This window comes from Camelus bactrianus, chromosome 16 (assembly GCF_048773025.1).
Source record: "Camelus bactrianus isolate YW-2024 breed Bactrian camel chromosome 16, ASM4877302v1, whole genome shotgun sequence".
NCBI lineage: Eukaryota > Metazoa > Chordata > Mammalia > Artiodactyla > Camelidae > Camelus > Camelus bactrianus.
This window is the reverse complement of record NC_133554.1, coordinates 11,746,418-11,807,365: the sequence shown is the minus strand read 5'-3', so window position 1 is coordinate 11,807,365 and position 60,948 is coordinate 11,746,418. Positions and strand designations below refer to the sequence as shown.

Sequence of the window (60,948 nt, the reverse complement as noted above, 5' to 3'; positions counted from 1 at the left end):
CCCTGGTGCCAGCCCCGGTTGGAGGCTGTCGCTACACAAGTGATGTTCAGGCCACATGAGTGGCATGATCCAAGTTTCATTGTGCGTGGTAGACCAGAGGAAGCTTGGCGAGAGTCCTGGAGTGAGGTCAGATGGGGATGGGAGCCAATCGCAGGGAAGAGAGAGGCATGCTCTTTGAGGGGAGAATGGGTGGAGGCAGTGGTGGGGAGGCAAAGAAATATGAACAATGATATCTGGAATTTCAGCCGTGGAATGGATGGGAGCCATATTGAAACATGGAGTCCAGGCAATTGGTGTATGACAACTGGAGTGACCCAGTAGCAAGGGATATGTCTGTGATCGTGGAGAAAATTATTAGAGAAGCATAGTCTTTGATTAGCTAAGAAGGGGTACTATCCAGAATGTATGTGGAGGGGCTGGACTTACATAGGAGTAGGGAGGGTTTTTTCCATTACTGCTGGGGATAAAGTGGAGAAAATGGGTGCAACTATATGGGGATAGAACAGCAGGGAACTTGTGCTGACTTGCAATTATTTTCTCCACAAAAGCTGTGGCGAGATAGTGGGGAGACCTGAATGGGGGAGGTAGGAGTGAGACGTAGATGAGATGGAGATCTGAAGAAAGAGAAGTGCGAAATCATCCTCTTGGTTGTTGGGAGGGTGAATTTTCTGGGGGAAATGTAGTTAGATTTCTAGGCTGCACTGAGTACCCGAGCTGGTCAGTGCTCCCAGGAGAAAGGATGAGGAAGAAAGAGAGGACAAGAGTGAAGATGGATGATGAGAAAGAGAGAGGGTTCATGGATTGGGGTTAAATACTTGTTGGAGGTGGAGGTACTAGTGTAAGGGAACTAGAAAATTTCCATAGAAATAATGACTCAGGTTGGATAATGCCACAGGAATCATTTTATTCAGAAGGAAGATAATTTTGGAAGCAGTCACCCCATGATTTCACAAATAATGGCCAGAATTCAACCCTTAAACCAAGTTATTTTAGATTCTCATCCTGGGATCCCGGGGTTCCTGGAAAAGATAGTGAGAAAGCCAAGCTCTTAGAGTAAAGATGACTTTTGGGAACAGTCACTGAAGGAGGCCAAGGTCCATCAATCATCCAAACGAATAAGGAAGTCCTCCTAAAATGAAAAGGTAATTATGTCACTTTCCAGAAATGCCTGCTCTAAGCTACCCAACAGCTTGCTCCACATGCCACCCAGACTTCAGTGAGCAGAGGGGTGGCTGGGGTCCCTCCTGGGCTGGCAGAGACTAGCAGGGACTCATCCTCCCCAAAAGCAGCTCTCTCCCGTATACTCACGTCTCGAACTGCGGTTCGGCAGGTGTGACCACACCCGTTGCTGCAGCACTTTTGTCCCGCAGGACAGGATGCATCCCCAGTGCACCTTTCAACACAAAGCCCAACAGTTCCTGCCGGCACCCTGGGACAAGCTCCTGGTCTTTGTCCAGCTGAAAAACAAAACAGTCTTTCCAGAAACCAGGCTGCCTCTGTAGGAGGGAGTGGGGCTTGGTGCTGAGAGAGGGGCTGAAGCATATCACTCCCTGAGAGTCTTATAGCCTCTTCCCTTCTTGATGCCCCCAATCTTCCCTTCTTGATGCTCCCAATCTTCCCCTCCTAAACCAAGGAAGCAGACAGTACTGTTCGGTCCTTCAGAAAACGTACTGCCGACCAGCAGCTACAGCATCTTGGGAGAAGAGGTCAGAGCATGGCTGCTGAAACTCGATAATTATCTCAGATCACCAACAGAGCAGGTGACCCCCCGATTCCATGTGTCTTCAGGAGTCAATGAACACTGACTCCCGTGGCAGGCCTTGCTTCCAACCTGGGTGAGAACCCTACTCCGCACCTAGCACTTCTCAAACTGGGTCCCCTGAACCAGCAGGATCAACATCCCCTGGGAGCTTGTTAGAAATTCAGGATCTTGGGCCCCACCACACACCTGCTGAAACAGGACTTCTGGGGCTGGGTCCCAGCAATTGGATTTTAACAAGTCTTATACCCCCAGGTCATTCTTATACATGTTGATATTGGAGAATCTGTGCTGTAAATCCACCCCTCAAACAGCTTACCCTATCCACTTAGGGCATGGGAAATGCAGACTGCGTACTGCACTTGTGAATCAAGGGAAATAGATCTGGTGGATGACAAGTCTCTACTTGACGTTGGGAGACACTTCCTTCATCGGTGGGATTCCCTTACATTCTCCTCCATCCCCTCCAAAACATCTAAGTTTGGTCCCTGAGCCTGAGAGAGCACAGAGGTGTTGAACAAGCTGTTCCTTGGGTGATACACGCGGTCTTAACTCTACAGCCTCCCTAGTTCCCAGTCCACCTTGATGCGCCCAACAAGTTTCCAGTGGCAGCGATCAATCCTAGCCTTTCAGTCAAGAAAGGAAGGGAACTGCAGCTTCTGTGGGGAAACAGCACCTGGCAGCCACTGCTGGCAATAACTCAGCCTGGGCAGGTGCACATACTGCTGGACTGAAGGAGGGGACTTCTGTGTTTCACAACAACATGGACATGTGTTTGGGCGGGAGACATCCGCTAACTCGTTCATAACCGTGTTCTTCCCAGTCTTTGTTGAGGAATAATTGGAACCTTAATGTTATTTTTGTTTCACGAGTACTTCCAGCTTTTTCAAGCTTACAAATACTTCAAAACCAAGATCGTTCTCATCTGTCTTCATGGTCTTCTAGACCTGGGAGAAGGGGCAGCTTTTCTAATTCTCACAGAGGCTAAGAGTGGCCCCACTGTGGCTGCCTCCTCTCCCTCTCCCTCTCTCTCTCTCGCTTTCTCTCTGTGCAGTGGGCCTGGCAGCTGTTGTCCTGGCGGCGCTAAGCATTCAGGGGATCAGGGATGCAGAAGGCAGGGCCTGCAGCTCTTACCCTGGTCTCGCGCTGGGGAGCAGACATGGCCGCATCCATTGCTCACACACCGACTCCCTGCACTGCAGTCCCGGTCTTCTCGGCACTGATCCACACAGATCCCTACAGCTAGAAAAACATTCAGCTGAAAACTGTGAGCCTGGCAGGAGCACAGGGGAGGGCTGAGAGGGGGCGATCTGTTGTAAACACTTATTCCATTCAAGATATACAGACAAGATATCTGCATAGTTTGCCCTATTATAAAAGTGGGGTGTTTTAATTTTCAAGACACAAAAAATACTGAACCATAAAGTAAAAAGTAGGTCTCTCTCTTTCCCCTAACACTTCACTGCATTTCTCAGGACATATCCACTAGATTCTGTAGCTCCTTCTGGCATTTTCTCTGCACTTTTATAAATAGGAATAGAAACACATCAATAACACCCATACATACACACATAATGTGACTAGATATTTGTCTATTCAACTACAAATATGTGGAGTGAGGCTTTTTTTTTTTTTTTTAAGGCATCTTCATTAGGTACTTTCGATATCTACATCAAAAGCTTTCAAATGTCTATTTGGCCATTCCACATTGAGGAATTTCTCCTCAAGAAACATGATTTAGCTCAAGGACACTCATCTTGTACATGCTTTAAAAAATAACTCAGATGATAGATTACCTAAATCTGTCTTAGTAGAAGGAGGCACGAAAACAAGGCATCTCCACATATTGGGAAATGAAGCCTTTTAAAATGTGTGGCAGAAGTGAGTTTACTGATTGTGGATGATCATGACACCATGATTATAAAAATCATATATCTTGGATTTCTGTTGGCTTGTTTAGATGTGTATCTGTTACTTTGAGATCTTTAAGGGTATACATCTCTCCTGAATTAGCTCCCAGCACTCAGCTCAGCACCAGGCATATGCTTCCTACCTGGGAGAGGACCCCAATCTCGCATCTAGTGCTACTCAAACTGGGTCCCCTGAACCGGCAGGACCAGCACCCCTTGGGAGCCTGTTAGAGATTCAGGTTCTCGGGCCCCACTGCACACCTGCTGAAACAGGATCTCTGGCGCTGGGGCCCAGCAATTAGATTTTAACAAGATTGTCCCCACGTCATTTTTACACATGTTGATATTAGAGAATCTCTGCTGTGTATCTGCCCCCAAACAGCCTACCCTATCGACTTAAGGGCCTGGAAAATGCAGACTGGATACTGGCCTTGTAAATATAGTGAAATAGATCTGGCAGATGACAGTCCTCTAATTCATGTTGGGCAGACACATCCTTTCTATGTGGTTTCCCTTACAAAATCCTCCACCCCCCCTCCAAAAACATCTAGGTCAGTACTTGAGCCTGAGCTAGCGCAGAGCTGTGCGAGCAGGCTGTTCCTTGGGTGATACACGCGGTCTTAGCTCTACAGCCTCCCTAGTTCCCAGTCCACCTTGATGCGCCCACCAAGTTTCTGGTGGCAGCGATCAATCCTAGCCTTTCAGTCAAGAAAGGAAGGGAACTGCAGCTTCTGAGGGGAAATTACACCTGCCAGCCACTGCTGATAATAAATCAGCCTGGGCAGGTGCACTTGCTGCACTTGCTGCACTAAAGGAAGGGACCCGTGTGTTTCACACCAGCGTGGACATGTGTGTGGGTGGGAGATACTGGCTAACTTGTTCATAACCATATTTTTCCCATCCTTTGTTGAGGAATAATTTGGTACCTTAATGTTATTTAATTTTTGTTTTAAGAGTACTTCCAGCTTTTTCAAGCTTTCAAATATTTGAAAAGCAAGATAGTATTCAGCAGTCTTCATGGTCTTCTAGACCTGGGAGAAGGGGCCTCTTTTCCATTGTCACAGAGGCTAGTAGTGGCCCCACTGTGGCTTGCTCCTCTCCCTCTCCCTCTCTCTCTCTCTCTCTCTCTCTCTCTCTCTCTCTCTCTCTCTCGCTCTCTCACTCTCTTGCTCTCTCGCTCTCTCGCTCTCTCACTCTCTCTTGCTTTCTCTCTGTGCAGTGGGACTGACAGCTGCTGTCCTGGCGGTGCTAAGCATTCAGGGGACCAGGGATGCAGAAGGCAGGGCCTGCAGCTCTTACCCTGGTCTCGCGCTGGGGCGCAGACGTGGCCGCATCCATTGCTCACACACCGACTCCCTGCACTGCAGTCCCGGTCTTCTCGGCACTGATCCACACAGATCCCCATGGCTAGAAAAAATTCAGCTGAAAACTGTGAGCCTGGCAGGAGCACAGGGGAGGGCTGAGAGGGGGCGATCTGTTTTAAACACTTATGCAATTCAAGATGTATAGATAAGATATCTGCACAGTTTGCACTGTTATAAAAGTGGGGTGTTTTAATTTTCAAAACACAAAAAAATACTCAACTAAATAAAGTAAAAAATAGGTCTCTCTTTCCCCTAACACTTCAGTGCATTTCCCAGGAGGTATCCACTAGATCCTGTAGCTTCTTCTGGGATTTTCTCTGTGCTGTTAAAGATATAAACACAGGTACGTCGCTAACACAACACGACATATATAATGTGACTAGATATTTGTCTATTCAACTACAACTATGTGGAGTGAGGATATAAATTTTTTTTTTCAGTTTTTAAAGACATTTTCATGAGGTACTTTAGCAATCTACATCAAAAGCTTTGAAACGTCTATTCGGTCATTCCACTTTTAGGAATTTCTCCTCAAGAAACATGATTTAGCTCAAGGGTGTTCATCTTGCAGGTGTTATTAAAAAATAACTCAAATGATAGATTATTTAAATCTGTCAGAGGAGAGGGAGGCATGAAAATAAGGCCTCTCCACATCCTGGAAAACAACGAAGCCTTTTAACACGTGTGGTAGAACTGAGTTTACTAATTAAGAATGATCATGACACCATATTAGTAAAAATCGGATATCCTGGATTTTTGTTGGTATGTTCACATGTCTATCTCTGTTACTATAAGATCTTTAAGGACACAGATCGCTCCTGAATTATCTCCCAGCGCTCAGCTCAGCTCCAGGCATGTGCCTCCTACCTGGGAGAGAACCCCAATCCCGCATCTAGTGCTACTCAAACTGGGTCCCCTGAACCGGCAGGATCAGCACCCCCTGGGAGAGTGTTAGAGATTCAGGCTCTTGGGCCCCACCACACACCTGCTGAGACAGGAAATCTGCAGCCGGGGCCCAGCAATTTGGATTTTTCAGTAGCCTTACCCCCAGGTCATTCTTACACATGTTGATATTGGAGAAACTCTGCTGCACATCCACCCCCCAAACAGCCTTCCCTATTGAGTTAGGGGCCTGGGAAATGCAGGCTGGATACTGCACTTGTGAATCTAGTGAAGTAGATCTGGCGGATGACACGTCTGTGCTTCATATCGGGGAGACACTTCCTTCATCTGTGTGGGTCTCCCCTACATTCTCCTCCATTCCCCAAAAACATCTGAGTTTGGTCCCTGAGCCTGAGATTGCACAGACATGTGTGGGCAAGCTGTTCCTTGGATGATACACGTGGTCTTAACTCTACAGCCTCCCTAGTTCCCAGTCCACCTTGATGCGCCCACCAAGTTTCCAGTGGCAGCGATCAATCCCAGCCTTTCAGTCAAGAAAGGAAGGGCACTGAAGGTTCAGCGGGGAAATCGCACCTGCCAGCCACTGCTGGCAATAACTCAGCCTGGGCAGGTGCACATACTGCTGGACTGAAGGAGGGGACTTCTGTGTTTCACATCAACATGGACGTGTGTTTGGGCGGGAGACATCCGCTAACTCGTTCATAACCGTGTTCTTCCCAGTCTTTGTTGAGGAATAATTGGAACCTTAATGTTATTTTTGTTTCACGAGTACTTCCAGCTTTTTCAAGCTTACAAATACTTCAAAACCAAGATCATTCTCATCTGTCTTCATGGTCTTCTAGACCTGGGGGAAGGGGCAGCTTTTCTAATTCTCACAGAGGCTAAGAGTGGCCCCACTGTGGCTGCCTCCTCTCCCTCTCCCTCTCTCTCTCGCTTTCTCTCTGTGCAGTGGGCCTGACAGCTGCTGTCCCGGCGGTGACAAGCATTCGGGGCACCAGGGATGCAGAAGGCAGGGCTTGCTGCTCTCACCCTGGTCTCGCGCTGGGGAGCAGACGTGGCCGCATCCATTGCTCACACACCGATTCCCTGCACCGCAGTCCTGGTCTTCTCGGCACTGATCCACACAGATCCCTACGGCTAGAAAAACTTCAGCTGAAAACTGTGAAGCCTGGCCCAGCAGAGGGCTGTGAGGGGCCGTGTTTGTTTTAAACATTTATTCAGTTCAAGATATATGGACAAGGGAGCTGCAGAATCTGCACTATTATAAAAGTAGGACATTTTAATTAACAAAACACAAAAAACACTCAATCATATAAAGTAAAAAGTAGCTCCCTCTTTCTCTAAACACATCAGTGCACTTCTCAGGAGGTATCCACTAGTTCCAGTAGCTCCTTCTGGAATTTCCTCTGTGCTTTTCGATATAAATACAGGCACATCACTAACATACACACATACATACATACACACATAATGTGACTAGATGTTTGTCTATTCGACTAAAAACATGTGGAGTGAGGGTATAAAATTTTTGGTTGTTGAAAGGCTCCAAAAGAAATATGATTTAGCTCAAGGAAATGCACCTTCTACTTGTTATTAAAAAATAATTCAGATGATAAATTATCTAAATCTGTCAGAGTAGAAGGAGGCGTCAGAATAAGGCGTCTCCCCATCCTGGGAAACAACGAAGCCTTTGAACACGTGTGGTTAGGAGTTTATTGATTTGGGATGATCATGGCACCAGGTTTGTAAAAATCATATATCCTGGATTTTTGTTGGTTTGGATAGATGTCTATCTCTGTTACCGTGACATCTTTAAGGACATAGATCTCTCGTGAATTATCTCCCAGCGCTCAGCTCAGTCCAGGCATGTGCCTCCTACCTGGGAGAGAACCCCAATCCTGCTTCTAGTGCTACTCAGACTGGGTCCCCTGAACCAGCAGGACCAGCACCCCCTGGGAGCTTGTTAGAGATTCAGGCTCTTGGGCCCCACCACACACCTGCTGAGACAGGAAATCTGCAGCCGGGGCCCAGCAATTTGGATTTTTCAGTAGCCTTACCCCCAGGTCATTCTTACACATGTTGATATTGGAGAAACTCTGCTGCACATCCACCCCCCAAACAGCCTTCCCTATTGAGTTAGGGGCCTGGGAAATGCAGGCTGGATACTGCACTTGTGAATCTAGTGAAGTAGATCTGGCGGATGACACGTCTGTGCTTCATATCGGGGAGACACTTCCTTCATCTGTGGGTCTCCCCTACATTCTCCTCCATTCCCCAAAAACATCTGAGTTTGGTCCCTGAGCCTGAGATTGCACAGACATGTGCGAGCAAGCTGTTCCTTGGATGATACACGTGGTCTTAACTCTACAGCCTCCCTAGTTCCCAGTCCACCTTGATGCGCCCACCAAGTTTCCAGTGGCAGTGATCAATCCCAGCCTTTCAGTCAAGAAAGGAAGGGCACTGAAGGTTCAGCGGGGAAATCGCACCTGCCAGCCACTGCTGGCAATAACTCAGCCTGGGCAGGTGCACATACTGCTGGACTGAAAGAGGGGACTTCTGTGTTTCACATCAACATGGACGTGTGTTTGGGCGGGAGACATCCGCTAACTCGTTCATAACCGTGTTCTTCCCAGTCTTTGTTGAGGAATAATTGGAACCTTAATGTTATTTTTGTTTCACGAGTACTTCCAGCTTTTTCAAGCTTACAAATACTTCAAAACCAAGATCGTTCTCATCTGTCTTCATGGTCTTCTAGACCTGGGGGAAGGGGCAGCTTTTCTAATTCTCACAGAGGCTAAGAGTGGCCCCACTGTGGCTGCCTCCTCTCCCTCTCCCTCTCCCTCTCCCTCTCCCTCTCTCTCTCTCTCTCTCTCTCTCTCTCTCTCTCTCGCTCTCTCGCTCTCTCGCTCTCTCACTCTCTTGCTCTCTCGCTCTCTCACTCTCTCTTGCTTTCTCTCTGTGCAGTGGGCCTGACAGCTGCTGTCCTGGAGGCGACAAGCATTCAAGGGATCAGGGATGCAGAAGGAAGGGCCTGCTGCTCTCACCCTGGTCTCGCGCTGGGGAGCAGACGTGGCCGCATCCATTGCTCACACACCGACTCCCTGCACCGCAGTCCCGGTCTTCATGGCAGTGATCCACACAGGTCCCTACGGCTACAAAAAATTCAGCTGAAAACTGTGAAGTCTGGCTGGAGCACAGGGGAGGGTTGAGAGAGGGCTTGTCTGTTTTGAATATTTTTTCAATTCAAAATATATAGCTATCTGCATAGTTTGCACTATTATAAAAATAGGATGTTTAACTTTTCAAAACACAAAAAATTCACAATTATATAAAGAAAAAATCCTCAACTATATAAATTGTCTCTTTCCCCTAACTTGTCAGTGCCTTTCCCAGGAGGTATCCACTAGTTCCTGTAGTTCCTTCTGGAATTTCCTCTGTGCTTTTACAGATATAAATACAGGCACATCACTAACACACACACACACACACACACACACACACACACACACATACACACACACACATAATGTGACGAGACAGACATCTATTCAACTACAAATATGCGGAGAGAGGCTATATTTTTCATTTGTTTTTAAAAGGCATTTTCATTAGGCTATTTAGCAATCTACATCAGAAGCTTTCACAAGTCTACCTGGCCATTTCACTTTTCTGAATTTCTCCTAGAGAAATATAATTTAGCTCAAGGATATTCATTTTGTACTCATTATTAAAGTTTAACTCAGATGATAGATTAGCTAAACCTGTGATAGTAGAAGGAGGCCTGAAAATAATGCGTCTCCCCATCCTGGGAAACAACGAAGCCCTTTAAAGCACGTGGTTAGGAGTTTACTGATTCAGGGTGATCACGACATCAGGGCTGTAAAAATCATATATCCTGGATTTTTGTTGGTTTGGTTAGATGTCTATCTCTGTTACCCTGAAATCTTTAAAGGCATAGATCTCTCCTGAATTGTCGCACAGCACTCAGCTCAGCACCAGGCATGAGCTTTCTATCTGGGAAAGAACCCCAATCCTGCATCTAGTGCTACTCAAACTGGGTCCGCCGGACCAACAGGGTCAGCATCCCCTGGGAGACTGTTAGACATTCAGGTTCTTGGGCCCCACCACACACCTGCTGAAACAGGAACTCTGGGGCTGAGGCCTAGCAATTTGGACTTTAAGGAGCCTTGCCCCCAGGTCATTCTTCCATATGTTGAAATTGGAAAACTTCTGCTATATATCTCCCCCTACCCTGTCCACTTAGGGCGTGGAAAATGCAGACTGGATACTGCACTTGGGAATCAAGTGACATAGATCTGGTGGATGACAATCCTATACGTCTCGTTGGGGAGAGACATCCTTCACCTGTGGAATTCCCTTACATACTCCTCCATTTCCACGGAACAATTATACTGGTCTTTGAGCCTGAGAGAGCACAGAGGTGTTGAACAAGCTGTTCCTTGGGTGATACACGTGGTCTTAACTCTACAGCCTCCCTAGTTCCCAGTCCACCTTGATGCGCCCAACAAGTTTCCAGTGGCAGCGATCAATCCTAGCCTTTCAGTCCAGAAAGGAAGGGAACAGAAGATTCTGAGGGGAAGTAGCACCTGCCAGCCACTGTTGGCAATAAATCAGCCTGGGCAGGTGCACATATTGCTGGACTGGAGGGGACCCTTGTGATCCACACTAACGTGGGCATCTCTGTGGGTAAGTGATATCAGCTAACTTGTTCATAACTGTGATTTTCCCATCCTTTGTTGAGAAATAATTGGGTACCTTAATGTTATTTAATTTTTGTTTCAAGAGCACTTCCAGCTTTTTCAAGCTTACAAATACTTCGAAATCAATCCAGCATTGATTTGTCTTCATGGTCTTGTAGACCTCGGAGAAGGGGCAGCTTTTCTAATTCTCATAGAGGCTAGTAGTGGCCTCACTGTAGCTGCCTCCTCTCTCTCTCTCTCTCTCTCTCTGTCTCTCTGTCTCTCTGTCTCTCTGTCTCTCTCTGTCTTTCTGTCTCTCACTCTCTTCCTGTGCAGTGGTCCTAACAGCTGTTGTCCTGGCGGTGCTAAGCATTCAGGGGACCAGGGATGCAGAAGGAAGAGCTTGCTGCTCTTACCCTGTTCTTGTGCTGGAGAGCAGACGTGGCCGCATCCATTGCTCACACACCGACTCCCTGCACCGCAGTCCCAGTCTTCACGGCACTGATCCACACAGATCCCTACGGCTAGAAAAAATTCAGCTGAAAACTGTGAAGACTGAAAGGAACACACAGGAGGACTCTGAGACAGCGTGTTTGTTTAAACATTTATTCAGTTCAAAATATATAGACAAGATACCTGCAAAGTTTGCACTATTAGAGAGTAGGACATTTAAATTTTCAAAACACACACACAAAATGCTCTACTATATAAAGTGAAAATTAAGTCTCTCTTTCCTCTAACCCATCCGTCCATTTTCCAGGAGGTGTCTACTAGTTCCTATAGCTCCTTCCAGAATTTCCTCTGTGCTTTTACAAGTATGAATAGAAACACATCAAAGACAGACATGCGTACTCACATAATGTGAGTGGATTTTTTTTATTCAACTTCAAATATGTTGAGTGAGGCGATAAATTTTTCGGTTTTTAAAAGCATCTCACTAGGTAATTCATCCATCTACATCAAAAGCTTTCAAATGTCTCTTTGGTCATTTCACTTTTAGGAACTTCTCCTCGAGAAAACTGATTTAGCTCAAGGACACTCATCATGTACTTGTCATTAAAAATAACTGAGATGATCACTTATCTAAATCTGTGATAGTGGAAGGAGGCATGAAAAATAACACCTGTCCACATACTGGAAAACAACAAAGCCTTTGGAAATGTGAGGTCCAACTCTGTTTATTGATTCGGGAAGATCACGACACCATGTTTGTAAAAATTATATATCTTGGATTTCTGTTGGTTTGTTTAGATGTCTAACTCTGTTACTAAAGATCTTTAAGCATATGCTCTCTCATGAATTATCTCTCAGTGCTCAGCACAGCTCCAGGCATGTGCTTCCTACCTGGGAGAGAAGCCCAGTCCCGCATCTAGTGCTACTCAAACTGGGTCCCCTGAACCAGCAGGACCAGCACCCCCTGGGAGACTGTTAGAGATTCAGGTTCTTGGGTCCCACCACACACCTGCTGAAACAGGACCTCTGGGGCTGGAGCCCAGCGATTTGGATTTTAACAAGCCTTACAGCCGAGTCATTCTTACATATGCTGAAATTGGAGAACTTCTGCTGTATCTCACCCCCTACCCACTCAGGACATGGGAAATGAGGACTGCATACTGCTCTCTGAATCAGGTAAAATAGATCTGGTGGATGACAATTCTCCACTTCATGTTGGGGAGACACTTCCTTCATCTGTGAGATTCCCTTACATACTCTTTCATCCCCTCAAAAAACATCTAAGGTCGATCCTTGAGCCTGAGAGAGCAATGAGGTGTGCGAGCAAGCTGTTCCTTGGGTGATACACGTGGTCTTAGCTCTACAGCCTCCCTAGATCCCAATTCACCTTGATGCGCCCACCAAGTTTCCAGTGGCAGCGATCAATCCTAGCCTTTCAGTCAAGGAAGGAAGGGAACTGAAGGTTCTGTGGGGAAACAGCACCTGGCAGCCACTGCTGGCAATGACTCAGCCTGGGCAGGTGCACATACTGCTGGACTGAAGGAAGGGACCTGTGTGTTTCACACCAACGTGGACATGTGTGTGGGTGGGAGACATCGGCTAACTTGTTCATAAGCGTTGTTTTTTCCATCCCTTGTTGAGGAATAATTGGGTACCTTAATGTTAGTTAATTTTTATTTTAAGAGTACTTCCAGCTTTTTCAAGCTTACAAATATTTCAAAATCAAGACAGTATGCATCTGTATTCATGATCTTCTAGACCTGAGAGAAGGGGCACCTTTTCTAATTCTCACAGAGGCTAAGAGTGGCCCCACTGTAGCTGCCTCCTCTCTGTCTCTGTACCTCTCTTGCTCTCTCTCTGTCTCTCTCTTGCTTTCTCACTCTCTCTCTCTCTGTGCAGTGGGCCTGACAGCTGTTGTCCTGGTGGTGACAAGCTTTCGGGGGATCAGGGATGCAGAAGGCAGGGCTTGCAGCTCTTACCCTGGTCTCGCGCTGGGGTGCAGACTTGGCTGCATCCACTTCTCTCACACCGAGTTCCTGGACCGCAGTCCCGGTCTTCACGGCAGTGATTCACACAGATCCCTACGGCTAGAAAAACATTCAGCTGAAAACTGTGAGCCTGGCAGGAGCGCAGGGGAGGGCTGGGAGGGCGTCTCTGTTTTATACTTTTTTTCAATTCAAGATATATAGACAAGATAACTGTACAGTTCGCACTATATAAAAGTAGGATGTTTTAATTTTCAAAATGCAAGAAATACTCAACCATATAAAGTAAAAAGTAGGTCTGTCTTTCTCCTAACACATCAGGGCATTTCCCAGGAGGTATGTATTTGTTCTTGTAGTTCCTTTTGGAATTTTCTCAGTACTTTTACAGATGTAAATACAGGCACATCACTAACACACACACATACAACATAATGTGACCAGATATTTGTCTATTCAACTACAAATATGTGGATTGAGGATATAAATTTCTTGGTTGTTGAAAGGTGACTTCATGAGACAATTTAGCAATCTACATCAAAGGCTCTCAAATGTCTATTTGGTCATTCCACTTTTAGGAATTTCTCCTCAAGAAATATGATTTAGCTCAAGGATACTCATCTTGTACCTGTCATTAAAAAGTAACTCTAATGACAGATTATCTAAAACTGTGATAGTGGAAGGAGACATGAAAAATAAGGCCTATCCACATATTGGAAAACATCAAAGCTTTTTAAAACATGACGGTGAAATGTGGTTTTTATGGGATGTTTTTGACACAATGTTTCTAAAAATCATATATCCTGGATATTTGTTGGGTTTTTTTCAGATGTCTATCTCAGTTACTGTAAGATCTTTAAAAACATAAGTCTCTCCTGAATTATCTCCCAGCACTCAGCTCAGCACCAGGCATGTGCCTCCTACCTGGGAGAGAACCCCAATTCCACATCTAGTGCTACTCAAACTGGGTCCCCTGAACCGGCAGGATCAGCACCCCTGGAAGCGTGTTAGAGATTCAGGTTCTTGGGTCCCACCACACACCTGCTGAAACAGGACCTCTGGGGCTGGAGCCCAGCGATTTGGATTTTAACAAGCCTTACAGCCGAGTCATTCTTACATATGCTGAAATTGGAGAACTTCTGCTGTATCTCACCCCTCACCCACTTAGGGCATGGGAAATGCAGACCGCATACTGCTCTCTGAAACAAGTAAAATAGATCTGGTGGATGACAATTCTCCACTTCATGTTGGGGAGACACTTCCTTCATCTGTGGGTCTCCCCTACATTCTCCTCCACTTCCACAACATCTATGTTGGTCCTTGAGCCTGAGAGAGCGTAGACTTGTATTAGCAAGCTGTGCCTTGGATGATACACACAGTCTTAATTCTACAGCCTCCCTAGTTCCCAGTCCACCTTGACGCACCCACCAAATTTCCAGTGGCAGCGATCAATCCTAGCCTTTCAGTCAAGAAAGGAAGGGAATTGAAGGTTCTGTGGGGAAACAGCACCTGGCAGCCACTGCTGGCAATGACTCAGCCTGGGCAGGTGCACATACTGCTGGACTGAAGGAAGGGACCTGTGTGTTTCACACCAGCGTGGACATGTGTGTGGGTGGGAGACATCGGCTAACTTGTTCATAAGCGTTGTTTTTTCCATCCCTTGTTGAGGAACTACTGGGTACCTTAATGTTATTTAATTTTTGTTTTAAGAGTACTTCCAGTTTTTTTAAGCTTACAAATACTTCAAGATCAAAACAGTGTTCATCCATCTTCATGGTCTTCCAGACCTGGGAGAAGGGGCGGCTTTCCTAATTTTCATAGAGGCTGGTGGTGGCCCCACTGCAGCTGCCTCCCCTCTCTCTCTGTCTCTCTCACACTCTTGCTGTCTCATGTCTCACTCTCTCTCTGTGCAGTGGGCCTGGCAGCTGTTGTCCTGGCGGCGCTAAGCATTCAGGGGATCAGGGATGCAGAAGGCAGGGCCTGCAGCTCTCACCCTGGTCTCGCGCTGGGGCGCAGACGTGGCCGCATCCATTGCTCACACACCGACTCCCTGCACCGCAGTCCCGGTCTTCTCGGCACTGATCCACACAGATCCCTATGGCTAGAAAAACTTCAGCTGAAAACTGTGAGCCTGGCAGGAGCACAGGGGGGCGCTCTGAGAGGGTTGTCTCTTTTAAACATTTATTTCAATTCAGGATATATAGACAAGGTATCTGAATACTATAAAAATAGTGTATTTTAATTTTAAAAACACAAAAAATACTCAACGATATAAAGTAAAACATAAATCTCTCTTTTCCCTGACCCAACAGTCCATACCCAAGGAAGTATCTACTAGTTCCTTTAGCTCCTTCTGGCATTTTCTCTGTGCTTTTACAAATAGGAATAAAAACACATTACTGCAAACATACACACATAATGTGATTACATATTTGTCTGTTCAACTAGCAATATGTGGAGTGAGGCTATAATTCATTTTGGTTTTTAAAAGGCAATTTAGCAATCTACATCAAAACCTTTCAAGTGGCTATTTGGTCATCCCATTTTTAGGATTTTCTCCTCAAGAAACACGATTTAGCTCAAAGACATTCATCTTCCACTTGTTATTAAACAATAACTCACATGATAGATTATCTAAATCTGTCAGAGTAGAAGGAGGCATGAATAAAGGCCTGTCCACATCCTGGGAAACAACGAAGCCTTTGAAAGACATGCGTTAGAACTGAGTTTATTGATTCAGGAATGATCACAACATCGTGTTTGGAAAAATCATATATCCTGGACTTTTGTTGGTTTGGTTAGATGTCCATCTCTGTTACCAAAAGATCTTTAAGGATATGCTCTCTCCTGAATTATCTCCCAGTGCTCAGCACAGCTCCAGGCGTGTGCTTCCTACCTGGGAGAGAACCCATCCCACATCTAGTGCTGCACAAACTGGGTCCCCTGAACCAGCAGGATCAGCACCCCCGGGAGCTTGTTAGAGATTCAGGTTCTTGGGTCCCACTGCACACCTGCTGAAACAGGACCCCTGGGGCTGGGGCCCAGCCATTCGGATTTTAACAAGCCTGGCCCCGAGGTCATTCTTCCACGTGTTGATATTGGAGAACCTCTGCTGCATATCTCCTCCCAAACAGCTTTCCCTCTCCAGTTAGGGGCCTGGGAAATGCCGGCTGGATACTGGCCTTGTGAGCCAAGGGAAATAGATCTGGCTGCTGACAAGTGTCTGCTTCATGTTGGGGAGACACTTCCTTCATCTGTGGGATTCCCTTACATACTCCTCCATCCCCTCAAAATACCTCAGTTGGTCCTTGGGCCTGAGATTGCATAAAGGTGTCTAAGCAAGCTGTTCCTTGGATGATACACGCAGTCTTAATTCTATAGCCTTGCTAACTGCTGTCCTGGCGGTGACAAGCACGCAGGGGACCAGGGATGCAGAAGGCAGGGCCTGCTGCTCTCACCCTGGTCTCGCGCTGGGGCGCAGACGTGGCCGCATCCATTGCTCACACACCGACTCCCTGCACCGCAGTCCCGGTCTTCTCGGCACTGATCCACACAGATCCCTATGGCTAGAAAAACTTCAGCTGAAAACTGTGAGCCTGGCAGGAGCACAGGGGAGGGCTGGGAGGGTGTGTTTGTTTTAAACACTTACTCCATTCAAGATATACAGACAAGATATCTGCATAGTTTGCACTATTATAAAAGTAAGACATTTTAATTTTCAAAACAAAAATTATTCAACTATATAGAGCCTATGTAATTACAGACAACTGTAAAGTAAGTCTCTCTTTCCCTTAACCCATCAGTCCCTTCCCCAGGAGGCATCTACTAGTTCCTGTTGTTCTTTCTGGGACTTTCTCTGTGCTTTTACAAATATAAACAGAAACACCGCAATTACGCACAGACATACATGCATAATGTGAGTAGATGTTTGTTTATTCAACTACAAATACGTGGAGTGAGGATACCAATTTTTTTTGGTGTTGAAAGCCATCTTCATGAGGCAATTTAATAGTCAAATGTCTATTTGGCCGTTCCAGTTTCAGGAATTTCTCCTAAAGAAATACGATTTAGCTCAAGGACATGCATCTTCTACTTGTTATTTAAAAGTAACTCAGATTATAGATTTTCTAAATATGTCTGTCATAGCAGAAGGAGGCGTGGAAAATAAATCCTATCCACATACTGGAAAACAATGAAACCTTTTATAACGTGTGGTAGAACTGTGTTTATTGATTTGAGATGATCACTTCACCATGCTTGTGAAAAATCATATAGCCTAGATTTTTGTTGGTTTGTTTATATGTCTATCTCTGTTAGTATAAGATCTTTAAGGACATAGCTCTCTCCTGAATTACCTCCCAGCACTCAGTACAGTGCCATGCATGTAGTCATTACAAAGTAAACATTTCTTCTTTGTTAAATCTGAACAAATACATCTGTGCATGTGTGCGAATGACAAATGACTTCACTTCAAATGTTAACGTGGTTATCTGGGTACTGGGACTGTGGATAACTTATCTTTTTCCTTAAGTAGTATTTCTGAGTTTTCTATAATGGGCGTGTACTCGTTGTATAACACAATAAGTGAAGAAGGTTCTGTGCTCAAAAATCAAGACCCACAGCTCTGTAACATGCTTTTCCTTCTGGATGGACAAGTCTGAAAACAGAGACCCTGGGGATTACTGATCTGAGGATGGGAAGCCTGGGCAGAGACAAGCAGATCGTCTCCCTGAGTTGTGTGGGGTTTGGGGACCTGGGCAGGGCTGGATGCCATTAGATTGTTCCCGCGGTGGAGAGCAGATTATACCACACCCCTTCCTGACACACTGCTCCCTGGCCCCACAGTCCTGGTTTCTTTGGCAGCGGTCTATACAGTTTCCTAACATCAGAAAATACTCCATGAGCACAAAGAAACCTTCAATGTGGGTATCTGGAAGCTACCATCCTCGTGGTAGAGATGAGACAGTGGGCCCACTTGTAGGTGGTATATATCACACAGTGTAATGGAAAATGAAACAGAACATAATATTTTTAAAAAAGTATACTTTAGCACATTCATAGTGGAAATTGAAATCACGTTTACCCAGCAATTAATGGTGATTATTCAAAGGAGATGGAACTGGAGGCAGATTCAACACTTTTTCTTTCATCTATGACATTTTAACTTTAGCAAAAAATGCGTAATTTTAATCAACAAAAAACATCAAATTAGAAATAAAGAAAATTCAGAGACATAAACTTTCGCTTTGTGGCCAAAGCTGTTGAACAGCTGGAAAACAACAGGAACAGAAGGATTTTCATCCTCAGGGAGCAATTCCTGCGTGTGAGAGCTGCACACACACAAAAAGCGTTGCGGAGATGTATGTAATTCCTGTTTAAGAAATGAGGAAGCCGGAACTCAGGGAACATAACGGGCTTGCCCACAGTTTGGGCTTGTGTGTGGCGGTGCTGGGACTGGAACCCAGAAGGACCTGGCCCTGAAGTCCATACTGAATACCGACTTTCTCCACGATTCCCCAGTAGATACAGATACTCTCGTAGACTCTCAGATCGGTTCTGCTGGGGCCTTATATGCCTGAGGGTCCAAAGTATCTTCTGGGAGGCACAATGACTGGGCTTCTGCTGGGGTGGGGAGGTTAATGGTAGGCGTGCTCAGAGCAGAAACCCTTCAGCCTTTGAGGAATCATGGCCACCCCTGACCTCCCAGGCGCTGGATGCAGTCCACCGTGACCTTTTCCATTCTTACCAGTACTGCATCTGCAAAGATGGCTCTCCCATCCTGGATGTGCAGGGTGGCATTCTACCCTCCATGGTTCCCAGTTAGAGCCTCTCTCACCAGGAAAATAGTGCTGTTTCTCAGTCTCCCTAGCCCCAGTGCCTCCTGCGATCTCTTGCTGTTTGTGACACCATCCCAGATGCAGCCAACACCAGGTTTCCCAGGGGCTCAAGTCCCACACTTGGCTAAGTCTGTTGCCTTCTCTTCCCTTCCTTGGGATTGGAGGGACAAATGTACCACATATTTCGAATGGCAGCAGAGTAATGGATCAAAGGCTGATTGAGTAAAAGCCACCATGTGTCACTAAAGCTCTGAAACTGAGTGACATGAAGAAACTATTAAAGTTACCAGATCCCGGATGAGGCCCCTCTGTCATCCTGGCTACAGCAGAAGCACAGTCTAGTCCCTTCCTTGGCAGTGAAGCCAAGGGTGTGCTTGAAAGGCCCAGGTGGCCATTGTAATCAAGGTTCTTTTGCTTTAAACAAATGTCTCCTCTTTAAATGACTTGACCAAACTTGCTACTTGTGCGTTTAGATTCACAGAATCAAGACCTTAGTTAGCACCAATTTACATATTAAGAAACCAGATTAGGCAGGAAAGATAATCACTCTGAGGGAGCAAAGGTTTGGTCTGGGGCATTGGTTCAGGGTAAAGTTGGGGGACAACTGAGGGATGTAACTTGTCAATGGACCTCTCAAATATTCCTCTGATCCAGCTGTGCAGAGAATTAAGCAGAAAGATTGCTAGGGAGATGGGGGTAGGGTTCCCTGAAAAAATGGGGCTTGGGGACATCTGGCCAATGTGGGCACCAGTTCATCCCCAGTGAGCCTGGCTGTGTAGACCTTGGGTTGGGGTTTGGGTCAGAGGTCCCCTGATGGCAGGAGAGTTCAGTTCCCAGGCTTCCTGCTACTGGCTCCTGGCTCCTGGCTAGAGGATGTTTTAACACATTTTCACAGTATGAGCATCTGGCAAAGTGGAAGTGCTCAGAAAACCAATGACGATCATTACACGGGTCACCCTGTGGCTGAACTCACGGGAGTGCATTCATTCTCTGGTCCGGCGGGACTGTTCCGTGAATGAGTGCATCTCCTGTGTGATTTTCAGAGCGCTGCAGCGAAGGGAAGAGAATAGTCCCCACTACAGCTCTGCCAGCTGAGCCAGTGCGCAAACACCGGCTTCCTGAAGCATCTACTTCTTCTCCAGGATACAGTCTTTGTTTGAAATGTGGAGTATCTTACACAAATAAAGTAATTTGAGGGTAAAGGCTGATCCATATCCAACAATGTGCCAGATCTGAGAGTCCCCTCTGCTCCTTTCCAATTTCTGTTTCATTTCCTTCTTCTGGGTGACCTGAATTAAATCAGCCTGGTTTAGCGTGGAAAGGGGGGGGGGGTGCGGTAGACGCTAAGATCCTTTTTGCTTGCCCCAGCTCTGCATGAGTTCAGCCACAGGGTGGCCCATGCAACGGCAGCCTTTGGTTTTCTGAGCACTTCTGCTCTGCCAGATGTTCATACTGTGAAATGCGCTGCGGAAACCTAACTCACATCGGAGTAGGGAAGCCACGCAGGGAGGGCTCCTCCCAGGTACCACTTGCGCTGCTCGCGTCCTCCAGCCGGAAGGGGGAAGACATCCCCTTGGCTGGCAGTGAAGAGCAGCCCTCGCCTGTAGCCAATGAGAAGCCGCCATCGCCTCGGATTCTCATTTTCCTCCAATGAACTTGTGTTCAAAACGACCCCTCCCAGCTTCCTCCCGCCCTCTATAAAAGAAGGCTCTCCTGGTTGTTCTCCAGTCTTCCTCCGCCCCTAGTTTCCCCCAAAAGCTCCGTTTTGCTGGCTGAATCGCTTACCCTTTTCTTTTAAAAGGCTGACGACACTATACACATTCATATATTTCATTTAATCCACAATGCAGTAACAGAGAGATCTTTTCTGGATTTCCCTGATGAGGAAACAGGGTTAACAATTTTACATGTTTCCCCAGAGCAACATTTTGAAATGAAGTCCTAACCGCATGAGATGTTGCCTCCTACTTAACAGCGTTTCCTGTTACTCCATTCTTTTTCCTTCTATTAATTTTTTTAAAATTATCTGCTAAGGGCCAAATGCATGACATATATTAGCTCATCTCACCCTCTGAGATAGATGTTACCCCATATCTCAGGTGAGGAAACTGAGGTTAAGTAACTTCCCATAGACTCCACCTTGGTGAGCTGCAGAGGTGGGACTGGAAGGCTCCAGAGCCCTGCCCTGCACCTCCCACTCTGCCAAGCACAGACATGGGATCAATTCTGACTTGGACGCTCACTGGTTTTGTAACCAAGAGCAATTGATGGTCACTTAAACCCAAGAAACGTTAGATTCTTCATCAGGCATAATAAGGTGGTAGACAAAAATCTAGCGAAAAGAACCAGCATTGAGGCATTGCTTAGAACAGTAACAATAAAAAGAATAATGAAACAAAACAAAAACGGGGGAGGTGGGGGGAGAGTGGTAGAGTGCGTGCTTAGCACGCACAAGGTCCTGTGTTCAAACTCTAGCATTCCCATTAAAAAAACCCCAAAATAAACCAGCCAACAAAAACCCCATCTGAAATGTCCACCAGAAGGTGATTTACTGCGGTGATGTAGTATATTCTATGTGGTGAGATATGGTAAATTTAATTAATTAAATAAATGCGTTTATTAAATTTAATAATTAAATATGTGAAATAAAAGAAAATGAAATGTATTAAGTGCCGAGAGTAAAAGATGCTCCAAACAAAACTTAAGTGACAAAAAAGTATTTACAGAATGGCTTTTTTGGGGGTTAAAACTATAATAATATTTAATCGTAAATATTATTACTATTTATATAAATACAAATAAGAAATATAATGCCATGGAAATATTCATTTCTTTCTAGGCAGTCAAAATATGATAATCGTATAGAAGCATACCATATATAATGATCATATCATAACGATTATATGCATATACACACATAGGCTCATCTGCAGTTTCTGATTTTTATATAATGAGCATTTCTTGTGGGAAAAAAAGAGAAATGATTAAAGGTGTTCTTAAGGGGCCTTGATTTTTGAGATGCTGGGCACACAGCACTCCGACCTGTTTTCCCTCTGTAAGGGCAAGAGTGGAGGGAGAGGCCCCAGAAGCACTGATGGGCTTCTGCCCTACTTCTGATGAGCAGCACAGTTTTGGAAAGGCCAGGCAGGACTAACCCTGGCACAGCTGGCTGGGGAATCAGGCGGGGCTCCTGGTCTTACCTGCGTCAGGGGTCCGGGAGCAGACTCGGCTACAGCCCTTCCTGATGCACTGTTTGCCGGCTCCACAGTCCTGGTGTCTCCTGCACTGTTGCTCACAGAGGCCTGCCAGAGAGGATACATCAAAAGCTTAAGTCTCAGGAGCAGGTGTCAGGAGGGGCTGCAGCAAAGAATGAATGGAGCCCTCCCTAAGAGTTAGCACCTGCATGTTATCGCCCTGACAAATTATATAATTTACAAAATGTCCATTATGGCAAAAAAAAAAAAAAAAGTTTACAATCTATCTATCTAGAACTTTACAGTTTAAAGAGAGCTTTCTCAATCAAAACCATACTGAGGTATCATCTCACGCTGGTCAGAATGGCCATCGTCCAAAAGCCCACAAATGATAAATGCTGGAGAGGCTGTGGAGAAAAAGGAATCCTTCTACGTTGTTGATGGGAATGTAATTTGGTGCAGCCACTATGGAGATTCCTTAAAAAACTAAAAATAGAGTTATCATGTGATCCAGCAATCCCACTCCTGGGCATGTATCTGGAAAAAACTGTAATTCAAAAAAACATACATGCACCCCAATGTTCATAGCAGCACTATTTATAATAGCCAAGACATGGACGCAACCTAAATGTCCATGGATAAACGATTAGATAAAGAAGTAATTTATATTTGGTATAGTGTATGTATGTATGTATGTATACACACACACATATACATACATACACACAAACACATAGGAATACTACACAGCCATAAAAAGAATGAAATAATGCCATTTGCAGCAACAAGAGTGGACCTAGAGAGTGTCATACTAAGTGAAATAAGTCAGATGGAGAAAAACAAATATCATACGATACCACTTATATGTGGAATCTAAAAGGATGACCCAAATGAATTTATTTACAAAACAGAAACAGACGTGCAGACACAGAAAACAAACTTTGGTAATACCAAAGTGGAAGTGGGGAGGGGTAAATTAGGAGTTTGGGATTTGCAGGTACTAAGTACTGTATATAAAATAGATAAACAACAAGGTCCTACTGTATAGCACAGGGAACAATATTCAATAGCTTATAATAACCTATAATGAAAAAGAATATGAAAAGGAATATACACATGTATAACTGAATCACTATGCTGCAGACCAAAAACTAACATTGTAAATCAACTATATACGTCAATAAAAAATTTTTAATTAAAAAAAAAGGATGCTTTAACAATGTATATGACATAACAAAGATAATATTATTCTGAGATGTTGACCCAACATATCTTTTGTTCCTAGTTCTTCCTAGTTCCTGGCTGCCCCGTGGCCCCACCAACCCTTTGAGCTAATGGCAGCCCCTGCTTCGTTGGGGGAGGGACACACCAGACTGGAATAAAGAGGCCAGGGGTCAGCAGTGAGTTTCAATGTAGACTTTGTTGAATTAGACAACAGGTTCTCCTGAGAGAGAAAAGGTTTTCTAAATTTCAGAAGCAACTCTTTACATATACAGGGCTTAGAGATCTGAGCAGAGAGTAGATACAGGTCATAACACGAGTTCTTGTCCCATAGAAAAGGAGAAAGTTAATAAGGAAGATGGGGTAGGGAAGGAGTGGGGGAAGGAAGGAAGGAAGGAGAGGACAGGGAGGAAGACAGAGAGGGAGGGAGAGAGGGGAGAAAATATTTATGAAAACAAATATTCATAACCTTGACCTTTTCACTCCCAAGAAATTTTTTCTAAAGAAAACCTTTCCACTGATAGACAAACATCTAAAATCACCTTCATTACAGTAACCTGCGAAACAGCAAAATATGTCAAGCAAATAAAGTGGCCACCAAAAGGGTACTGATTAAATGAATTGTAGTAAAGTTATTCATCAGTAATCACATAATCCAAAAAGAATGAGATGTATTTGTGTTGACACGGAAAGACGTCCACAACTAACATTAAACTGTAAGAGATGTATGTTATAGACAAAAGGATACTTTATACAAGGGACTAGGATATGTGTTAACTTATGCAAATGGAGGCCTTGTGCTAATTTCATTATGCTTCACAGACAGACCCACGCTCTCCCACTCGCTATCTATGTGGCCACAGGTAACTCATTTCACTGCAGTTAAGCCTTGGTTTCTTCATCGGTATAACAGTGAGATCTGTTACTACTCTTAACTCTGAGATTTAAAAGCAATCATCTCAGAACCTGCCTGGCAAATAGCAGGAGCTCAGAACTTGATGTTTCTTCCCACAGTGACTATGTATCTTTCGGGGAATCAGTTAATGTGTGAGGTTGGTAAATCTTTCTAGCCACCAAATATTGCCAACTAAGGACACGCTGCTATTTTTCAAACACACATGGAACTTGCTGTACCCAAGAAAGTACAAAGCAGTTTCACAGCATCACTCAGTCAACTGGATATTCAACCATCATGTGGATTGCCTGAGGTTTTTTTTTACATAATTACATTATATCATCCTAATGGGGCAATTTTGAAACTATGAATTAAAACACTGAAAGGTGTATAGGACTGTGGGTTTGATTGGAGGCTTGTTATTTGTCCTGTAGACAGAAACCAAGGTACTAAATATGGTGAGGCTTGGACTCAATTGGAGATTTTTGGACGCTAGAGATCCTGGTTTTTCACAATCCCTTGAGGGTGACGCTTCATTTTGATGAAGGACATCTTCAGACGTGGGCCATACCTGGCTCCCGTGCTCCCGGGGATTTTTTCCTACCATTTGGTGAGCACTGGTATTGTACCAGCTTTAAGCAAGTGACTCACATCTGTGATCTCATGCATTTGTCACAAGAGCCCTAGGAGGAAGGCATTCTTCATCTGCATTTACAGAAACCGAGGCTCGGGGAGCTTGAATGACTTTCCCGAGACCACAGAGATAGAAAAAAGTGGACATAGAATCTGAACTAAGTCTGGTTCCAATGAAAGATTTGAAAAGAAGTGTCCTCGTTACAGCTGTCAAGTCTCTGTGGTGCATTTGGGTTCGCCCACAAACCGGGACAGTGATGACAGCCCCAGGAATAGCTGCTTCCCTCAGGCCTTCTCAGGATGGGGCTGGTGCATCCTGACCGGGGGAAGGGAGGCGAGTGGTGGAGGAGGTCTGGGCAGCCAGCCAGAGAGGGGGAACCCCACTGGGACAGGGCCTGCCCGCTCCAAGGGGGCCTTTCCAAAAAAAGAACAACAGAACACACCATATGCAAAGATGTTGGGTTGTTTATCCTTAAAGTTTCCGTGCCTGGAGGAAATGAATGAAGAAAGAAGCAGAAGTGGGCAAATGGTGACTCTTTAAGGGTACGTCACGCGGGGAGGCCTTCTGGTGTGGTTGAAAGTGTTCTGGGTATTTTTACAAGTAAAAGAGGCCAGCTTTGCCATTTATTGACAGATTCCGTCACCTTTCTGAGCCCCGATTCTTGTGTCTATGAAATGAGCATGATACTATAACTTCAAAACGATGTAACAAGGAACCAAAGCACTCATACTTCTACCTCATCCACTCTAACCAAGGCTGCCATGCATGGTTTTACAGGTTGTGCACTGCACCATTATGTCCAGTGACAGGATGAGCAGAGCCATAATGCATCCCGGCTTCATTCCTGAAGTCCCACCCAGAGGGAGGGGCACCTTTTCCAGGATGGATTAAGGTGTTTGTTTACCAAACTGAGCACCCACAGGACTGTCCAGTTTAAGGGCTTATCTAATTCTCACAAGAGTGTCATTTGAGCTCGTGATGGTCTCCACTCAGCTTGCCAGACATTCTGTATTCCCACACAGGCAGCCCCCATGTAAATTTCTCCCCCTCTGTAGATTTGAGGCTATGGTTTTCCTGTCTGGAACCCAGCTACCCCTTAGTACAAATTGGGAGACAACTGTAGGCATGAAAATCAAATGGGACTCTGTTTGCTCTGGGAATAGGGCAGAGATAAACCCTGGCAGGGATGAGGGAAAGGGATAAAATCTTTGATTCATGCCTTTAAGAGAATGTGCCTTTGACAACCTTTTGATCTTTTCTGAGTTCCTGGCTGCCATTGAGATTTTAAAGAACAACAGAATTTGGAAGGTCTGACTCTCCAACTCTAGTCCATATGACAAGCACCTAGAGGAGCCGGAGTTGGGACCCATAGCTGGGGAGGACTAGGGTGCTATGGGTAGCCCAAGCTCTTGGGGACCAGTTTCCTAAGCTTTGTACACGGCAGGCAGAACCAGGCCACGAGGTTAATGTGTGCGGTTAGCAAGTCTGTGTGTAGCTCGTACATTGTCCATAAAGTGAATAAATATTGTGCTACTCTTTTCAAATATAAGCACAGACTGCTGTAAATAATAACATAAACTTCCATTTAATGGCATTACTGAATCCTTGAGGCACGTTGTCTTGAGGCACACTGGATACTAAAAGCTCAGCTATCTTATGAGCATCTTAGTGTTTCTGATGTTTTAAAAGGGTCCTCATGGGGCAATTTGGAAATAGGTATCTAAAGCTTTAAAAATAGGCAAGGCCTTGAGTTTCCCCAAAGGCTTGTCTATAGGCCCACAGAGAGGAGACCCAAGCTCCCCCAGCCAGTAAGTGGCAGAGCCTAAAGCCAAGAGGATGTCCGTCTGACTCCAGACTCCAGGATCTTCCCCTCCACATGATGCTAGTGCCCTCTCCTGACCCAGGCACCCTCAGGGAAGGCGCATAGCTGGCACCAGCCCCCCTCTTGTTTCTTGGCCACCATTAATTGAGCATTTGCTGTGTGCCAGGCACTAGGCTGAGTGTTTCGCACGACCTCATGTAACAACCCTGTGAGGTAGGAACTCTCATCCCATTTCAGGATGAGTAACATGCACACAACTTGGAGCTAAGAAGTGGAGGGGCCAGGGTCTGAATCGGGTCTGGGCAACTCCAAAGCCCCTCATTATGCTCTGTTGCTGCTGAGCCTCTGTGAGCCAGCAGCCATGTCCTTCTGCCCATCAGGACAATGACAACCACCCCAGGAGAAGCTGCCCCCATCAGAAGCCCCCTGGTCTCCTGCCCCAGCTCCTCAGGGTGGAGCTGGGTGAGGCGGGGTGGGGCGGGGTGTTGCTGGGAAAGCCCTGTCAGCCAGCCAGAGATGGGGAAATCCCACTGGGACAGAGATGGCTTGTCCGAGTGAGACTTTGCAGAGAACAGGAAAGGTTGCATCTGATGGAAGCAGACGTCCTAAGTGGGGAGCGGGGCGAGAGAATGAGTCAGTGTGGCCAGCAGCAGCCACACCAGGACACACACTTGTGCCCAGCCTGTGCAAAGACATGAGGTGTTTTTTTCTTCTTATAGTTAAATGTGGAGGAAAAGCTAGAGCAGTATCACTTCTTGGGGAGGTAGCAGGGTGTGCTGGGAAGTGCTCTGGCTTTGGATGGGAAGAGACCAGCTTCGGCATTTATTAACTGCCTGATTTGAGATAAGCACCTACTCTCTCAGACCCAGTTTCAAAGCACTTGAAATATGAGTAATAATGTTTACCTCGAAAAGGCGCTATGAAGATTAAATGCAGAAGGGTGAGATTTGCAGACACTTCTCCCTTATCAGCTCTTTGTTAGTGCTGCCATGTAGAATTGGATGGGTCATGTACTGACAGTGACAGCCAGCAGGTGGCGCAATGGTGGCTAAAGCCAGAGATTAGCTCCTGAGCCAGACACTCAGGTTCTGCTCACTCCCTCTCCCCGCAGGAGAGGACACCCATCTTTAGTGCACACTGTGGGGCACTGTTAAGGCACCTCTTGGTGTCACTGTTTGCAGTGTGACCCAAGTGACTTAAGAAAGGGTAGAGAGGAATCACGGGAAGGTAAGCAAAAGAAAAAATTACTTAGTTCATTCTTCAATTTCCTCATCTGTAAAGTGGGGGTAAGATGAACACCTGTATCTTTCATTCCTAAAGTTCTCAAGATCAAAAATTAATGTCTTTTGGAAAGACCTGGCCCAGAGAGGTTGCCAAATATGTGTTTTTCACCCTTTTCCCACTTTAGGGGATATGCCAACTTATTGCAAAGGAGTATTGAAACATTCCCTAAAAGCAAGTAACCATTTCATAAACATCACTGAAGTTGTTTTAAAACTGTATGTAATTTAAAACCATAAACTCATATGAAATCGTTATCATTGTCAAATAGTGAAAAATTAAAATGTAGCCAGCATTTTGAAGTTTATCAAACTTTTTGACACACACAATACGACCTCACAAAAGCAAATAGGCAAAGTATCTTCAGATTAAAAAAAAAATGCCCTTTGAGTCAGCAATACCATTTCTAGGAATGCTTCCTAAGAAAATAATCAAATTATACATGGAAAGATTTTGTTCCAAGGGAATGCTCTGATAGCAAAACAAAAGAGAGGTTTAAAAATCCCTTGGTCAAGAATAAGCAAACAAAATGTGATACACCCACTATGAAAATGCTTTGAAGCCTCTGAAAAAGGAATAAAGTTTTAGAAATATGTCCACACTCATAGAAAGCTATTTGCTACATACTATTGAGTGTAAAAAGAAAAGTTTAAAAATGTTCATGGAGTGTGATGCTGTTATTATTTGGCACCATACTCCCTGAATATATATGTGGAAGGATATGAATAAAACATGTAACTGGAAATGAGATTATGGGCACATTTTGCCATCGATTTGTTCTGTAGTTCCTGACTTTTCTGTAATGAGTATGTATTCCTTGAGAAAAATGAAATGAAATTTTTTTTTTCAGGATTCTCGTACTTGAAAATGTTGGAGTAAAGGGTCTCATGACCAACCCTTCCCTCTAAAGGCAAGAACAGAGGGAGATTTTCAGGTATTTCGGTATGTTTCTCTCACACTTCTGGGCAACCACACAATTGTGAAAGTTCAGATAATGCCAAGTTCCTAATTCTCCCTGGACAGGCTGGGGTAGAGGAAGTCAAGACTCACCTGTTCTAGCAGTGTAGGAGCAGATGTGCCCACAGCCCTTCCTGATGCACTGTTTCCCCCTTCCACAGTCCTTGTCTTCTCTGCACTGACGCTCACAGATGCCTGACAAGAGGAAAGACTCGATTAAAAGCTTTGAAGTCTTACAATTAGAAAATAAATATTTTAATTGCCTTGACAACATTATTCAAAAACCATCGGTAACCTAATAAATCTAGCAAATTATGTGTGGAAAACACTACATGATATTACTAAGAAAAATCTTTAAACATCTTAATACATGGAGAGATATACCATATTTCATGGATGAGAAGACACACTGTTATAAAGATGTTGGTTTCCCCAAACTGAAATTTAATACAATCCCAGTCAAAATCTTAGAAGGATTTTTTCACAAACATGGACAAGCTGATTCTAAAACTTTATTTGAAAGTTCCAAAAGTCAACAAAAAATCAAGACAACTTTAAAAAAAGTTGCAGGACTTAAGTGTGGTTGGATTAACTGGATTGGCCATATGAAAAAAAGGAACGTTATCTCCTATCTCACACCACACAACAAAATCTGTTCCAAATGGACCACAGACTTAAGTGAGAGGTAAAGCAGTAAAGCTTCTAGAAGATACTATAGTAAATAGCTCCATGATCTTGGGATAGGCAAGTATTTCTTAAATATTACAGAAATATTATTGACCACCAAAATTGATAGATACATGGAATCTCATGAAAATTAGGAATTTTCTTCATTGAATGACATCATTAAGAGAGTGAAAAGGAAAGCTACATTGGGAGAAAAAAATGTTTACAATACATATATACAATAAATGACTTGTATCCAGAATCTCTTACAAATCAATAGGAACAATACCAATAATCTAATAGAAAAGTGGGCAAAAGAATCAAACAGGTAATTCACAAAAAAGAAAGAAGTTACTAAGAGTAATATCAAATTCTGGGAAGGTGTTTTTATTTCTTTATTTTATTTTTTCTGGGAAGGTGGTTTTAAGGTGAGGAAGTCAGGCGGGGCTCTCCCCCTTACTGCTTTCCTCGGCTCGGCTCGTGAGCAGACGTGGCCACACCCATTGCTGATGCACCGTTCTCCTGCCCCGCAGTCCTGGTCTCCCCGGCACTCCTCCACACAGATACCTTTATCATTAGAAAAAGACTTGGTTGAGATGCTTAAATTAAACAAACACTTATAACTGATCCTGACCTGATAATAGCAGTTTGCATTTCGATGTAGTACTTCACTGTTTAAACTCCATCTCACATATAGGCTCACCTGACTCCTCCAACAAAGAAGATATAAAGTATTTGCATGGATCTCTAGAGTATTTCCTTAGGACTGGAGTATTTATAGGAAGGAAAGCTGCAAAGTAAGTAGGTTCACAGTAACCCAAGTGGGCTTTAACCAGTAGGTTTTGTTATTTGTATTTCACAGATGAGGACATTGAGAGGTTGTCTGGTCAATGGCAGAGCTGGGATTTGAATTCAGGGCTATTTGCCTCTAAAGCATGCGTCCCTTTTGCTCTACATCTCGGTGAAATTAACCTTGAATACAGAGTTGAATCTCCAAAGGTCAAGAAGTTATTTCTGATGGAAACTGAGAATTTCGTGGATTCTAACCCCTAAAAAAGGTCTCAGTGTGGTTTCTTGATACGAAGAGAGACAGAGTTCAAAGATGGAGAAAGGCCCTGGAATCTGCATTGAAACCCTTGGCGGAAGAGCAACACCTGTGGCAACAATCACATCACCACCACCAAGAGAAAGCGCACAGGGAGTCCAGCCACATGGTCGACCTGCTTCTGTCACTATCACTATCCATCGCTCTCAGTCTCACCTTTATCACCTGCAGCTGGGGTTGTCTTGTGCATGGCTTGTGGAGGTGAAAAGAGCCTAGACTAGGTCAGTGACTCCCAAGTGTGGCTGATTATCAGAATCACTGCGGAGCTTTGAAGAGAACTGAAAGAGTAGAAGTTGGTCCAGACCTGATTACTCAGACTCTCCAGGGTGGAGCTTATAAATGTGAATTGTACTGAGTGCCCCAGATGATGCTGATGCAGAGCTGGACCAGAGAATCTCCAAGAGTCAGTGTGGCTCTGATATTTCAGGATCCCCTACGCTGTCGCCAATTTGTGGAGAAATAACTGGGGACCATAACTCTCAGTATTCAACCATTCATTCATACATTCATCATTCATTTACTCATTCATTCATTCTCTTGTCCATAATATATTACCTTGTTCTAAAAAAAAAAAAAAAAAAAAAAGTACCTACAATGTGTAAGAGACAGGTTTTGCCTGGACTTACCAGCCGCCTGGAGCTCTTTGCTGAGGGTGAGGAGGACCGCAAAGAGGAAGAGGCCGCCCACCTTCATGTTGCTGGTTGAGCAACTTCGTCTGGCGATGAAGCAGCAAGGCTAAAGAAGCTGAGATTTATATCCTCCTGGACAGCGGGCCAGGCCAGACTCCAAGGCCACCATCAGTGTGTAGGAATGCTGAATCTTGGCCAAGCAGCTGACTTTGCTGGGGTAAAAAACAAACAAACAAAAAAAAAAACCAAAAACCACCAAGCATGTGTGGTGTTGTGCAATGTTAATTTTCCAAACAAATTCTTGGAGACAAGGGGAATATCTTGTTAGTGTATTAAGAAATTTATCAGATGAGAGAGAGAGAATGGAGAAGATATAGACAGACAGACAGACAGACAGACAGACAGACAGATAGATAGAAGGGATAACTCAAGAACCCTTGTGCAGAGTGGAGGGTATAGCTCAGTCGTAGGCTGCATGCCTAGCATGTACAAGGTCCTGAGTTCAAACCCCAGTACCTCTATTTTTTAAGTTAAACAAACAAACAAACAAACAAACATAATTACCTCCCGCAACAAAAAAAACAAATAAACTTCAAAAGATAAAAATTTTTTTTAAAAGGACACCTGTGCAAGATGCTCAGTTCAGCATCACATCTGAGGTGCGACAAGGTTAAACAGGTGCCAGAGCTACTAAATGGGATTTCAAACTCAGATATTTTGGGCTTTATATTTCATGACTGCTTTTCTATAATGCTTTACCTGTGCACCAGGACCTAGGTCTAAATATTTGATACTGTTAAGGGGCACATCTGTTCTCCCTCTCCCCTAAGGCAGGGCTAAATAGTTATGCATTTACATGCATGTATACGTAGCTGTCCATGAGTAGATAGACGCAGGAAAATGCAGAGAAATTCTGGATCACGTATCAAATAATAACAACACTTACTACCCCTTAGGAATAACAGAGTGAGTCGGAGGCTTTAGGGAGTCAAGGGTTTTTTAGACTCAACTGAGGTAAGACAAAAGTAAGGGGAAGGCATTCATGTATTATTTATACAATTAAAAATTAACAAAAGAAATAGATTAACAACAAGTTTCTACCGTATAGCACAGGGAACTATATTCAATATCTTGTAGTAACCTAAATGAAAAAGAATCTGAAAACGAATATATGTATGCACATGTGTGACTAAACTATGCTGTACACCAGAAATTGACACAACATTGTAAACTGACTATACTTCAATTAAAAAATAAAAGAACAAAAGACAAAAAAAAGTCTCAACTCCTGGAACACACACACAAATTAACAAAAGAAAGAAAACCCCACTATAATACAGAGACTAGATGGGAGAGTTGCACAGACAGAGCAGGAAATGCAGTCAGGAGGGCTCATTGAACATATCACGCTGCAGGATAGATGAACAGATTGTCCAATCTGTTTCCCATCCCCTGAATCCCCTCCAAACTATCTGATATTCTATTTTTCTCCCCCACAGGACTTGAGAATCTACCAGCTGGTGCTCGTCCTGGTGCTGGAGAGAGATAAGCAAACTTGTCCCTGGATGTACCTGGATGCTTCCCGCTGGGAAACATTGAAAGGCATTTACTTTCACTTCCTACCTTCACAAATTCAAAGAAAGTAAAATTAAAATCCTTCTTACGTAATCAGTCCAAAGAACAGCTGAGCCAGCTCTTATGTATAAACAAGCTTTGATTTTTCCCTTGTGTCCCAGTTGTCTGGTATGGAATGTTCCGCACACTGGGGTCAGTATGTCTCAACCTTGTCAAGAGCCTCTAGGGAGAGGAGCTAAAATCCAAATGGTCTTTCCAATTAGTCACGTGGTTGTAAATCAGTGCAAACTCCTCTCTCTTTCAGTTTCTCTCTCTCTCTCTCTCTTTTTTTTTTTTTAACTTTCTTCCTCATCTTTCTAACCTCTTGCCAATACCCTGAAGTACCCTAACTCTTATCTCTTTTAATAGAATCCACTGGCAAAACCTGGCTATTGGAGGCACTCCCAACTATCCAGGTTATCCTTCCCTGCACCTAAGTACCACCCAAGAGGAATGGGTTCCACCATAGATTCATGACCAACAGTTTCATTGAGGACTTCAACACTGCCCTGCAATTTTAGTACAATTTCAACATAAGCTCCCACTCTTTGTAAGGACTAATGCAAATCTCATCCATGCTCCTCAGACCTCAGTCTGTTTCAGTCCCTCACACTCAGAAGATGACCTTGCCTCCTACTTTACAGAGAAAATATTTAAACTCCTATTTCAGTGTCTTTAATAGATAGAAGGCTAGTCATGTTATCTAGTTCATCTTGAGTTAGCTTTGGTGGGGTATCATTCTGGGTCCGACCAGGAGAAAGACACCACACTGTAATTTGAATGGGGTAAATTTAATATAAAGAATGATTAGCTACCACAGGGATTAGAGTAACAAGGGACTGACTAGTAAGGAGAAAAGAGAATTCTAAAGAGTATCAGAGTGGCAGATATAAGAAACAGCCACTAACCCTGGGACTGAGATAGAGAGCCCCCCTCCCAACTCCTTGCCCTCTCAGCTGAGATCCAGAACCTGTTGGAGAAGACATGATCAGGTTCATGGAATTGCTGTCATGATGGTGCTGCACCAGCAGAACTTGCTAGAAATCCACCCTCAAGGGTGCCAGGGAAAGCTATTCACCAGGAGGTGTCTCAAAAGAGGCACTTGTCTATAAAGCTTCCAAAGATGGTTGTCAAGGGAAGATCCGGGCTGCTGGGAGACTGGCTGCCGAGCACAGCGGGAGCTGAGCACCGGGAGGGACCACCTGCATGGCAGGGGCCGGAGGCTCTCTGCTACAAAGCCATGGAGGAAACTGCTGGCCACCATGCACCACAGGAGCTGAGCACTGCAAAAACTACACGAGCTGCAGGAAGCAAAGCTCATCCTCATAAAGTGTCTCTCCAAGTCCGGTGTTGTCCGGCCGAGAGAAGAACACTGGAAGGATGCAGATCTGTTTTCACAGAACAATCTAAAAGGCTGAAATGGGAGCCGAGAGAAAATAAATCAATAACTAGTACAGATAGCTTGTGTCTTTTGAGGAATTTAGCTATTTCACTGAAGTTGTCAAATTTATTGCAAAGACAATACAAAGAGTTTATGCATACCTCTCACCAATCTCTCTTTTTTTAAGTCCTTTGGGGTGGGGGTGGAATTAGATTTTATTTATTTACTTTTAATGGAGGTACTAGGAATTGAACCCAGGACCTCACACACGCTAAGCATATGTTCTACCACTGAGCTATACCCTCCCCACTTTTAGAAAATATTTTTGGGGGAGGAGGTATTTAGCTTTATGTATTTATTTATCTATGGAGGTATTGGGGATTGAACCCAGGACCTCGTACATGCTGAGCACACACTCTACCACTGAGCTATTACCCTCCCCCCCAACCAGTCTCCTATTGTTAACATCGTACATAACCAGGGTACTTTAGTCAAAACAAAGAAAGTCAATATTGGCACATTACAGTTAGCCAAAGTACAGAATTTATTTGACTTTCACTAGTTTTTCCAGTAATATCTTTTTTCTCTTCCAGGATCCATTCCCGGAAACCACACTGCATTTACTTGGTACCTCTCCTTACTCTCCTCCGCTATGTGGCATCGCCCTAGATTCCACTGGAGTCAGGACAGAGAGGTCTGATTTCAGAGCTTAGTTAATGTACTTACTGGCTGGGTGACCTTTCAAAGTTAAATCTTATGAGTGCCTGGCTAGGTGAATATTATTTCCTTTTCATTTAGGAAATTGGTTTCTCCATTAAAGTATTTCTTAACACTCTCTCTTATGGCCTATAGACCTCCTTCTCCTCCAGAGCAGCGACCCTACAGAACTCCAAGTCATTATATGCCCTACTGATCTGTAGAAACTAAAGTCACCCATGTTGGAGTATGTGGGAACTGAAATCCTCAGAAATTGAGCATTCATTGTCAATTCCCATCCAGTGCTGTGGTCCCAGGAGCAGAGAGGACTTTTCTGGGATGAGTCACCGGGTAAGGAAGGAGGGATCTTATCAATCACTCACTGCCACCAGAGGTGCTGTTCTAGAATACAAATTTGGTCATTATACTTCCCCGGTTTGACTATCCCGGATGAATTCCTATCCATTTTGCTTGGTGTGACAAGTCCCTCCAGAATTGGCCTGGAGCTACCTTGAAAGCCCCTCCCGTCCCACCATCCAGCACCCGTCCTCCCCATGCTCCAGCCCCCTGCCCCTCCCATTCCCAAGGCCGCCTGCACGCCGGTCCTGCCTGGACGGTTCACCTGGCTCCCCCTCCGCTTGGTGATCTTTGTCTCGCCTCTCAGGTTCCAATGCACATAGCTCATATCACCTAAAAATGTCCCCACCTCCTGGGCAAGAACTCATAATTGCCCTTTATGCTCCTGCAGAACTTTGCACAAATCTCTGCCACAGCCTCAGGCAGGTTGTATTAGAATTACTCGTATGGGTCTGTCTTGCTGAACTTGCCTTATACATGTTCTTATTCCATCACCAAGCACAGTTCCTTGATGTGAACCAGCAATCAAGAAATGCTGTCTTTATTTTTCACTCCCCATCTTTTACCCCAAAGAGGCAGAAGGCACCTCGCTCAAGGATTTTTGATCAGTGTTTGATCAGCCCTGGGACAACGTGACTCTGGGAATCCAGGAGCCTGATGGAGGGTCTCAGCCTAGTGGCTGGAAGTAGCCGTCGCCTTCCCTGTGAGTTCTTTATCCTTTCCATGTCATGTGTTAGGTAGAGTGATTCCAGTTCTCCTGTCCTTTGCAACCAACCTGCTTCTGTGTGCAGAGGGCAGGTGGGTGTTTGTTTTGCCTGAGAAGATGAGAGGGGCCTGTCCTCCTTCAATAAGTAGGTCACAGTTTCCTTACACTCACAGCTCACGTCATCACTGCAGCATTTCTGACCCGTGGGACGAATGCCATCCTCAGTGCCTAGTACAAAGCCAGCCCTATAGGTCCTGTTTGGCCCTTCTGGGCAGGTCTTGATCTTGGTGTCCCTCTAACACACTATGATTGTTTTAGAGTCAAAGCTTAAAAGAAACTCATAGTTCCTCGTGGGAGGAGACCCGCCCCATTCTGTCCCCAACCACTCCAAAGGCAACAATACCCCACCCAAGCTACACAGAGACTTCAAAAGAGAATGTCCTTATGGATCAAAGGAGCTGAAACTCATAAATGAAAATCTTTCACATCTGCCATAGAGATAGTGCCTAATTCTGCGGATTCCCACGGACAAACCAGTCCTACATCAAACGCTGGCTTCCCTTTTTTAATCGTCCCAAAGTCTGGCAGCTGGAAAGTCCTCAGCAGACCAACCTGTTGTACCAAGTCTATAAGCCCAGGCCTCTCCATCCCCAAAGCCAGGAGAGCCTCCAGGATGAAGGAGGCACTAGCCTCATGTCAGCAGGCAGGGTGATGCATCCAGAATCCAGCCCATTTGATAACCTCCCATTGGGAGCGAATGCAGCTGGGCTGGGCTGGGCTGGGGGAGGCGTGACACTGAGTAACTTCTGATAGCCACACGGTTATGTGGCTCCTTTATTCTGTTTTACTGTGGAGGGAAGATTTTGTCTGGTTCAGATGCCTTTTTAGAGAGATAAAAATGCAAATTGATTTTTTAGTTTGAAAAAGTCCTTGGCTAATTTCCTCATCAGTTTACTGTCTCTGACACAAAATTTCCTGGTACCTTTGAGAATTATGTTCAAGGAATTTCTCACATATGTTAAAAGTAAAGCTCTGGGTGGGGGGTGGTCTAAGTACCATGACCCCCAAAGAGCCTGTTTCAGCATTTTATAAATAATACACACACACCTGGATTTTCCACTTCAAGTTCCAAGGATGGCTCATTCACTGTTCCCTTTGCCATAAGTAATATACTTACATAATTAGGGCTATATCCTGGTTCTTAGCCTACTTTTGCAGATTTGAAGAGTTATCTTTAGGTAAAAGGGCTAATTAATTAGAAACCCCATTTGTGCTTACAAACTGAGCTCTATTAAATAATCCCAGATTAAAATGGGAAGTGTCAACTTTCTCGCAGGTCCTGTGGGATCTGTGCCTCAGAACGTCTACCTCCTTGAGAAAGTCATCCTGAAATGAAACACTGTATGTTTCCCAACTCCATATCCAATTGTTCCCATTCTGATCTACTCGTTACTTCCACATGCCTGTCCGAACAGCTCATGCTGCATGTAAACCTTATACACTGAGGTTTGGATAAAAGATTATCTGGGGGATGGAGTAGGGGCAGGAAGAAACCTGAAATAAGCCAATCTTCTGGGTAAATTACTAAATGTTAATAACGGGCTGGGGTTTTTTTTTTATTAGTTTATTGGGTCTATGAGCATCATTCTTTTTTTTGTTTTCTCAATCATTTTGCAACGAGTGAAGATGGCTTCCAAGAGAATAAGGCTTTTGGTTTACTATGCCAAGAGAAAGGGTTTTTTGGGACCTGTGATTTTTTTTTCTTTTCTTCTTCTTCTTTTTTTTTTTTTTTTTTTTTTTTGTAGTCAAGGGCTCATTTGAGATTAAGAAAACAAACTCTGAAAGACACTGCTTCCCAAGTGATACTGACCTACAACGTCTGTTCACAGACTTAGAGAATGAAAAACAGCGGGCTGGGCAGGGGATGGGGTGGTGGTGTTACGGAAACGACAGGCCAGCCAAGAAACAAGCACCACTCGGAGGGTCGGAGTACTCAGATGTATTACGCCGGCGGGCTCAGAGGGGCTTCTGCTCCGAAGCTCTGAGCACCTCCAAGACGTGCGCATGAGGTTTTATAGGGTAAAGTACAAGCTTGGGGTATTTGGCCAATAGGCATGGAACAGCTTTAGCAGCATCATTATCACAAAAGCGGAGGCAGGGAAGCAGCAAACCAACATTCCAAAGCCAGATATATATCTTTGAAAATCCAGCTGGCTAGCAAAAAAACACGAACAGCAAACCAATACTAATTAACTTAGATTTGCAAGTTAGTCCAGCAGAACTCAGATCAGTATTCCAATACTTAGATTTGTGAGTTATCTTGTTAGACCAGCCTGGCTTTTCCTTCACAGTGGAGGGATGACCCAGGTAAGCCCAGAGCCACCAAGTCCCCAGCCTGTAATATGCAAAGGAATCATCACTGCCTGGAGTGTGATGAGGGGGGGAGTTTTGCATTTCAAGGAGGCCGATCAACCACATAATAAGGAGCATCTGAGAAAAATTTTTCCCAACATGGGCTCTTTTTTTTTTTTTTTTTTTTTTTTTTAAGATGACTTTCTTTTCAAAAGGATGCATTGGCTGAAGGGGAAGGGAAAGACCCACAGCTACCTGGCCAGGCTGGAGGAAAAGTCTCAGAAGCCTGTGAAGCTGTAACACACATGGACACATTTCTGCTCTGTTAGGAAAGTGGAGCCAACCCCACTTCATAGCACAGAACTGGGGAGCGATAGGGGGTCAGGAGCCCACACGTATAGGTTGCCTATGGGAGAGGCAGCCCCCCACCCCCACCCAGAGGTGGTGAAGAGCTTTTTCCTTTTTTTTTTTTTTTAATTTTTTTTTTAATTGGTGAAGAGCTTTGACTGGTGGGAAAGTATCTACCAAAAATACAATCCTTCCTTTTAAAAAATACGTATGTGGATGAGAAGGTGGGCCTCCCAAGGGACTCTGAGTAAACTTGGTTTTAAAGCTTATAAAGCTCTTAGCTAACAACAGTGTGGAAGGAGCAAAGGTCGAGGAGATGCCCCTCTGCTCCACCCTCCCTCGCCCCTTGCATTAAATATGAAACATAGATAATGTTGAACTACTGAGACTTCAACACTTGAGCAAGAGATCCCTGATAAGGAAATGAACATCTTCCCTCTTTGGGACCGTGGGCCAGCCTGGTACAGGGCAGGGAAGGGTTTATCTGAAAGCCAGACAGACCTGGCTGGGAAGAGTGGCCCCTCCAGTCATTAAGGGCATGATGTGGGGCAAGTCATCTAACTTCTTGGCCCCTCAGTCTGTTCATCTATAAAACTGGTAAAATCATGATGCTAAGACTTACAAAGTTGCAGCGAGTGTACAGTGAGATAAGGCATATGAAACTGCCAGGGCACAGTGTTAGTTATCTTCCCCCAATTTATAGGAGTCCCCCAGTCCGGGAGATGACAGGGCCTGATAAGTCTGTACAAGCACCCCTGTCTGTGGAGTGTATAGTAACAGCGATCTCACATCAGGAGACTTTTGAGGGAGCGCCCACTAATGTGACTCAACCTCAATGACTTCTAGTCTCTGTGTGTCTCCAGTTCGTATTTCAGATTCCTAGAAGGATGAAAGAAATCAGATTGAATCACATGTCTATCTTGATCATTCAGATAATGTCAAAAGGCAGTATCATTATGTGACAATATGGCCACTGGGGCTTTTCCTAGAACACGGAGTGTTTTTGTGAGTCATATAACCAGCTGCAGCTCCACACTACACTGCACCCCTAGAAACAGGCTGCTAGCACGTTCTCATATGCACACACATACACAGTTTTCTACCTATCCTAAGATTCTCTCCTGATAGGATCTGCTTATGACGTAGAACCACCAACACACTCAAACCTCCCAGAAGAGGAGCCCAAAGACCTATCCAGCTGCTGTGCAGAGTCGGGTGTCCTGTGGCCACTTCCCTCTGAGTCCAGGGTCTCTGGAAATTTCCCATCCCTCTCCTGTTTCTATCCTGAGCCCATCTGGATAGTCTATCTACAACTTTTAGAATAAATGGTAAAAATTTTCCACGATCAACAAATCCTATACAAACAGAAATCTATCAAATAATCCTGGATGGAACAGAAAGTGTTAACTTTCTATTACAGAGAGTTAAGGAAAGAGAAAATAAATGTTGAAAAGAAAGATTCTATTTGAAAATGAAGAATATGGGGGAGAGGGTAATAGCTCAGTGGTAGAGGACGTGCTTAGCATGCACAAGGTCCTGGGTTCAATCCTCAGCACCTCCATTAAAAAAGAAGAAGAAGAAGAAGATGTGATATAGATTACAGTCTAATACGATGAGGAGAAATCTCAGGGGAAGATGCAAACAGTTGTTTTGCAAACAGTTATCAGGATTCCTCCAGCATCCAGTCCAAGTTCTCCTAGCCTTGAGCAAGCATCTCAACGGGGCAGAATTTTTCCCAGGTAAGGTAAACCGAAGCTTCAGTTCTGAGGATCCTGGGCATGAGAGGACTGACTGTGGTGCATCAGCCTTCCATTAACTTCTACCTCAACTTTCAGTGATCTAAAAAAGTATTCCAGGACACATCTGGGCTCCATTCATTACTACCTCCAGTCCCCATTGTGGCCAGTATCACTTTTTTCAAACGGTCTCTTCTTCCCTCTCCGACTGCTAATGTGTCACAAAGCTTTAACCTCAAGGTTCCAAGACTTAACTGTGCTGGAGAGAGGAAAGAGGTCATATTCTCTGTGTACCCACATCTGTCTGCCTAGCTGTTCCCATCTCATACTCATCTACCCACACCCCACCTCTCTAGTCTTGCCCACACATTTCTGGGAGACCCCAAAGTGTCCACTTGTGCTCACCAACAAACCCACTCATGTCCCTCTCATATGGCCTTGGGGAGTGGTCTGCTCTCTGCAAAGCCACCTGAGCCTAGAGGCCCAACCTGCCCCCACTGTCACTGTCCTCGTGGTCGTGCTGCCCAGGACAGCGGGGCACTCTGTCCAGCTGATCCCAAAGCTGAGAGTCCACCCACGTTCCAAGATGGCGCCATGTTTCCATGAGGCCTCACGTGGTCACATCACATTCTGGACAGTAGTGGGGAGACTGCCCTTCACTTCAAAGGGCTCCCAAGTCCTGTGAGGTATCGGCTAGAGAAGACAGGTAGAAAGCCAATTTCTCCATCTCTCTCGCCTCTGGCTCTGACATGAGCACCCCAGACTTCCTGGTGGCTTCTCCCCACCCAATTCGGGTAAACAAGTTTACAGGAGAGCATGGCTGGGGCTGGTCCGACCAGGCAGCCCCGTGGCTCTGCCAGGTGTCATTTAGCCTGGGAGAGGGAGGAACAGCCTGGGACAGGCTCACCCTGAGGGAAAGAACAGGCCAGGGTAGGAGAATCCAGCCCAGTACCAAGGCTGTGGTGGCCAGAGGGGATGGTGGGGATCCATCCAGCTTGAGGGCTATCACCTGGACTGGGCCTCAGTCCCTACGGATTATGCCTGAGCCAGTGGGGCCATGGGGCTGCAAGGAAAAAACAACAGGAAAACGCTGAGCCTCTGGTTTCTCTTTCCTCACTTCCATCCTCCTGAGACGAGTGAACAGTGTTACCTGAGTAAGACAGGTTAACAGGAGAAAAGCATGAAAGTTTTATTAAATTTTACAGGTACATGGGAGACCTCTCAGGAGAAGGAAGACCCAAAGAAGTGACCAGAGCTGACGCTTTCATACCTTTTAGACAAAGAAACATTACATTTAGTTGCCTTTAGCTTCTAACACATCATCAGAATGCAGCATCATAATTCTAAGCCCTACCTGTTGGGGTCAATGCAAACAACACACCAGCAATGAAAAATCCATAGAAGAAATGAAGGGAACAATTCCTTTTACACTAGATTCCAAAAGAATAAAATACATAGGAATACATTTAACCAAGGAGGTTCTTCACTGTGTCACCACTGCATGCCAGGTTTCCAGGCTGGGATATTAATTGGATTTTGGTGGCCTTTAGCTTCTAACTAGATCAGTTCATGAAACCCAGGCTCCTGCCATTGCCCTCAGCATAAATGGCCTGTCTCCACGCCAGACAATTTCCATATGCGTTAACACCCTCAGGTGCAATTATGGAAATTAAATTAAAGAAGCCAGTCCCGACCAACTTGAGACAGCAGGAATTTTGGAAAGAAGCTATTATGTAGCTTACAGAAGCAACAGGAAAGACTGGCGAATCAGGCTCAGGAACGTATTAAGAGTCAAAATAAGGCAGGTAGCAGAGGGCGTGGCTGAGTCCCGCTCACAGCAACCACCCAGTTAGGATGCAGTTGCTGGCACCTATGATGCCGTGAGTTGTTTCTGTCTGTCCCTAAGTCCATGTGTCATTTCCTACAAGTCCACATCTTCAGAAAGAAGCATGCTAATGCAAGCCCCACCTGTCAGGAAGTCGGGAGGGAGCGCCTGGGCCTTATCAACTTCCAAAGAGAGAAACAGAGTTTTCCCCTAACTATGAAGGAGGTTTAAATGCAGGGGAGAGAAATGAGAAGTTTACAAAAGAGCACAAACAACTTTGTAGGGACATCACCACTATCTAGAGGGCAGAAACCTAAAGTGGAAGCTGTGGGATGCGTCCTCGAGTATCTTTGCAGGGAAAGGTTAGACCTTGGCATTCAGAATGGCAGATAAAGGGAGAACATTTTAGGGGTACGTTCATGAGCCCCCACAAATGACCGAGGGAAACTGGAGCATGGAGGGGTTTGGGATGGGGATGACCAGCCAGTGAGAGAAGATTTCAGTGCTAATATGCCCTTATTCCAACACACAGACTGGTGAGGCCTTGGGGCACGGGGTTTCAAGATGTGCTATGTGAGAAGCAAGAGCAGTGTTAGTGACAGGGACACACAGATATGGAAGACCAAACTCAGCAGGCTAGGTGGGGGGAGTCTAGGTGGAAAGAAGTGAATGGAGATCTCAGAGAGAGCAAGCTTGTAGCAGTCAGTCCAGACCATGACTTTTGTCAGGGCTTCTTTGGGAGACCTAGGTTGACCCTCTGCCTCAGGTAAAGTCTGAATCCAAGGCTCCATCCCCAGAGCCCATCTCCTAACTGTAGCCTAACTCCTAATCACTCCAGGATAGGAGCTGGTACTTCCTGACTCACGTCACCCAAAACTCCACATCCCGAGGGTCAGGGTCCCTCTCCTGGAGTTAGGCATCCAGTCCAGCTAGATGTGAGTGTGTTGCCTTACAATGGGGTAATCCCCATACTTGTTCCTCTCCTGCTCCTTCTGCTCCTTCTGAGTCTTGCCCTAATAAAGGATGCTCCAACAGGCCTGCTATGTGCTACAAGGTCTTTTTTTTTTTTTTTTTTTTTTTTTTTTTGCTTGACCACAATCATATTGACAGAATGCTTGAGAAAATATTCTTGTGCCTTCTGCCCTGTCGGGAAACACAGACATGAAAGGAGGAAAGGAACTAGCTGAGAGGACTTTGCCTCTGCTGTTGGTATCCTGGGTACTGCCTACTCATGGGCTCACTGCAGTGCACACATATGGTCCTGCTAGTCCACAGAGGGTCCACCAGAATGCCGAAGTGGAAAGAATGACACCGCCCCAATAATGCCACAGAGAGTTTATTTTGGAAACAAGCTTTTTAGAAAGTAGCCATTCCACCATTTTAGAGCTTCATCTTCCAAGGCTGCAATTTCAGGGGCAGGAAATAGCCAGGAATGGATATAGAAGAGTCTGACTGTTGTGCCAAGCATCGGATTTACTGACTCACAAAAAATCTTCTGGGGCTGGTCTCCAGGCACGCTCAGTAAACGTCTGGTCCACCTTTCACATAGTCACCAGAGCCACCCTTCTGAAATAGAGATTTGAACATGATGTTTCCTCCACTTAGAAACCTCCATAAGTTTACCAAACTCTTCAGTGGGCAGCTCATTCCTCTTTGGACTCTGGCATGGCTGATCCTCCACCAACCTTCCTGAGATGCTGGAACCTCTACTGACTACAGTCACTTCCCCGTCTCCAGTGCAGGGCCCATGTTCCTCCCACCATCTGAACTGCTCTCCCTTCCTTCCTCCAGCAAACTTTATGCATCCTTTACGCTCTCCTTTAAGTGTTCTCTACTCTCTGACATGTTTCCCAGTCCTTCTCCCTGCAGGCAAAACCAGTAACGCCTCCCTTTGCCACCCCCACCCCAACCCTGAATTTAGGAGAAATCTGTACAAAGCACTTATCACACTAGGTTGTAATTATTTACCCAGCTGTGTCTCCCTCACCTGGCTGTGTTTGCCTTTTTATCTCAATTCCAGCACAATGCCTGCCTGACACAGGAGATACTCATCACTTGGGGTTCTCTTTCCTTTCCCTCTTCCTCCCAGGAAGACCCGTTTTCCAGGAAGAGTTAAGCCCCTTTGAGTGCAGTGCCATGTGAGCAGCCGTCTGCCCAGCAAAGTCCACTGGGGAGCTGACTGCACCCTTGGCCAGGTTTGGCTGATTTATACTCACTTTGGGGACAGGAAGTTTGCAGACATGACCACACCCATTGCTGCAGCATTTCATTCCTTTGGGACAAGATTCATCCCCTGAGCACATTTCAGCACAAATCCCAGCCATCCCTTTGGGCACTTCTGGGCAGACTCCAGGTCTCTGTCGTCCTGAAACGTACAATGGTTTTTGTGGAGTCTGATACGGTCGCCAAAACAGGCGTGAGAGCTAACGCTGGATGTCCGAAGCCCTCGGCGCTGGCAGGACCCCCGCCTCTTCTATTGCTTCCGTCGGGCTCTGAACTCTGGAGTCCTCCCTCAGCCTTGATGGCTCCACTCTCACTCTTATGCCCACAGTCTGGGCCTTAGGAGAGCATTCTCCCTGCTCCAAAAGCTGCAGAGCCTCAGAAGACACTAAACCTGCACTGTCACACCCTCTCATTTTCACCTTATAAGAAAATATTAGAAAACCTTCGCTCACAGACAGCCGTGTCCCTCCCTCACACATACCCTGTGCTCGTCCCGGAGCCACTCCCCTTTGGAGTCTCACATCCAGGGCACTGGAGAAAATCCTCACCCTTTATCCCCAACTCCTAACCAGACTCAACCCAATCTGATAAGGAGAATGGGAAATGCAGGGTGACATCTCATTTAGATCAAATGCAATGAGTCTGATCAATGCCAAACCTCCACTCTGCAGTAGCTACATTGCTGTTTCTGTGCCAAACCATCCCCAGGTCTAACGCTGGGCTCTGAGCCTTCTCTGCCCTCAGATAGTGTCCTCTCAACGTCCTCACCTCGAAGAGGAGGTCTCTGAGCGCAGGCCACCTCCATCCCCACCATGATGAAAGCCACCAGAACAAAAATAGTGCCTGTCTTCATGTTGGCCTTTGATGTGATGGGCAGACAGAGCCCAGTTCCAACTTATACTCAGCGCCACCAGAAAAGAGGGTGGGGCGGGAGGCAGTACAGCAGGAAGAGGATAAAAATATAAGCTCTCTAGGGAGTGCCCCAAGATGTTCTAGTTTCTTTGTTCTATTTCACAACTGGTTTCTCTCTAAAGAGGGTATGGCTTTTCTTGGAAATGCACATGCCAAGCTGGAGAGCGCAGGAACACTTGTTAGCCTAGTTGTCATCTGGCACCATACAAAGATATTACATAATTATTAACTATATTCCCCATACTGTACATTTCATATCTGCCAAGAAACCAAGATGCCCATCAGTAGATGAATAGATAAAGAAAGTGTGGTTTATAAATATATATGTATGTATATAATGCAGCTGGGGTCATTTTGAAATGTACAGAAATATTGAATCACCAGGAACTAACATAATGTGGTAGAACAATTTTTTTGTTTTGTTTTTACATTTTTTATTGAGTAATAGTCATTTTACAATGTTGTGTCAAATTCCAGTATAGAGCACAATTTTTCAGTTATACGTGAACATACATATATTCATTGTCACATTTTTTTTTCGCTGTGAGCTACCACAAGATCTTGTATATTTCCCTGTGCTATACAGTATAATCTTGTTTATCTATTCTTCATTTTAAAATCCCAGTCTGTCCCTTCCCGCCCCCCGCCCCCTTGGCAACCACAAGTTTTTATTCCATGTCTATGAGTCTGTTTCCGTTCTATATTTATGTTTTGTTTTGTTTTAGAGTCATCATATGAGCAATCTCATATTTTTCTTTCTCTTTCTGGCTTACATCACTTAGAATGACATTCTCCAGGAACATCCATGTTGCTGCAAATGGCATTATGTTGTCAGTTTTTGTGGCTGAATAGTATTCCATCGTATAAATATACCACATCTTTTTTATTCAGTCATCTGTTGATGGACATTTAGGCTGTTTCCATGTCTTGGCTATTGTAAATAGTGGTGCTATGAACATTGGGGTGCAGGTATCATTTTGAAGTAGGGTTCCTTCTGTATATATGCCCAAGAGTGGGATTCCTGGGTCCTATGGTAAGTCTATTCCTAGTCTTTTGAGGAATCTCCATACTGTTCACCACAGTGGCTTTCCTTGCTTCCCTCTCCCACTCTTAATGATTTAGATGTCTTCTTTTACAATTTTGTGTTTATTCTTTTTGTAATTCATGGCAGTTATCTCCTTTCCAGTTATGAGTTTCTCATTTTTGTAGCATCCTGCTTCTTTTCTACTTAGAGTAGACCTGTCAATATTTCTTTTAGCATGGGTTTAGTGTTGCTAAACTCTTTTAGTTTTTGCTTGTCTTTGAAATTCTTTGTCTCTCCTTCTATTCTAAAGGATAGCCTTGCTGGATAGAGTATCCTAGGCTGCATCTTTTCTTCATTCAGGACTTTGGATATATCTTGCCACTCCCTTCTGGCCTGTAGTGTTTGTGTAGAGAAATCAGCTGAGAGCCTTATGGGGGTTCCCTTGTAACTCACTCTTTGTTTTTCTCTTGCTGCCTTTAGGATCATTTCTTTATCCTTGACTCTGGCCATCTTGATTATGATATGTCTTGGTGTGGGTCTGTTTGGGTTCTTCCTGTTTGGGACCCTCTGAGCCTCCTGTACTTGTATATCTGATTAGATGAATAGATAAAGAAAGTGTGGTTTATAAATATATATGTATATATATAATTCAGCTGGGATCATTTTGAAATGTACAGAAATATTGACTCACCAGGAACTAACATAATGTGGTAGGTCAATTATTAATGCTTCAAAAACAAACAACACATGCACCCCAATATTCATAGCAGCACTAAATACAATAGCCAAGACATGGAAACAACCTAAATGTCCATCGACAGATGACTGGATAAAGAAGCTGTGGTATATTTATACAATATATTTATACTACTCAGCCATAAAAAAGAATAAAATAATGCCAATTGCAGCAACATGGATGGAGATCGTTATTCTAAGTGAAGTAAACCAGAAAGAGAATGAAAAATACCATATGATATCTCTCATATGTGGAACCTTAAAAAAAAAAAAAGAAAAAAAGAAGACACTAATGAACTTATCTACAAAACAGAAATAAACTCAGACATAGTAAACAAATTTATGGTTACTAGGGGGAAAGGGGGTGGAAATGGATAATCGGAGGTTCAAGATTCGCAAATATTAACTACTATATATAAATTAGATTAAAAAAAATTTCTTCTGTATAGCACCAGGACTATTTTCAATATCTTGTACTAACCTATAATGAAAAAAGAATATGAAAATGAATGTATGTATGTATATGTATGATTGAAACATTATGCTGTACACCGGAAACTGACACATTGTAACTGACTATACTTCAATTTAAAAAAACACACAAACAAATTCATAGAAAAAGAGATCAGACTTGTGGTTACCAGAGGCAGAGGTGGGGGAGGAGGGATTAGGTGAAGGTAGTCAAAAGGTACAAACTTTCTGGTATAAGTTAAGTAAGTCCTGTAAAGGGTGTAATGTACAACACGATAAAGATAATTAACACTGCTGTAAGTTATAAATGAAAGCTGTTAAAAGAGTACATCTTAAGAGTTCGAATCACAAGGAAAAATTTTTTTTCTATTTCTTTAATGTTGTACGTAAATAAGATAATAATGGATGTTCACTACACCTACTGTAACCATTTCATGATATATATATAAGTCAAATCCATTATTTTATATACTTTAAATTTATACAGTGCTGTATGTCAATTACATCTCAATAAAACTGAAAGGGGAAGAAAAAGGCTATACAACTGACACCTCCTCCCCACAGGGAAAGAGACGTGGATGTCTCACACGCTGATCTAGGACATTTTTAGTCTCACTTCCCCAGATTAAATTCTTAATGGATTATTTCAAACTGTATATTCTCATCCTCCCCTTGGGATGTATCCCAATTGGGAATATAAGACAAAGAGTTATGTGAAGAAACTTAATTAGCAGAAATTCTCTAACACAGTGTAACCTGTTTGTTGGAGTTTCCAAAGGATAGGATAATTATCCTTTCCAAAGTAAAGGATAATTATGGCCTGTAACAATAGTCTTGCTGAGGTAGACATTTCAATAACAGACACTGCAGGCTTGTCCAGGAAGGACTCTTCTCAGTAATCACGCGAACACGGGACCTTTATTAAGCACGTGATTGCGTGGCAGGTCCTGTATTTTAACACACATCATCACACTGAAAGCGCACAAGCCTGTGGGTGGGGTTGCTTTCATTGCGTCCCTGTGTCCCAAATGATGAAAAGTGAGACTCAAAAAAAGTCACACCCTGCCAACGCTTTAAGCCCGCCCCAGCCCCCTAGATGTGATGTCTCCACTGGTGGGCTTCTAGAAAAACTCCCCAAAATGCTTTTTTATGCACATGGAAATGAAGGACACTTCACCTACCTAATAAAAACCTTTATTTCTTTGTGAAAAAAAACAAAACAAAATGATGTCCCTATAAAAAGCTGATTTCTAGTGCTCGAATCACCATCACAAATTTGGGGCTTTGGCCAGTTCTCATGACATATTACCATTTGAAGGGGCCTGATGTCTGCAGCAGCCATTGGGTGCATATAAAAAATTAAGGGAGAAGATTGAGTCTAGACCTTGGGAATTCCTAGATGTCCTCAGTCCGCAAAACCCAACCGTCACCCCTGCATCCATTGAAGTTTCATTCTTTTTTTTTTTTTTCCCAGGATGGCACACAAGACTATATAAGGTGATAGCAGCCTCTGTGTTTAGACTCCTGAATTTCCTAGGATCCATTTTTCCTGGAATTTCGTCCTCATTTCCCATTCCTGCCAAATCCTTCAAACACCTAAATGCATGCTCAGCCCCCAAGTCCCACACCTTGTTTGTGTTGCATCTTTTGTCTTGTGTCATGAAAAGCTGAAGATAGACACCAAGAGATTTTGTTATGGATCATGAGACTTAGGTCAGAGATGATCAAACTTGCAAAGTCAAACGGCACAGATCTGGCCAAAGATGTGTTCCTAACACCTGTGGGCCTGTTGCCTTTCTGCATTACTTTCAGAGTGTAACAGACAACGTTGTGAGGAATTTACAAGGTGTCTTCCCTCCCTCTCCAATTTCTTATACTCACTCCCATTCCCCTCTGTTGCAAGCAGACAATTAGAAGTGGAGACTCGCTGCCCTTGGGGGAGGGTGGACACAGCTTAGAGAAACAAGTCGTTCGAGTGCCTCAGTGGGTTTTTCTTCAGACTCTACATAATTGTTCTCAGCAATTGAGTTTTCTGTTTTTAATTGGCTCTTCCTTATAGTTTCAATTTCCTTTTTACAGTATTCTCGGTCTCTACTGACAGTGTCTCTTAGTTCCTTCAGTGTGTTGATCATTCCCTTTTTGAAGCCATGATCTGGTAGACCATTGAGTTCTGTTTCATTGATCGTTCTTAGGGGACTTCTCTTGTTCTTTTCATTGGGAGTAAGTTCCTCTGCTTCTTCATTTTACTTACGTTTCTCTGGCTCTGTGGATTTAAGAGGATCAGTTATCTGCTGTGGTCTTGAAGGGCTGTTTTAATTTTTGTTTGTTTTTATTTAAAGTGGGAGCGTTCGGGTGTAGACTGTGTGCATCTAATAGTTTTGTTGCGAGGGCTGTTCTTAGCATGGCTGGTTGCCACGCCTCCCTTCCGTGTGTGCTGGCTGGTATCCCTTTGATTGGGGGTGTGGTTGGAGTTATGGTGATCAGGGCTTGTTGTTGCTGATCTGGGCCTTCTTTTTTTGTTCTGTAGTTGTCACAGCCTTGACAGGGGCCTGGTCTGCTCCCCCTGTTGCTGGAGTAGGGGTTTCTGGACCCATTTCTGAGCTGTGGTGTGTAGCAGGCAGGGTTGGAGTGCGTCAGCGGATTTTGTGAGAATCCTCCTGTATTTCTAACCGAGAGCCACTCTGCCAGAGTTCAGTAAGTGTTCTGCGATTCAGTGGGCTTGTAGATGTCATTCTTGGTGTATTTGTGGGAGAGGACAAGCTGTGAGCCTCTCTACTCCTCCATCCTGGCTCAACCCTACAGAATAGTTCTGAAAACACAGGCTTTCTTTTTGTAGAGCTGAGCTTTTGGGGAGAAAAAGATTTGAGTGGAGGTGGGAGGAAGTGGGGGGGAAGGTGTTCAAAAGGCCAAGCCCCAAAGGAAACTGGAGATAAGGCTGATACCATAAAGAATAGATACATTTTTTAAATTCATGATTTAAGAGCTAGCTCTTCACTTACTAGGAGAGAAAATAAGATCTCTCCAATGGGAGGATAAAAGATATGAGTTGAAAAGGTAGACATCTGAGAATAATCTTAATAGGGCCCCATCCCTGCCCAGGGAAGAAGGTGGACTGTAGATAGAGGGGGGCAGGAAGGGGGAACAGCCCAGGGAGGCTGCCAGCCTGTCCAAGAAGCCCCAGGCCTGGTGGGCTCAGAGGAGCTTAGGATGGGACAAAAGGAGCAGAGTCATGGACCCAACCTAGGGAGCCATGACAGAACAGTGATACAACAGAGGGACTGATGCCCAGTGACAGAGATGCACTCAGTAGATACCAGCAGAGGTCAGGAGATGACAAGGAGCAAGATTCCTGTGCCCCCAGCAGCCTGATCACACACTAGCCCCCAGGATGCAGAGCGACCCTGGGAAGAATGGGAGACAAGGAAGAGGGATGACAGGTGGGAGATTCTTGGTTAGAGAAAAAACATCAGGAAGCATTTATGCCCACCTTGTGGCCAGATTACATCTCCTACCACCCAAAGAAATGGGGGCCAGAGAGCTGGGCTCATTTATGGGAAAGATAAAGTTAACATTCTTGCACCTCCAAGTCCAGACTTTGAAATGTACAAACATCACATGAATTAGACAGGCTTGTGAAACTTACCAAGGATGTTTCCAGCTACCCTTGGTCTGGGGAATTGAGTGCAGGGGAGGAAAAGGAGCATCTTCAAAGCTCAAGGAAGTGTTTTATGTTGGAATTAAATTTGTACCAGAGCACAGCTGGCAGGAACTTAGTAAAGCTGAAGGAACGTGTTAAAGGAGAGGTTTAAAGCCCCTTTAGGAGAAACGCTTGAAACCTAAGGCCCCAGTGGTCTGGGATTTCCTTCTTCTCACTTGTGTTGTTCTATTTCCTGATGCCTCTAAAAGTTTGTTGAATCTATGCATGAATTTGTTAAAGAGTGGAAACAGTCACTTGTGGCTCGTAGGGAAGTGTCCTAGTCTCCTAGGGTGATAGAAGCAGGAGGGAGATTTATCTTGGTTGGATATTCTTTTGAATATTATACAATGTCCATTGTTACCTATTCAAAAATTATTAATTTTAAGGTCACCGAGGGCATGATACCAAACTATTACTTGGCTGCTCTACGTCAGGAATTCCAACAGCCGTTTAGGTTAGGACTTCAATCCCCAGACTTCATCTTGCGTCACAGGCGCAACAGCGCCCTCTACAGTCAGGCAGGAAGAGTCAAGAATTTGCTCTTTTACAAAATAAAAGGGGAGAAGACAGGCTTCTCCAACCTCCCCAATCAAGGAGATAGAGAGGCAGGATGGAAGGGAGAGGGGCTTAATGATTCCAGGGTGGATGTGTAGGAAGGTTATAGAAAAGGAGTGCTAGTGAAAATCAAATTGGGCTGCAGGGATCACAACTGAGAAGGTTAAGGAAAAAAATCCATCTCTAGACTGTGACTCTATCTCTTGACCGTTTAGAGCCTTGGTTTTCTCATCTTTAAGATGGGAACAATGATATCTACCCAAATATTTTCCAGGATTAAAGAAGACTATACATGAAACCCGGGCAGTGTAGTGTCTGGCACAGTGAGGAGCTCGGAAGTGCTGGGACCCCCTTCTTCCAGCCTCGGGCAGAAAGAAGAAAGGATTCCTGGAGATGAATAAGGAGTCACTGTAGGCAACAGGTCTCCTTGGGGAGTCCCGGCACCCAGGGTTGTGAGATTCAGAAGGAGTTAATACAGCCTGGAGAAATGATCTCCCCATGACTACGCTGGGAGTTGTCATATAAGCGGGTGTCCCCAGACCATCCTGTTGGGACCAAACCTGTCTTACCCTGAAAAAAAAACTGTAACTTAATCTTTTCTTCTAAGTGGATGTATTTTACACAGTTATCATGTTTCTAAAAATGGAGCTATTTAAAAAGTAGGGAAATGCAGTCACACATTTCTCTCAGCTCCTACATCTTCTTCCACTTTCCTGCCTGCCTGGACCCAACGGGAACCCATGAGGTGAGGCGTTTGGCGGGGAGAACAAATGGAGACAACCGGAAAAGAGAGAGAGAGAGGGGACAGGTCCCTAGGTCCATGAAGCGTAAGTCTACAAAGCAGCTCAGCGCTCAGTCATCAGGAAGAGCTGTGGTTTCTTTCACCATCCGCAGCTCAACTTTCATCCTCGGCCCCTGCTTCTGCTTGCTCAGCTCCTGGCCTCCTAAGAGGAAAATGCCTGTGTCAGGGGAGCATTATAGAAGATTCTGGGTTGCGGTGAGGTAGCGAGAAACAGAAAGTTTGCATAAATCAGAACATGAGGAAACAGACAACCTCCGTCTGGAGAGGGAGATGAGGGAGGTGGGCCCTGCAGGAGAGCAGAAAACCCAGGTTTGGCGCCCAGTGGTTCCCATCCCCCATCCAGTCTCATCTGTTCTGGCTCTGGCCACCAACCAGGAACACAGAGAAACCTCAACTGGGCAGTCATGTAAGCAGATACAATCTCCCTATCTCTGGGTAAGAAAAGGAAGTTTTATGAAACGAGGAGAAAGGAAAAACGAAGTCTGATATTGCACAACAGGTGAAGTCCTGCATTGCCCCACAGCAAGGATTCCACACTGTAATCTGTAATTCCTGGGTAAAGCATTTGCTCATGAGGGTGTGCAAGTCTCCTGCCATCTTCCCTGGACATCCGGCCTCTGTGGGGCTGAGTTTCTCCCTTCCTGTTTGCTCGGGGGCAGGGAGGTGTGGTGAGAAGGGCTCCACTGTGAGGGAGGAGGTCCAGATGCTGGCCCCAACCCTGTCCTCTCTCTGTAATGTAACCAGAGACGAGTCATGGCTCTGCTCTGGGCTTCATTAGACAAATGAGGGGATGGATTCCTCCAGACAGGAATTCAAGACCCCCGGAAAGCTGCAGGAGTCTCAAGAAGAGTCAGACTTCCTCTTAATGTGGCTGATGGGTGTTGAAACCTTGGTGAAGCTTCAGCCCTCATACTCAGCTGCGGAAGCAGAACCTTCCCTTGAAATGTCCCACCCCATCATAGTCCATCGCCTTGGAATGTGTCCGCTTCACCCTGGGTTTCCCCTGTGGGGAAGTTTGTCTCATCTTCTAGAATGCACCTTCCACACTGCACTGGAGGGGGACACTGTCAGTGATTCTTCAGTTGGTGATTTGTATTAATGTCTTACTGCTGCTGTAACAAATTACACAGACTTGGTATCCTAAAACAACACATATTTATTCTCTAGAGGTCAGAAGTCCAAAATCTGTTTCACTGAGCTAAAGTCAAAGGGACTGCGCTCCTTCTGGAAGCTCTAGGAAAGACACCATTTCCTTGCCTTTTCCAGCTTCTAGAGCTGCATCCTTGCATTCCTTGGCTCCTGGTCTCTTCCACCACCTTCAGAGCCAGCAGCATGGCTCCTTGCTTTTGTTATCACATTGCCTTCTCTTCTGTAGTTAGATCTCCTTCTGCCCCCTCTTCTAAGGACACTTATGACCAGATTTAGGGTCCAGCCAAATAATCCAGGATAATCTTTTCTTCTCAACATCTTTAACTTGATCACATCTATCAAGTCTTTTTTTTTGCCACCTAAGGTAATATACACAGGTTCTGGGGATTATGACGTGAATCACCTTGAGGGGCATTATTTAGGTCACCACAGTGATTTGTACCTTGTCTCAGGCCTGGGGATCATCCATTCTCTCTTCTAACCCCTTGCTTTAGAATAGAGTTGTGTATCTTTTGCCAAAGACCACACTGTCACCTTCCATGCCAACCCAACTCCCCCTCCTTTCACTCCCTTTGGGCCCTGAGAATATCTATCCAGTGGAAATTTCTACGATGATGGAAATGTTCTATAGCTGCACTGTCCAATACGGCAGCCACTAGCCACATGCAGCCAGTGAGCACTTGAAATGTGACTAGTCCAACTGAGGAAATGAATTCTAAATTTAAGTCGAATTAAACTGAAATATAAATAGCCACTTGTGGCTAGTGGCTACCTACTAGACAGCTCTGATCTAGAGATGAAAAGCAGAAGCCAAGACTAGTCAGGTTCACTGCTGCTAGCTTCTCCTAATAACTTTTGAGATCAGTTCTGCTCCCAGCCTCCTTCTCTCAGTCTCTGTGGAATCTGAAGAAGGTTTCTATTGGAACTCTGGGATGATGGGAGTGGTCGAGGGCAAGGCAAGGAAGGAAATTGTGTCTATCGGCCCCAGAGAGATACAAGGTTCTGCTTTTGCATCAGACTAAGAACACTCAAATAAGACATGCAAATCCAAACTACAATGAGGTATTACCTCACACCAGTCAGGATGGCCATCGTAAAAAATTCTACAAAAAATAAGCACTGAAGAGGGTGCAGAGAAAAGGGAACCCTCCTTCACTGTTGGTGGGAATGTAAATTGGTGAAGCTACTATGGAAAACAGTATGGAGCTTCCTTAAAAAACTAAAAATAGAGTTTCTATATGATTCAGCAATCCTACTCCTGGGTATCTATCTGGAAAAGATGAAAATTCAAATTTCAAAACATACATGCACCCCAATGTTTACAGCAGTATTATTTACAATATCCAAGACATAGAAGCAACCTAAGTGTCTATCAACAGATGAATGGAGAAAGAAGATGCAATATATCCATACATCCATACATACAATGGACTACTACTCAGCCATAAAAAAGAATGCAGTATCGTCATTTGCAGCAACATGGGTGGACCTAGAGATTATCATACTAAGTGAAGTAAGTCAGATAAAGACAGACAAATATTATGTGATATCCCTTATATGTGGAATCAAAAAATAATACAAATGAACTTATTTACAAAACAGAAGCAGGTTCACAGACATAGAAAACTTATAGTTACCAAACGGGAAAGGGCATAGGGAAAGATAAATGAGGCATATGAGATTAACAGATGCACACTACTATATGTAAAATAAGCAATAAGGATTTACTATATAGCACAGGGAACTATATTCAATATCTTATAATAACCTATAATAGAAAAGAATCTGAAAAAGAATACATATGTGTATACATATATATTCAGTTATGCATATATATGTATACTTTGCTGTACACCTGAAACTAACACAATACTGTAAATCAACTATAGTTCAATTTAAAAAAAAGGACACACAATTTTGAGGTAGCCCCGGCTTTACCCTCCTTACACAATGAGTTGTCCTTATGGGGATCACAGAGGCATATCACAAGGAGCACAGAAAATGGGACTAACCTGGGATTTGGCACTGGCCTTGACACTTTCTAGGTGGTTTTTAGCACGTCATGTCTCAGGCCCTGGCCCTCAGTTTCCATAATATGATAGAGTTGGACCAGATGGTCTAAGAGGGTCCTCCCAGCTTTGAGACCAAGATTCTGTGCCCTGTGGATGAAGACTTAATAGTTAACATAATGCTACTTCAGAGCCATGTTCTCCCTGACCCACGTCATAGGAAGAGTTTGAAGGGTGAACAACCCTGACTGAAGGGCTGTGAAGGAGAAGTGGCTTGAGGTCACTCCCCCAGCGCTCCAGAACCAAATCTGACATTCGTTCTTCTGTCCTCAAGAGAACACTTCACATTTGCTTTGGGCTTTAGAGAGCCCATCCACTAACAAGTCTGATCTGCCTGATGGGAGGATCAGACATGACAGCCCACTTTAAGTGAAAAGGCTGAGGCTCTAAAGAGGGAAATAGAGAATCTTCCAGATGCTGGGCCCCATGATGAGTGCTTTGCACATCACCCTGTAACAGCCCTTCACAGGGGATAATATCACTCCCCCCTCACAGGTGTGAAAACTGAGGTCCAGGAAGGCAAGGTGATGAGAGTGATGGACGCCTCCTTTTCTGACTCTGAGCTGCTTCACCTTCCCTCTGCCTTGTGCTGCTGCTGCTACTTACAACTTCTTTTCAAGACATTGAAATGATAACCCTTAGCACAGCTATCTTTTTTTTTTCTAAGATTTCTTTTTTTCGTCTTTGGATTTGGGAGTTTTATTATTTTATTTTATTTTATTTTATTTTATTTTATTTATTATTTTTTAATTTAATTTAATTTTTTTATTTTATTTTTTTTTTACAGAGGTACTGGGGATTGAACCCAGGACTTTGTGCATGCTAAGCACACACTCTACCACTGAGCTATACCCACCCCCGCCGATAGCTATCTGTTTTGAATCATCCTTTCACGATGCTCCCCAAGCAGACCTACAAGCCTTAGCAAGTCACATCTCCTCTGTGCCCCCGTTTCCTCATCTGTGAAATTGATGATAACAGTCCCTATTTTATAAGGGTATTAAATCCTTGTTGAAAGTATTAAGTGAGGTTGTGTCTTTAGACATTTTATCCCATATTAAGTACTAAGTAATTGCTCACTCGTATGGTGTCTGCAAACTGTAGTTTGCCCCTGTTAATAATACCAGGCAATTCCCTTTACAATTCCCAAATCAAATTAAAGCACAAAGAAACTGTCTCCATTTTTTTTAAGTTTTATTATGAAAACACTTGGAATGAGTTGCATTATCCATGTATCCGCAACAGCAGAGACACAGTGATGGTGGACCATCCCCATGGGGGACACATGTCCTTTGACAAAACTAACATAAATAATGGGAAACAACACCAAATGCAATAACACAGCACATTATAAAGATTAAATTAAGAGAAGGAACAGGGACTATGGAGAGGAGTCGTGAGCGTGGAAAGGGGGCGTCTTGCTGAGAAGCGTCAGGCTCAGGTGACCTTCCCTGGAGAACACCTGCCCCGGGCTCAGAGCAGCTCAGTTCAGTTCCAGGTCATCCACGTACTCCTGGACCCAGGACTCGCTGGGGTTGGCACACACCTGCCTGCCCTTTTTGGTTTGGAATCTGTGGAACAAGGAGTGGACAGATTAGAATCCCCTGGGACCTTGCCTGTTGTGGGGGGGTCTCTCCCTCTGCGTGGCCGGGGCCCATGTTGGACAGTCAAGTGCATGGGAAAACCCTTCCTGGGGTGCTGCTGGGACCGGACTCCTTGTAACTTCCACCCTGGATTTCGCTGTGGCCTCCTGGGTTGCCCAGGAGCCAATGAGTTTTGCAAACAGTATGGACATATCTCCCCATTCACTTCCTGCTATCCCTGACTTTTCCACTGTTTTCTAAGCACAGTTTAAGTAATCAGCCCACATCTCCTGTCATCTTTTTGACTTTCCCAGGTTTCCTGGCCGCTGGCTAGCTTCCTCCCCAGAAAGTGCCTCCCCCTCCCCTGAGGTCCCTCTAGGACTCAACAGGTGACTTCATGGCCTGTTCCTCTCTGCTTTTCTTGAGGCCACCAGCTCTGACCTGCCTCCCTGAGGCTTCGTCTCTCCTGGTCTCTCCTGCCCCAGGCAGGCCTCCTTTTCTAATCCCGCCCTCATTCTCTCCTCCCAGAAAGGCCCCAGGGACGATACTCACACCACGGCTGGCTGGGAGCAGAGGCTGCTGGTCTCATAGTAATCCATCACGAAGTTGCGAGGAAGCTTCCGCTGGGCGTAAGAGAAGCAGCAGGAAGTGGGAGGGTCTGAGCCCACTGGAAAGAAAGGCCAAGGGGAGATGAACGATCTGCCCAGAGCTGTTCATTTTGGCTTCTAGGTGTACCTATTCAGTGGGCATCCCTGTACATCTACCTGATCCCCAAATGTTGTCCCTGGCATCCAATCCCACCCACTCTGAGCAGGAGCCTTATTCTGAATAGAGGATCCTAGGAGAAGATTGTGAAAGAATTCTAGAAGGTTGAGGGTGGACTGGGTCTCAGAGGATGTGTCTAACTCCCTTCATTTTACAGATGGGGAAACCAAGGCACAGAGCAAGACAGGCACTTGCTTAAACAAGTCTACTGGTTGCTATTTCTTAAGAAAACAGGAACTTGAATACTGCTGAATGCCTACCAGACTCTACATTTAACTACTGGGAAATCTTCCTGGCTCCCTTCTGGTGCATCCCCAGATGCCACTGCTGTACTAGCCCCAACGAGAAAAGTCAGCGCTGCCTACATCGTGACCCAGGGGCAGATGAAAGGGCAGACTTACTTGGTGCTGAGAGTGCGGGAGAGCAGAAGGCAGCCAGCAGCACGAGGAGGGAGAGGACAGTCACGCAGAGCTTCATGGTCTTGGCGGAGGAGAGACTTGCCCGGGGCTGAGACTGCAGAACCCAGAAGCTTCAGAACCCAACTGTGCTCTGTGCTGATACTGAGTTGGGAACCCCTCTTTATAGGAACTCTGAGCCCTGAGACAGAGGTGAGGGCACAGAAAAGAGGGCGGAATTTCCAGGGTACAGATGATGTCATGGTGCCGATAAGGAAACAAGCCAGCGATCGTGAGGCGTTCGGCACCGCTTTCTCTTCCCCAGCGATGTCATCACGGAGGAAAGCGGAGGGAGGTGGAGGGGAGAAGAAGTGGGCTGAACCCCTAGAGGGAAGTGGTACACCAAAGGCAGTGACTGAGACTTGGGGGAGAATTGCAAACCCGAGAAAGAAAGATAGATCCTTCACACCTGCTAGAAGGGGCCTGTAGATGAGAATCATGCTGCTCTCAGTGGTTGACACCTCCCGAAAATGGTATCAGTCTTTCCAGGGTGGCCACAAGCCTGGCCCCAAGAAGGAAGAAGCAGCCAGGATTCTGTGTTCCATTTCTAGGCCTCCTTCTGCTGGGCTGAGTGACTTCAATGCCTCTAATGCTTCCTTGGGCATAAAGAAAGATTCCAGCATTGAAGGACCCTGCAGTACGAGTATAACTTCTACTTATTCAACATTTCACCGTGTGCCAGGCACTGGGCAATCCACCCTATACACACCTCTAATCCTGCCATAACCCTGAGCAGGGGTGGATGATTCCCCCAAGGCAATAAGGAACAGAAAGCAGAGCAGAGTTCACAGATAAACACATAGCTGTTCAGTGGCAGTGCCAAGATTTGGACTGAGAATCATCTGACTCTAAAATCCATTTTCTTTGCACCCTGTCACCTGCAGGACAAGTACAGGACGTGACCCCAAAGAGAGAAACTGCTGACCGCTAAAGGCCATGCCACCCATAGAGACTCATCTTATTAGGGCTGAATGCAAGAAAAAAAAAATTGGGGCCAGTCTGTCCCAGAACAAGAAGGAAAGGCCAAAGAAATCAACATTCCACTGTGCTCCCTTGGACCAAGAATAGAAAAGGAGAAAGAATTCAGTTAGAATCAAGTTTGGAAGACCCAGATAAAGAAGTTCCTCCAGTATACAAATGGAACTGGATGTATCTAGCAATGATTTCATCTAGGTGGCAGAAAAAGGGTGCAGTCTAAGCGTGTGGGTGTTTCCCAGTCATCCACAGGGAATTCTTTGTATTCATGTAAAGCCCTGCCTGGTGTGGCAGCTGCTGTGGACCTGAAGGCAACAACATGAAGCTTCCAAAGGCCAGGAATACAGTAGCAGTGCATGAATCAGGGCAAGTGAGGGCCACTGGGGTGATGAGATCAAGATCTCTATCCATCTTCAGCTCAACCACTCTGACCCACCTGCTCCCATTGCTACTGGCCTCTGCTCTGAGAAACAGTGATAAGAGGGAGCCAGGCCTCCCAGGTGCCACAGAGATGTGAGATAGAAGGGCTCAGAGCAGCATCTTGGAGTGTTTCAGGGTCACTCAATAACGTACAGTGTCATCCTACTTCATCATCACTCTCCCCCATCCCTGCCCCCACCACCTACACACGCACACAAACTGTACTTCTTTCCTCCATTCTTTGTGTCCTCACCTTTTTCTTTCTGTAAGTCTGGCTTCAAATGTTCTGATCTTCACCAAGACCCCCATCCCCAGTTGTAACATTCTGTGATCCTCTGATATCATATGTGCTAGTATCTCTCATGGTCTGTCCTGGCTGATGGAGTTTCATCTTCATGCAACCTTGCTTTAAGGGAAAGAGGATGTGATGCCCAGAATCTACACAGACTTGGTTATCCATGGCATTTCCATTCAACCCAATTTAGTAGTCATCTGCTCTCTGTTGGGGCAGACAGAGCTGAACGAAGCCCCGTCCCTGCCCCTCAGAGTTCTTCATGTAGTGATGGTGTTGACAGTGACAGAAATAGCCATACTGTGAGATGGAATAAAGTATGTGTCATCTTCAAGCCAAGGAGAGATTATGAAGATATATCAGGGGAATGGTAACAGATAAGAATGGGTGATTAGTCTGCACTGAGCCACACAATGAGTTTGACTGTTGACTTTTGCTTTGTAGGCTTGATTTGATCTTTGGCTCATAGAGGTAAAATGTTTTATTCATGAAGG

The 60,948-nt window shown here is 44.9% G+C and overlaps 3 protein-coding genes across 9 annotated transcripts; all 3 read right to left on the bottom strand.

Annotated features, from left to right (window-relative positions):
• Window positions 1–884: 884 nt before the first annotated feature.
• On the bottom strand, window positions 885–33,089 carry LOC105064294 (uncharacterized). Of its 7 annotated transcripts, XM_045512275.2 has the most exons (14): window positions 32,977–33,084; window positions 31,310–31,524; window positions 29,006–29,107; window positions 22,109–22,210; window positions 16,530–16,667; window positions 15,065–15,172; window positions 13,069–13,176; window positions 11,053–11,160; window positions 8,981–9,088; window positions 6,966–7,073; window positions 4,969–5,076; window positions 2,894–3,001; window positions 1,309–1,457; window positions 885–1,129 (listed from the first exon to the last, which is right to left on the bottom strand). In XM_045512275.2, the coding sequence occupies exons 2-14, from the start codon at window positions 31,374–31,376 to the stop codon at window positions 1,100–1,102; spliced, it is 1,344 nt and encodes a 447-aa protein (XP_045368231.2). In that variant the 5' UTR covers window positions 31,377–31,524; window positions 32,977–33,084; the 3' UTR covers window positions 885–1,099. The 7 variants fall into 7 exon arrangements, with proteins under 7 accessions (XP_045368231.2, XP_074198701.1, XP_074198700.1 ...); XM_074342600.1 differs by lacking the exon at window positions 4,969–5,076 and having other exon boundaries at window positions 32,977–33,089; XM_074342599.1 differs by lacking the exon at window positions 13,069–13,176 and having other exon boundaries at window positions 32,977–33,087.
• Window positions 33,090–43,647: 10,558 nt separating this feature from the next.
• Window positions 43,648–45,477, bottom strand: LOC123615096 (WAP four-disulfide core domain protein 18). Its single transcript, XM_045512293.2, has 3 exons — window positions 45,319–45,477; window positions 44,544–44,692; window positions 43,648–43,893 (listed from the first exon to the last, which is right to left on the bottom strand). The coding sequence occupies exons 1-3, from the start codon at window positions 45,401–45,403 to the stop codon at window positions 43,846–43,848; spliced, it is 282 nt and encodes a 93-aa protein (XP_045368249.1). The 5' UTR covers window positions 45,404–45,477; the 3' UTR covers window positions 43,648–43,845.
• An 11,664-nt stretch (window positions 45,478–57,141) lies between these two features.
• Window positions 57,142–59,380, bottom strand: LOC105064293 (C-C motif chemokine 4). Its single transcript, XM_010949171.3, has 3 exons — window positions 58,714–59,380; window positions 58,100–58,214; window positions 57,142–57,535 (listed from the first exon to the last, which is right to left on the bottom strand). The coding sequence occupies exons 1-3, from the start codon at window positions 58,787–58,789 to the stop codon at window positions 57,448–57,450; spliced, it is 279 nt and encodes a 92-aa protein (XP_010947473.1). The 5' UTR covers window positions 58,790–59,380; the 3' UTR covers window positions 57,142–57,447.
• Window positions 59,381–60,948: the final 1,568 nt, after the last annotated feature.

What these genes read in the sequence shown, in the direction of transcription:
- LOC105064293 (XM_010949171.3), bottom strand. Translation starts at nt 58,789, where the DNA reads ATGAAGCTCTGCGTGACTGTCCTCTCCCTCCTCGTGCTGCTGGCTGCC. An exon ending in TCCCGCACTCTCAGCACCAA is followed by an intron (nt 58,215 to 58,713) that starts GTAAGTCTGCCC and finishes CTTTCTTTCCAG; the next exon opens with TGGGCTCAGACCCTCCCACT. An exon ending in TGCTCCCAGCCAGCCGTGGT is followed by an intron (nt 57,536 to 58,099) that starts GTGAGTATCGTC and finishes CTTGTTCCACAG; the next exon opens with ATTCCAAACCAAAAAGGGCA.
- LOC105064294 (XM_045512275.2), bottom strand. Translation starts at nt 31,376, where the DNA reads ATGAAGGTGGGCGGCCTCTTCCTCTTTGCGGTCCTCCTCACCCTCAGC. An exon ending in CTCCTACACTGCTAGAACAG is followed by an intron (nt 22,211 to 29,005) that starts GTGAGTCTTGAC and finishes CCTCTCTGGCAG; the next exon opens with GCCTCTGTGAGCAACAGTGC. An exon ending in CACCCCAGCGCGAGACCAGG is followed by an intron (nt 11,161 to 13,068) that starts GTAAGAGCTGCA and finishes AATTTTTTCTAG; the next exon opens with CCGTAGGGATCTGTGTGGAT.
- LOC123615096 (XM_045512293.2), bottom strand. Translation starts at nt 45,403, where the DNA reads ATGAAGACAGGCACTATTTTTGTTCTGGTGGCTTTCATCATGGTGGGG. An exon ending in TCAGAGACCTCCTCTTCGAG is followed by an intron (nt 44,693 to 45,318) that starts GTGAGGACGTTG and finishes TGTACGTTTCAG; the next exon opens with GACGACAGAGACCTGGAGTC. An exon ending in GCAAACTTCCTGTCCCCAAA is followed by an intron (nt 43,894 to 44,543) that starts GTGAGTATAAAT and finishes TCTCTATTTCAG; the next exon opens with AAGGGTGGCTCTGGTGACTA.